Raw genomic sequence first — 72,089 nt, forward strand, 5'->3', positions numbered from 1 at the left:
TCATTTTGATTCGTTAATCTATTTAATTTAGTTGATTCGTTGAATTCGTATTCGGGATTTCGTTTCATATCTTTTTAGAATTTTCTTTGAATTTCACAATTTTTTTGATTAGAATCGATACATTTTGAATCGGCCAAATCTTAGGCTCCATTCACATCTAGGCGGACGAAATCGCGGCGTTTTGTCCCGCGAATTGCGGCGGCAAATAGCGGCGTTTTGTACCGCGATTTGCAGCGACAAAACGCTGCGATTGTCCGCCTAGATGTGCCCCTAGATGTGCCCCTCTATGGAGATGGTTCCCGAATGCCGAAAGCCGCCTGAAAAAAAGGTCCGGGACCTTTTTTCAGGCGGCAGGCGACAGGCATCCGGCGTGGAGATGTGAACCATCTCCATAGAGGTCAATGGGTTTTCATCCCTCTGGCGGCAGCGGCAACACACTACAGGCGACAAAACGCCTAGGTGTGAATGGGGGCTAAAACTTTCGTGTTTTTTTTTCAATTCGAATGTGGCAAAGTGAAAAACAAAATAAAAATCTTCATCAAATGATTACAATGACTATAAATCTTTTGACTTAACTAAAACAACATTATTTTGAAATGGTACTCTTAGGCCCTGTACACACCTTCAGTCCGTTTTCATCAGTTTGGACTGATCGTGTGTACAGGGCCTAATGACTTCCACAGTCTTTAATTTCAGAAACATGTTTGCAGTTCGAATTCAACTGGAATTTCGGATGAATTTCGTTTCGTTATTCGGAGAATTTAGTAAACTTTGTTTATACTGTAATTCAATTATTCAGAAATATCCGAATCTCCGATTAATGAAAAATTTGTCTGAATATTTATTTGGAACGAAACTAACCGCACATGTCTAGTTGGTGTTTAGGCTCCCCCGTCCTGGGGAAGTTTGGCACCACTGGCAGTGCACCTCCTGGGGGTTTGGGAGTGTGTCTCCACTGTGGGGAAGGAAAGTTCTTGGCCTTGTGTGAGAAGTAAACTGCCTTGAGAGAACATGGGTTGACTGGGTGGAGCCGGAACTTTAGAAAAGGCTATGCAGAGGCACGCCAATCTACTTTCAAGAGAAGTTGATGTCACAAGAGTTGGGCACCCACCCGCCCGTTGTGTGTTTCGTCACAGCTTTCTTGGCAGTTTTACCTTGCCAGCAATTGGTATTAATTTATGGGGGTCAGTTTAATGCCTGTCTCGCACTGATGGTGGAGACAGGCCTCTTAGACTATACAGGTTTGGTTTTAGATGCTCATGGTATAACCGTGACCAGCAGATTTATTGGTATTTTGAAGGTTGTTATACTTGATATGTTCAATAAAGCTGTGGCCTTGCCCTACTTCCAACTTAACAGTCTCTGTGTCTTTTTGGGGAGCAAGTTTTGTTGTGGTTTAAATAAGTGGGGGGGGTCTTCTTTTACAGGTATACATTAATTTAAAAACTTTAGTATGGCGCAGTGTCGCTTTAAGATGTTCGAAACATTTCCTTATCTTGTATGTCCACATGTGGTATTATCTTGCATTTTTATTATCTAGGTTGTCCAGAGTTCCACTTTAACATGTTCCTTATTCTATTACTGACTAACTGTACAACGCTCTACTGCTACCATATAATATAGGATGATGAAGTTTAATAATAAAAGTAAGGGCACTTCATGTGACAGTGCAGGTCCTTTAAAACAATGGACAATTGTACTTTAATTGTTCACATTATATGCATCTATAGGAGCAAAAGGACATCCATGCCATCTCGATAAATGTCTTTATTTTGCAGCCATGGAAACCTGGAATCTTGTCATTAATGTAACGAGATGAGTCATGCTCATGTGATGGAAGCAGATTAGATGATAGCTGAAGCTATGTTTAGGGGGTCTGGGGCCGTAAAAACACCTATGGAGATCTCTATATCAGAGGGTCTTGGATGGATTTGGTCACCTGTATGTCTCCATAGGGTTAAATGCCAGCTTTGCTGCCCACGTTCCAAGGCATTATATATCTCTTTATTTAACGCCGGCAGGTGGGTGGAAGCACATACAGAGTGCTCTCTATGTACCACTGCGATCATAATGACAGACCTGGTAAACAGAATGAGTCATACAAGTGTGTTATTGGCAGGAAATTTATTTGCAGTTCTGATTGAGGAGACTCTTCCGCAACCAAATTTTTTATTTTAGCTTAGATACGAAAATCAAATTTAGTAACGCTGGTATGCGCCAGTTAACTTGACAATAGCACCATGTCCAATTTTTCTGATTGACAGCTAGTCGGAGGACGAGGAACACACACTGTTGCACATTTACAGCTCTCTGTTACAAGGTTAAAGTGATATTACAGACCGGAAGATTTCCCCCCTTAATGACGGGGCCATTTTTTGCGATACGGCACTGCGTCGTTTTAACTGACAATTGCGCGGTCATCCGACGCATCACCCAAACAAAATTGACGTCCTTTTTTCCCCACAAATTGAACTTTCTTTTGGAGGTATTGTATCACCTCTGCGGTTTTTATTTTTTGCGCTATAAACGAAAAAATAGCGACAATTTTTAAAACAAAAACCAATATTTTTTACTTTTTGCTATAATAAATATCCCCCCAAAAAAATGTCTATCAGTTTAGGCCAATATGGATTCTTCTACATATTTCTGGTAAAAAAAAAATCGCAATAAGTGCATATTGATTGGTTTGCGCAAAAGTTATAGCGTCTACAAAATAGAGGATAAATTTATGCCATTTTTATTATTTCCTTTTTTTTTTTTACTAATAATGCCGGTGATCTGCGATTTTTAGCGGGACTGTGACATTGCGGCGGACAGATCCCACACTTTTCACACTTTTTTGGGACCACTGACATTTATACAGTGATTAGAGCTAAAAAAATAGTCACTGATAATTGTCTAAATGTCGCTGGCAGGGAAAGGGTTAACACTAGGAGGCGATCAAGGGGTTAAGTGTGTTCCCTGGGAGGTGTCTCTAACTGCATGGGGGCTGGGCTGACTGGAGGAGAAGAAAGATAACTGTTACTAATCACTAGGAACAGCAGATCTCTCTCTAACTCCCCTGTCAGAACGTTTCCGTGATAGCGGGTGGCCAGTGGACATCGTGGCCACGTGCATCGGGTCCTCCTTCATTCATCGGGCGTGCAAACGTACCTGCTACGGCTCCTTAAAGGACCGAATGTACACTTACGGCGATTTGCAGGGAAGGTGGTGACCTGCGGTGGCTGGTCAGCAAGTGAATAGAGGAGCTTTTTTTTTTTTTTAATACCAAACATGTAATACTTAACTGCTCTATGCAGCAGCCCCGATCCTATTTTTCTTGGGTTCCCTGTCAGCGCTCTTGGCCCCTCCCTCCTTCCCAGAGCCCCCAGAGCAAGCAGCTTGCAATGGGGGCACCCAGGCAGGCTCGTTCTTGAGCCCTCGCTCTGCATGTCCATTCACTCACAGAGCTGCGACTCGTTTCCGCTCCCCTTTCGCTCTTCATTGACACACTGGCTGTAATCAACAGCAGCAGGAGCCAGTGAATCCGGCTGCTGTCTCAGGATGCCAAGGGGATTTCTAAGCCCCGGACTCCTGAAGCGGAAATACCAGGGCTCAGAACGGGAGATTGCCGCGGTTTAGGTCAGCGGGACCTGGGGGGGGGAGGGGCAAAGAGGGTGTCCTGTGTACTTTCACCTTACAGATTCTTCTGTAAAGGTGAACTAAGGCTATGGTTGACAGGCAGCCCCCCAACTGCACATCTAAACAAATGCTAAGTGAATCCTCCATTCACCCTAAACAATGTGGCTGGATGAATCTTTCCTGTCAACTATTGTATTGTTGACACTGCCGCCTGTCAGAATGCCTGAAAAGGGCCTGCATCTGATCGGATACAGGGGCTATTCAACCACCAATTCTCCACCTCTTTCAATTATTAATTGTAGGCTGTCGGGTCACGTGGCATGGTGCTAACATGGCTACCAACTGATATGCCCCGTACACACGTGCAGGATTTCCGACGGGAAAAGTTTCTGTTGGAAAGCCGAGAACCTGCTTGGGCAGTCTTTCCCCCTACACACGGCCGGTTTTCCCGACAGGAAAACTGTGATGGAGCTTTGGTCGGGAATCCCGGCCGTGTGTATGCTCCATCGCAGTTTTTGGGCAGTTTTCCCGTCGGAAAAACTGCAAGGAGCATACACACGGCCGGGATTCCCGGCCAAAGGCTCTCCTCGCAGATTTCCCATCATAAAAACTGGTCGTGTGTACGAGGCTTTACAATTTTGTCTGTTAATTTAGCGTATCACCTTCCTTCTGTGCAGGAGCTTCCTGTAATAAAGACCTGTCATTGCCGCTCTCTCTCTTTGTGCAGGGTGACTGGTCTTGACTCCGCCTCCCTCCTGTTAGTTGTCTGCAGGAAGCCTGTAGTGGGTGGAGCCTGCTGGGTTTTGTTCTCTGCACAGGCCATGATCATGTCACCAATAATTTAAAAGTTTGGGTTTGCAAGAGCATTTGATGAACACAAAGTGAATTTATATTCTTGAGGCCATTGAGGAATAAACTTTTTGTGGCTGGAGTTCAGCTTTAAATGCAAATTTTCATGCTTCACTTGAGCGTACCTTTAGATTGACCTCCCTTTGTATTTAACAGTCGATGCTATTGTGCGGTCATGGGATTTTCATTCTGCTAGCAGCATACTGTATCCTTTATGTCCCTCTTAATACTTTGAGGCTCCTGGGAAATTGGTATAAAAAAATTTGCAGACTCAGCGAGGGGCGCATTCCTAGCTGTTTACATTAATGTTCTAAGTAAAAGATTATCGTTATAATTGTGGTGGAATGTGGTAGAAAAAAGGTTGATGGGAACCGGGATTAATTTCTGAATGACTTTTCTCAATGTTAAACTACTTTTATTTTTCATGTAACTTATCTGGCACTCAAATACATTTTATTTAATAGGTTTTTTGATATATTTACCAATCATCTTTTTGCTCATAGTGATTGCATGTTGTGTTGGCAAGTCTGGGTCACTTTATGCACTGTAACTATTACTTTTAAGGCCCCATTCACAATTGGCAATTTGAAATCGCAAGTGCAATTGCCGCCATTCTGCCTGCGAGTTCAAATCACGTGGCAATCGCTGGTAAACGCGTCATGTGCATAAAAGGCACCCCGAAGATGGTGTGATTTTGCTGCAATTGCGTGAAGCTTGTCACCCAAAAAGGACAAGAGCTTTTTTTTTTTGGGGGGGGGGGGGGGGGCGAAAAATGTGTACAGGGCAGCCATTGAAGTGAATGAAATCGCATGAAAATTGCCCAAATGAAATTGCAAGCGGGAACGCATGTGTGAATGGGGCCTTAACCTCTTGACCTACAGAAGATTTACCCCCTTCATGACCAGGCCTCTTTTTTTTTTATGCGGCACTGTGTTATTTTAACTGACAATTGCACAATCATCCAATATTGTACCCAAATTCAATTTATGTAATTTTTTCCCCACAAATAGAGCTTTCTTTTGGTGGCATTTGATCACCATTGAGTTTTTTTATTTTTTTGGTGCTATAAATGAAAAAGACCCACAATTTTGAAAAAAATACATAAAAAAAAAAAAATACTTTCTGCTATGAAACACATCCAATAAAAAAATTGAATCAAATTTCTTTATAAATTTAGGCCAATATGTATTCTGCTACATATTTTTGGTAAAAAAAATCCCAATAAGCATATATTGATTGATTTGTGCAAAGGTTATAGGGTCTACAAACTATAGGATATATGCTGCAACTTTTATTTATTTTTATACTAGTAATGGCAGTGATCATTGACTTATAGCGAGACTGTGATATTGCGACAGACAGTCTGACACTTTGTGGGAACCAGTGACACTAATACAGCAATCAGTGCTAAAAATATGCACTGTCACTGTACTAATGACACTGTCTGGGAAGGGGTTAAACATCTAGGGTGATCAAAGGATTAGGGTTAAAGGGTTAAATATAGGCTTACATAGGCAGAGCTCTGTTCTTTTAGCTAGATTCAGGTAGAGTTAGGTCGGCGTATCAGTAGATACGCCGACCTAACTCTGAATCTGCGCCGACCTAGGTTTTTTTTTTTTTTCACAAGAAAAACCGACCTAGGTTTAAGTGTATTCTCAAACAGAGATACACTTAAACCTATCTAAGATACGACGGCTTGCGGCGTCCTATCTTAGATTGCAATATTTTGGCTGGCCGCTAGGTGGCGCTTCCATTGCGGTCGGCGTAGAATAAGTAAATCACTAGTTACGCCTATTCACGAACGTACGCCTGGCCGACGCAGTACAGATACGCCGTTTCCGTAACGCATTATCAGGCCTAAAGTTATTCCATCAAATAGTTGGAATAGTAATGTTAAAGTATGACCGCCGTTCCCGCTTCGAAATTCGTACATTTTACGTCGTTTGCGTAAGTCGTCCGTGAATAGGGATTTACGTTGTTTACGTCCACGTCGAAATTAATAGGCCCGTGCGGCGGACTTATCCGCAATGCACACTGGGAAATGTAGGCGCCCTGCGCATGCGCAGTTTGAAAAGAACGTCAATCACGTCGGGTCAAGCCTGATTATCATAAAACACGCCCCCCTCAGCCAAATTTGAATTAGGCGCCCTTACGCCCGCCCGCTTTAGGCTACTCCGCCGTAACTTAGCAGGCAAGTACATTGTGAATCATGTACTTGCCTCGCTAACTTACGGCAGCGTAGCCTAAATGCCTTAAGCCAAGCCGCCTTAAAGTTGCGGCCATCTCTCTGAATCTAGCTAATTGTTTCTCCTAGAGATCAGCGGGTGGTGGCGGACATCCATTAGCAGGAACCCGCTGATCGGCTTGTGCACACCCCCTACCATGAAATGCACAGTCACCTCAGAATATTAAATGCAAATCATTTATGTGCATTAATACAACATTTAAAGTGCCACGTGCATTTGATAATACAATGCTATATGACTTCAATAGTCCAAAAATTAAGTAGTAAAAAATCCCTTTAAGGAAGAAGGCAGATATGACATTCCATATATATATATATATATATATATATATATATATATATATATATATATATATATATATATATATATATATATATATATATATATCACCAAGTTGTGAATATCCACCACCGAAAAGAGTAATGCACCTACCGTAATGAGTGGACACCAGCGTCACTGAGTCAAATAAGCTGGTATAGATATAAATCTTCTAGGAAATGGTCCAAAGGGTGGCTCAAAAGATCTCTAGTCTACACCTTGCGGTAGGGTCATCACTCACTTGGTTGCACCATATGATCCAAAGATCCAAAAAGACAAAAAAAAGCCTCCACATAATGTAAAACTGCAATAAGCTAATTTATATAAAAACGTACAGAACACTTACTTCAACTTGGAGGTAAAAACGCTTGTCAAAACAACCAACAAGTTTGGTAACAAGGACACGTAGCACGCAATGGCCTGGATAGAACTCGATCCGATGCGTTTCCTCTGCTCACACATCATCTGGGGTGCGATATCGTTGCACAGAGCAGTCAAGTATAATATCTTTTTTATTTGAAAAATTTTACTTTGGCATCAATTTAAAGTGTTAGTTCACCTTTTCAAAAAACAAAAATGAAAAGGTGAACTTACACCCTACATTCCTCCACCCCCAGTCTCTGCTGCACTTTCCTCCATGGGTGATCCCGTTTCACCGTCAGCGGTCCTGGGGTTTAAAAATTAGGCCCCGTATACACGCAGAATTCAGCCAGAAACTCGATCGGAGCCGTATTCTGCCGAGAAACCCGGTCGTGTGTACACTTTCGGACGAGGATCTCATCGGGCCAAATAGAGAACATGTTCTCTATTTCCTCGTTAGTCAACGGGGAAACTTGGCTCGCCGAGATCCTCGGCGGCTTCACAAGGAACTCGACGAGCAAAACGATGTGTTTTGCTCGTCGAGTTTCTCGGACGTGTGTACGGGGCCTCACACTCTTTTTCCTAGGGACGGTTCTGATTCAACAGCATGTGACGGCGCTGACCAATCAGAGCCCCTATGATCTGTGCACCCTGCACCTGTCTGTGACCCGGTAGTTGAGAAACACTGATTCAGAGGACATGATTTGACTTTTGATCTTTATTACAACAATTGTTAATTTGTGCATGCTTATGCTCAAACAAGCATGCAATTATAATGGAGGAGAACAGCCAGACACCCTCAGCACCAGTCTTATTTATCCATGAACAATAGAACTATGCTGAAAAAAAATCCCACCCAAAGGACTGCCAGTTCCCCCGGGAACGATGGGCTGGGTATGCCTTCTGCTAAATACAGACAAGACAATAGTCCCTGATGAAGAAAAAAAAAAAGAAGAAAAAAAACATGTTCCCACCCATGAAAAAATATGGAATGAGAATTGAAAGTTGTTTTTGTTACTAAAAATGTTCATGGATAAAAATGATCTAGCAGGATGGAGACTATAGCTAGATACAGAGAAAAGTTTAATGCACAACAATGCTTTTTCTTACTGTGACCAACCTGAGTGATTGTCACAGTAATCACAAGATCAGGAACCACACACACTGATTGTTGCCCATTGTTACTAAACTAGTGTAAATAGTTGGTCCTTATAAAATGCCAACAGTGGGAAGATTTAACCTGATCACACACAATTCTATTTTTATTTTCTTTCAGCCTAGAGATTCCTCCATCCACACTAGACAGTGTTGATAATTGACCCCCCTCCCCAACTAGGCTAGTCTTTTGATTGACAAAACCCTGCCAGTCCGCATACACCAGAAGATCAGGAGGGGAAGGAGGAGGGGAAAGAGCTGCATTTTTTCAGGCTGTACAAGAGAGGTGCCCAATCAGTGGCCCTGGGGCCACATGTGGCTAGCTGAGCCCTCTGATGTGGCCCTCAACCTTCTGCTCTGGGATGGCAGATTGGCAAGCCCAGATCATGGGTTGCCGACCCGCCATTCCAGAGCAGCAGTTTTGTCAATGAAGCCGCTGGTAGAGGAAGCAAGTGGCTTGCGGAGCAGAGCCACATAAGCCAATGCTTCCTGTATAGCGCCAACTCTTGTCACAGGCGGAGTGATACCAGATGCACTCTGCCTGGGACAGCAACAGCCGGCGATACCTGAATGCAAAACTGTTATTAAAAGGTAAGTTTACTACTAAATTCGTAGTATATATATTGGTATATCTGTTCTGCAGTGGTTACTGGGCTGCTTTCAAACTGATCCGCAGATGCAGTACAGCTGCAGGTTACCTGCACTGAACCAAAGACTTCTGTTATTACCTGCGGGTTTGTTGCGCTTTCAGAAAGTGCGCCACACCTGCTGGATATAATAGAAGTTTACGGCAAAGTGCAGCTAACCCGCAGAAAATCCACAGGTGCACTGCACTGTACCTGGTGGTTTGGGCAAATCACAGTGCATCAGTGTGAAAGCAGCCTTAGGCCCCTTTCACATGATTGGCCTGACTCCCCAATCAGACTCGCTATTTACCTCTATGGAGAAACAGATTTAAACAAGCTTGTGTCTGTTTACACCCGCCTACCTAAAAAAAAAAAAAGGGATCTGCCCCCTTCCGTCTGGGAAGATCAGATTGGATCAGAGGGCCCATTGAGTAGAGTGGGCTGTGTCGGTGGACATGGACCTGTCAGTCTCCCACTCTGCTCATTGTGGCCCTCGACTGGTTACCAATTTGCTTAAGTAACCCTTGATCTTCAAAAGTTTAGGCACCCCTGCTGTACAGGACACAGCTTCCCTTTACTATGAGGGAGCCTGGAGAGTGCACATTGCTGTCCAGTGTGCACTACTACTGCTGCATAATGGCGGCCTGAACAGGATCTTGAGTGCTAAGTCCAGGAGTGCCAACACCCACCTGGGTGCAGAGCAGAAAATGGACTAATCATTGTGTGTGACCAGATAGTAAACTGCAATGTCGCTGGGACTAGTGAGATACTGCTGTGGGGATATACTATCAACTGCTGGAGAGACTAAGCCCTTTAGGAACGGACCATACAGCCATCTAGTAGCCTTATTACTGTCTGCAGGCTTGACTGGGACTATTCTGATGTACACCAACAGTACAACTGAGCCCCAACACTAGTCGGTTAATGGGGACAAGGACCTCTTCCCCACAAACCTAGGCTGTGGTTGTGGGGATCTGCAGGTAGGGGGCTTATCGGAATCTAGAACCCCCTTGAACTTGTACGATACGAAAACCATGTTAAATGTAAAACGCACAAAAAAGCACATAGGTGTGAATGTAGGGTAAGTGGCTCCTCTCTAAATTGGCTCTAATGTGTATGCAAGCTAGAGCCCTTAGATTGTATGCTCCTTGAAGGCAGGGACTGATGTGAGCGTATAGTATGTAAAGCACTGTGTAAACTGACAGCTCTATATACAGTAGATACTTGAAATAACGAATATACTTCTGAACATATATATATATTTATAAATATAGTTATATTTATAATATTTATCATGTTAAAAATGCAAAAAATATCGCGTAAGGTGTGAACCACAGTGAAAGTACACAGAAGCCCTTTCTCTAGATGCTTTTTTCAGACTTATCATAAATTCTATAGAAGTAACTTTTCAAGTGTAATACAAATATACTTAATAACACTGGTGATAAGTTTAGCCATTATTGACACAAGGTAAACGGTGACTGGCTTGATTACAATTCATCCAGTGTTTCAAGCATTCCAACCAATTTCTCCTGAGTCATAGTTGGAGAGCAGTGTGCAGTTTTGAGCTGCTTGTAAATGTGATCACTAATAGGAAGGAAAGAGGAAAAAGAGATTGCGTAACCAAGTTTTGACGTACACACAATCACTCCCCATCTCTTCCTCATAGGGCCTTCTGTTTCAAAGTTCCAGAATTAGGAAATCTCTGCAAAGCTCTACAATGACCATTCAGAAATCAGATCAAAACCCGCCGTAAAAAAAATGACAGCTGAATTCTTAGATCTCATTGGCCATCAGAGATAGGTAAGCTACTGACACTGGGCCATATTCTCAGAAGAGTTACGACGGAGTATCTCAGGAAACTCCGTCGTATCTCTGTTTTTTGACCCGCATATCTATGCGAGTGATTCCTAGAATCATTTTCGCATAGATACGCTGTAGATCCGACAGGTGTAAGTCACTTACACTGTCGGATCTTAAATGTAATTCGCCGCCGGCCGTTAGGTGGCGTTTACATTCAGGTCTCATTTGTTTATGCAAATGAGCCTGATACGCCGATTCCCGAACGAAATCGCTTCGCGTAACCGTCGGTAACCTTACGCCAGTCCGACGTATGCCATGTTAAGTATGGCGTCGGGTCCGCGTCGTCTTTTCCCGTCGGGTACGTCGTTTTCGTAAGTCGTTCTTGAATACGACTTTACGTCAATGACGCACACCCTTGAGGAATACAGCACTTGCTCATGTAAGTTGGGGCGGCGTAGTGTAAATGGCTTACGCTTCGGCCGCGGGAAAACTAAGAGAATCTGGCCCACTGTGCCACGTCACATCAAATGGCTGGACTAGAGAGCACAGGGCTCAGTGTTGTGTCCATAGCAGCAACCAATCAAATTCTTACATTATTTTCCTAAAACGTATGGGCTAAAATGTAGCAAATGTATATTGCCTGGTTTCCTCATTTCAGCTGAAGGAAAAAAAGTAGCTGGCTGTCACAGCTGAGTGATGAGCGACTGTGCATGGGTTCAGTTCATAGGCTGGTAAATGCATCGTAAAATCCCCAAGTTTCCAACTTTGAGTGAATCTCGAAAATCAATTTTGACCATTTCCAAGGCTTATAGGCAAGGGATTGTCCAGCAATGGGCATGGGGAGCTGGGCAATGCTTTTGTGCAAGCATGCTTGGGAGATGTCTTTAAACTGTATGTTGAGTTACAGAATATTACAATTATCATGGACAACATCAGCAACCACAGGCTGGCAACACATAATTTTCATGTGCAATACATTTTTCTATGTTTATAATAATGCTTGGCTTTAATATAGCATCAACAGCATCTCAATATGATTCATTCTTATGTAGCGCCCTCTAGTTTGTGATCGCTAGAAGTAGGGATTTTTGACAGGGTAGGTAAATTTAGGCAGGCCTAGCTGTTGGCTAGGCCTGTTAGTTTCATTCTGGTCTGGGAGTGGCTCAGGGAAAGTTGGGGGACTGACAGGTGGCATCACCATCGCCTCCCCTTTCGTTCTAGAAGGTCCTGGAAGAGGAGGAGAGATGGAGCTGTCTGAGGGATCTGGGGAGTCTTGACCAATCCCCAACCCAAGTTGGCAGGAAGCAGGCCTCCCTAAATACCTGTGGTCAGCCCATCTGGGGAGGAGTTGCCGGGTGGAAGAGCTGGAGTAAGAGGATGTAAAGGCTGTCAGGCCAACGGGGAGCTCACCAGTCTGGGGGGAGGGGGTGTGTAACCCTGGGCTGCGGCTCGGGTACATCTGGGAGGAGTGAAGAGATCCTGGAATCAGAGGTACATAAGAGAGCAGGAGAGAGGACAGTAGAAGAGAAAACTCTAAAGCCTCGAACAGACGATCAGTCCATCCGATGAAAACGGACTGAAGGACCGTTGTCTTAGGTTAACCGATGAAGCTGACTGATGGTCCGACGTGCCTACGCACCATCAGTAAAAAAAACGATCGTGTCAGAACACGGTGACGTAAAACACAACGACGTGCTGAAAAAAACAAAGTTCAATGCATCCAAGCATGCGTAGACTTGATTCTGAGCATGCGCGGGTTTTTAACTGATGCTTTTGCATACTAACGATCGGTTTTGACCTATCGGTTAGGCGTCCATCGGTTCAATTTTAAAGCAAGTTCTCATTTTTTTGAACGAAGGTTAAATAACCTATGGGGCCTACACACGATCTGTTTGGACTGCTGAAAACGGTCCTTCAGACCGTTCTCCACTGGTGATCCTATCGTGTGTACGAGGCCTAAGAGTCTCCAGGAGGACTACAGGTTGTAGCCAGGAGGGCTGGTGAGTGAGCACAAGCAGGAGGACTGGGAAGGCATGCCTGAGAAAACCAGTAGGTAGATTCACAAAGAGTTAGGCCGGCTTATCAGTAGATAAGTCGACCTAACTCAGAATCTACGCCGACCTAAGTTTAAGCGTATGCTCAAACAGAGATACGCTTAAACATATCTAAGATAGGACGGCTTGCGCCGTCCTATCTTAGATTGCAATATTTTGGATGGCCGCTAGGTGGCGCTTCCATTGCGGTCGGCGTAGAATATGTAAATGAGGGGATACGCCGATTCACAAACGTACGCCAGGCCGACGCAGTACTTTTACGCCGTTTACGTAAGAGATAGGCCGCGTAAAGTTAGAGCTAGGCTCTAGTGGAATAGTAATGTCAAGTATGGCCGCCGTTCCCGCCGCGAAATTCGAAATGTTTACGTTGTTTGCGTATGTCGTCCGAATCGGGATTTACGTTGTTTACGTCCACGTCGAAATCAATAGGCCCGTACGGCATACTTAGCCGCAATGCACACTGGGAGATGTAGGCGCCCGGCGCATGCGCAGTAACCAAAGAACGTCAAAAACGTGACGTCAAGCCTCATTACCATTAAACACGCCCCCCTCCAACCCATTTGAATTAGGCGCCCTTACGCCCGCCACGTTTACACTACGCCGCCCTAAGTAAGGAGGTAAGTGCCTTGAGAATCATGTACTTGCCTCTCTTACTTAAGGCGGCGTAGTGTAAACACGCTAGGCTACGCCGCCGCAAATTAGCGCGCCCCTACCTAAATCTACCCATGGGAGATTGCAGTTTGAGAGATGGGTGCAGAACCCGAGGAGAGAGGACTGTGGAGAAGGGCAGTGGAAAGAGGTGCTTGCTGGCAGGCCTTTACGAGAGCTATCTGAGCATAGGACAGCTAGCACCTGAACTATTCTACAACACAGGGGCCCGGCGCTCCTGCCCGCAAAAGGCAGTTCAGTGAGACCTGGCAGAAGTAGCATCAGGCCTACCCTAGGCTAGCTGGTCCGGAGGAGTGATAGTCTGCAGCATTTAGAGATGATGGAGGTCACTGTGCTCATTGTGACCTTCAATGCTGTAGAAATTTTTCTGTAACCTTCCCCAGATCTATGCCTCGATACAATCCTGTCCCAGAGGTCTACAGACAATTCCTTGAACTTCATGGCTTGGTTTGTTCTCTCACATGAAATGTTAACTGTCTGACCTTATATAGACAGGTGTGTGCCTTTCCAAATCATGTCCAATCAACTGAATTTGCCACAGGTGGACTCCAAGTTTTAGAAACATCTCAAGGATGATCAGAGGAAACAGGATGCACCTGAGCTCAATTTTGAGTGTCACGACAAAGGCTGTGAATTCTTACGTACATGGGATTTTCTTTATTTTTAATAAATTTGCAAAGATTTCAAACAAACTTCTTTCACATTGTCATTATGGTGTATTGTTTGTAGAATTTTGAGGAAAATAAGTAATTTAAAGCGGTGGTTCACCCTAATTGTCAAGTTTTTCTTGTTAAAACCAGCAGCCATTGTACTGTATTTATCCGTTTTTTTTATTTTTTTAATAGGCCTCCTTACCTTGGAATGAGGGCCTTTTGTGAGCTGTCACTCACATTTCCCCGCGGGAGTGGGCGTGGTTTCGAAAAATCCCCGATCAGCGCTATGTCTCCTGGGAGCGAGTCCTGAGAATCCCAGGAGACGCGCTGTGTTTGAAATCCCGCGGGTCACGTGACTAGTCTGGCTAGTCACAGCGGGGAGTGTCCTTTTCAGGACGCTGCCGGCCGTTGTCCTAGCAACTATGCAGTGTTGACGGCGCGGCTCGCCGTCACACTGCATAGTTACTAGGACAACAGCCGGCAGCGTCCTGAAAAGGACACTCCCCGCTGTGACTAGTCACGTGACCCGCGAGATATCGCGAGATTTCAAACACGGCGCGTCTCCTGGTATTCTCAGGAGACACCGCATCCCGGAAAATAATACAGGAGGGATTCACGGTGCCAGCAGTTAAGATGGCAATGTCCATCATCATATTTTATAAAATCTTCTTTTGGGGGAAATCGTCCTGGTGGTGGCTGCGACTAGGAGACTGGTGAGTACAATTTTCGTTGTACCATCAGCTTTACAAAAACGTCTTTAAAAAAAAACGTTTTCCCGCGGAACTACCGCTTTAATCTATTTTGTAATAAGGCTGTAATATAACAACATGTGGAAAAAGTGAAGTGCTGTGATACTTTCGGATGCACTGTATTTGCAGTCAAGTCCCAAGTTAAATAGGACCCCCATGAGCCATTTGTAGAGTATAGTATACTTTATTTAACCACTTCAATACAGGGCACCCCCCCCCCCCCTTCCTGCCCAGGCCAATTTTCAGATTGCGGTTGAGGCTGGGTTCACACCTAATACCAATGCGGCTCCCAGCAGAGGTCCGGTGCGTTCCCGTTCCGATTTCAGCCCGAATGTTTGGCTGAATTCGGACCTGAAACAGACCAAAAGACGTGCATGGCTCCTGTGCAAATTCGCACAAAATCTCCTGCTATTGTGAATTGGATGTGCAAATCCGTATCCAATTCGCAATGGTGTGAACCCAGCCTTAAAGTCAGATTGAGTGTTCAGAATGAAAATTAACTGTCTTCTTCAATGCCTGTTTTTTGATCCCGAGGGGGAGTTTACGTTGAAATCGGACCTGAAACAGACCAAAAGACGCGCATGGCTTCTGTGCAAATTCGCATAAAATCTCCTGCTATTGCGAATTGGATGTGGAAAGCAACGTGCATGCTCGGAGACAATTTGACGCATGCTCGGAAGCATTGAACTTCATTTTGTTGGCTCGTCGTAGTCTTTTACGTCACCGCGTTCTTGGCAGTCAAAAGTTCACAGGACTTTTGTGTGACCGTGTGTATGCAAGGCAGGCTTGAGAGGAATCCAATATCTATCCAATGGGAAAACCGGTCGTGTGTATGAAGCATAAGTGTGTGGGGTGCTATTCAGAATGAAATGACACAATGCACTATCGCATGCGTAGCGCCTGTGTACTTTCGTACAGGTGCTATGCTTAAATTTAGTGGGAGAATGAGAGAGTTATGTTACTCTCATTCTTTGATTTGACAAATTTGGCTGTCGCCAATTCTGGATTTGTCCTGTGGGTCAGTCTGTGCCCCAGAGATGCAGTCTCATCTCTGGGCGGCAGGTGGCGCCAGAGGGGTCCAGGCGGAGCCGCTTTTTCCAAGCAGACAATTGGTGGAGTTTTCCCTCGCGGGGCATACTGGGGAGGAGTTTTTCTGTGGCGGAGGCCATTGTTCGGGGTTCTTCGCAGGTTCCTGGTTCCAGGTGCGGCACCCACCTTTAGGGTGTGCGCACACCACTATGGCCCACCAGGCCGGGGTCGTGTGCTACGCGGAGTTCCTGACTCTGGGCTCCCATAGCCTGGAGCAACCGATGCTGCAAAGGGGCCCCAGTGACTTACTGGGTCCCCACTTCTATTGAGAAGATCCCAAGCTGGGTGCTGTTCGGTGGGGGATCGGTCTGAGGAGAACCCGGAGGCAGGTGATCCAACAGGGCTTGAACGAACCACCGGGGATCTGGGCACCGGACACTGACAGGTCACATTCAAGCTGTCAGTCGGTGACCCCAAAGACATACTGGGAGGATTTGCTCTACCGTCCTAACTTCCAAGCACTAGGCCTGTGGCAGAGGTCTCATCTGGACATTCAAATCTAATTTAGAGCCAAGTCTGTGGCAGAGACTTGTTTTCCTTTCCCAGAAGCTTTAAGTGGCGCTCTGGCTGCCAGGCCTGTGAGAGAGGTCTGTCCAGGGGCACTTCACCCACTCCATCTGGAGTGGCGACGCATACAAATACCATTGCTAAAGGGCAGGACTGCCTTTATTATCCATAGCCTGATACTGTGAAGTTGCTCTACCTTCACCAGCCTATCCTGTCTACCTCAAGTTCACATGTTGGTCGTGTTTGACCAGGAAAATACAGCATTTAAAAAAACGTCAACTCTCAGAACTACCATCACCCCTAGACACAGTGAAGAGGTAACTTAAACACGCCGATCCCAAATCTAATCAGCGGCTTCTCCGGGGGTAGCGCTACACATGTGACGTGCATTGTAGTAAATAATGCTTTTACAGGTAAGGACATGTTCACAAAGGCAGAAAAAATGCTGCATTTAAATGACCACAGCGTATAGTTTTGTGTGCATCTAAACTCACCGCTATAGTAATCAATGAGCCCATACACACATGCAAAAATGTGCAATGCATTTAGCCATGCAAAAAAAAGGACGCAGCTGGATCCAGGGCTGCACAGATCTGCAGATTTTATGTGCATATACATGTATGTGTGCACAAGTGTACTCATTCACTGGAATGAAAGAACAATTACGTCTAAACGCTTTACACATCTAATCATGGGTACTTTCGGGCAGGCATTTTGTGCAATATCTTCTGCTAGCTCTGCTGACAAGAACCTATGTTCTGTGTAGGAAAAAAAAACCCACATGTGCCTGTGAATGAGCCCCCACACTACAGTATGTTTTACCACATGTCCTTTATAGCTACCTTAAATGGGCCTTAAATTTTGCCCATCCCTACTCACACACAAGGTTGGTCAGAGTGTCCTTGCCATAGGAATAGGACATAGAGACAGAAGGCTCTGGTGCCATTGCCATAGCCATTGTGGTCTCTGCCAATGGCATTGCAGGCAGAGTCAGTCAGGCTCCAACAGTAACAGAGCACTTTCCTTAGGTAATGGCGACCATTGCCAGGCCTACAAGCTGTGTGTGCATTCGGGATAGCAAACCCCCACACTATGTAGTGTTTTAACGTGTCAATGCAACACCTAGTGTGAATAAGCTCTCAGTTTAAATAGTCGCACAGGTCTGGTCAGGGTGCCTTTTTCATAGAAATGAATGGCTCCACCACAGAGACAAAATTCTCTGTAATGGCACCATTGTCATAGCCAGTGGCGTCACAGAGTTAGGCAAAACGGCAACAGAGTGCTTTTCTCAGGTAATGGCGCCCATTGTTGTGGCTACAAGCTGTGTGCCCACTTCGGTAAGTGAGCTCCCCCACACTGTGGTGTGTTTTAATGTATTTACATCTAGTATGAATGGACCCTCAGTTTTGCCTATCACTAGTCAAATAGGTCTGGTCAGTGTGCCCTTGACATTGCAATGAATGGCTCCACCAGAGTGCTGTTGCCATAGAGACAAAAGACGCTGTTGTGGTACCTTTGCCATGTCCACTGTGGGCTCAGTCAATGTGGTCATGTTTAGAGCCAGTCAGGCTCAGTGGCAACAGAGAGCTTTCCTCAGGTAATGGTGGCAATTGCTGTGCACACATTCAGGTAAGTGAGCCCCAACTTTATTATGTGTTTAAATGTATTTATAGCCAGTGTGAATAAGTCCCCAGTTTCACCAATCCCTAGTCACACAGGTCTGGTCTCGGTGCCCTTGTCACTGCAATAAACGGCTCCACTACAGCACTGTTGCCACGGTGCCATTGCCATAACCAATGCAGGATTGGCCAATGGTGTTTTGGCTAAAGTCAGGCTCAGCGGCAACATATCGCTTATCTCAGGTAATGGTGCCCATTGCTGTGGCTACAAGCTGTGTGCGCATTCGGGTAAGTGAGCCCCAACACTATGATGTGTTTTAATGTATTTAAAGCTAGTGTTAGTGGTCCCTCAGTTTCACCCAATCCTAGTCACACAGGTCTGCTCAAGGTTACCTTGCAATGAACGGATTCACTACAGAGCTGTTGCCATTGAGACAAAAGGCTCGGTCATGCTGTCATATTGCTACTGCTCTAGCCACTGTGGGCTTGACCAATGGTGTTGCGGCTACAGTAAGGCTGTGTTAACAGACCACTTTCCTCAGATAATGGTGCCTATTGCTGTGGCTACTGTGGTGTGAGCCCCCACACTATACTGTATTTACAGCTAGTGTGAATGGACCCTCAGTTTCGACCATCCCTAGTCATACAGGTCTGGTCATGGTGCACATAGCAATGAATGGCTCTACCACAGCGCCATAGAGAAAGAAGGCTCCAGTCACTGTGCTGTTGCCATAGCCACTGCAGGCTTTGCCATTTGGTTGAGGCTAGTGTCAGTCAGGCTCAGCTGTAAAAGAGTGCTCTCCTCAGGAACAGCGGCCATTGCTGTGGCTGTAAACTGTGTGCGCATTAATTTAGGTTACCCCCTATAATATGTGTTTTAATGTATATATGGCTAGTGTGAATGAGCCCTCTAGCCACACAAGTCTGGTCAGGGTACCCTTGCCATAGCAATGAACGGCTCCACCAGTGTACTGCTGCCAAAGAGATAAAAGTTTTCGTCATGATTCCAATGGTCATTGTCACTGTGGGCTTGCCTTTAGGTAATGGCAGCCTTTACTCTGGCTACAAGCTGTGCACACATTCGGGTAAGTGAGCCCCAGTGTGAATGAGCCCTCAGTTTTGCCCATCTTTAGTCACACAGGTCTGGTCAGGGTGCCCTTGTTATAGCAATGAATGGCTCCACCAGAATGCTGTTGTCATAGAAGCCAAATGCTCTGTCATGGTGCCATTGCCACAGCTACTACGAGCTTGGCCAATGGCGTCATGGGTAGAGCCAGTCAGGCTCAGTGGCAAGAGCGCTTTCATCTTGTAAATGAGCCCCCACACTATGATGTGCTTATAGTTAGTGAGAATGGGCCCTCAGTTTCATCCATCCCTAGTCACACAGGTCTGGTCAGTGTGCCCTTGTCATAGCAATGAACGGCTCCACCACAGCGCTATTGCCACAGAGACAGAAAGCTCTGGTCACACGGCTGTTGCTATAGCCACCGCAGGCTCAGCCTAGGGCTTGTGACTAGAATCAGTCAGGCTCCAATGCCAAAAGAGCGCTTTCCTCAGGTAATGGCAACCATTGCTCTGGCTACAAGCTGTGTGTGCATTCTTGTAAGTGAACTCCCATAATATGATGTGTTTAAATGTATACAGTATATGACTAGTGTGAATGGGTCCTTAGGTTTGCCCATCTTTAGTCACACAGTTCTGGTCAGGGTGCCCGTGACATAGCACCGAATGGCTCCACCAGCATGCTGTTTCCATAAAGACAAAAGTCTCCGTCATGGTGCCATTGCCACAGCGACTGTGGGCTTGGCCAATGGCGTCATGAGTAGAGCCAGTCAGGTTTAATGGCAGCCATTGCTGTGGCTGTGCTATAAACTGTGCTTGCATTCACTATGATGGGTTTTAAAGTATCCACGGCTAGTGTGAATGACGCCTCTAGTCACATAGGTCTGGTCAGGATGCCCTTGCCAAAGCAATAAACGGCTTCACCAGCATACTATTGCCAAAGAGATAAAAGGTTTTGGCATGATGCCATAGCCACTGTGGGCTCGGACAATGGCGTCAAGTGTAGAGCCAGTCAGGCTCAGTGGCCACAGAGCGTTTTCCTCAGGCATAAACGTTTATCAGGTATTAATGGTAATTTTTGTGGCTATAAATTGTGTGCATATTCAAGTAAGTGAGCCCCTACACTATGATACATTTTAATGTATTTATGGCTACTGTGAATGGGTCCTCAGTTTCGCCCATTTCTTTTTACATAGGTCTGGTCAGGGTGCCCTTGCCATAGCAATATTTGGTCCACCGGCACCAGAGCAATTATGCCATTGAGATAAAAGGCTTTGTCCTGGTGCCATTGCAGGCTCGGACAATTGCCATAGCAATGAACGGCTTCATCACAGCGCTGTTGCTACAAAGACAGAAGTCTCTGGTCACGGCTCCGTTGCCATACCCACCACAGGCTCGGCCAATGGCATCTTGGGTAGAGCCAGTCACGCTCAGTGGCAACACAGTGCATTCCTCAAGTAATGGCGGCCATTACTATGCGCACATTCAGGCTATGAGGTGTTTTAATGTATTTACAGCTAGTGTGAATGGGCCCTCAGTTTCACCCATTACTAGCCACACAGTTCTGATCACGGGGCCATTGCCATAGCCTCCGCGGGCTTGGCCAATGGCGTTATGGGTAGGACCAATCAGGCTCAGTGCTTTTCTCAGGTAATGGCGGTTATTGTTGTGCGCACATTCAGGTAAGTGAGTCCTACACTATGAGGTATTTTAATGTATGTACATGTAGTGTGAATGGGCCCTTAGTTTCACAGATTCCTAGTCACACAGGTCTGGTCAGGGTGCCCTTGCCATAGCAAAGAACGGCTTCACCAGAGTGCTGTTGCCACAGAGACAGAAGGCTCTGGTCACGGCGCCGTTGCCATAGCCACCGCGGGCTCGGCCAATGGCGTCGCGCCTAGAGTCAGTCAGGATCCTACGGCAACAGAGCGCTTTCCTCAGGTAATGGCGGCCGTTGCCATGGCTACAGGCTGTGCGCGCACTCCATCACGTCCCCTCACCGGCTCGGCCAATGGCAGGCAGGCGCTAGCGGTTGGGCGGGGCTCCTCAGCTCGCTCCGTGTGGAAAAGACGGTTTCGGGTGCAAAAGTTTGTATTATTTTCCTCCTCCGGACGTCAGAGATGCCCAGTGAGCGAGAAGCCGCTGCCGCCGCCGGTCTCCGGCCTGTGATCGTCTCCGCAGCCTGCGCCGGGCCGCCACTCCTCTTTCTCCAGCGACCTTTGTCCCCGACATTCCGCCAAGATGTGGAGCTCCAACCGAGTGCGGCTGCTATGTATGCTCAGCCTGACCTTCGTGTTTTTCGTGGTGGAGGTGGTGGTCAGCCGGTTGACCGGCTCCCTGGCCATGCTCTCCGACTCCTTCCACATGCTGTCCGATGTCATCGCCCTGGTGGTCGGCCTGATCGCCGTGCGCTTCGCCCAGAAGACCCGCTCCACCGACAAGAACACCTTCGGCTGGATCCGGGCCGGGGTGATGGGCGCCCTGGTCAACGCCATCTTCCTCACCGCCCTCTGCTTCACCATCGTGCTGGAGGCCATCGAGCGCTTCACCGAGCCACAGGCCATCGAGCAGCCGCTGGTGGTGATCGGGGTCGGGGCCGGCGGGCTACTCATTAACCTCATCGGCCTGTGCATGTTCCGGGACAGCGCCGGACACGGACACTCGCACGGAGGAGGAGGCGGCGGACACGGGCACGCGCACGGGGGGAAGAAGACCCGGGGCCGGGGGGAGAGATCGGCCGAAGAGGGGGCCGCCCTGGACCGGGAGGAGACCAACAACCTGGTGGAGAACTGTGCCAACGGGCCAACCGTGGAGGTGGTGCCGGGGAAGCACGGTGAGCATCACCCCCCCCCCCCCCAAATGTCACTGAATGTGCCTGTGTGAGAAGCCTCAGCTGGAAGCTGCGCCAGATCTATGCTACTTCTGGAGCAACGAACTGACCTGTGTTCAGCTTCACTCATCCATAGTGCTAGGAGAATGACAGCTGTCATCTGATGCTTCTCACCTGGGCACCAGGCTGGGACAAGTTCTCTTTTGATCTCCTGTATGTAATGAAAACCCCGGGAGGGGGTCTCCAGAAATAGATCCCTAAAGAGGGCAGAGAAATCACTGCCCGTTTCCATGGCATAACCCTGGAAATGCTGTGTGGTCAGGCCATTATTGACCTCCCTAGAGGTCCCGTCACCGGTAAGTTGTCACCAGCAATAGAGGCCATAAAATGTCACCTATTTCCATGGAGTCACCCTGAAAATGCCCTCACCAAGGCTGGTGTTACCCTCTATAGCCGTCCCACCACTGGTAAGTTGTCCCGAGCAATAGATCGCTAAAGAGGACCTAAAAACCACCACCTGATTCCATGGCATCACAATGGAAACGCCTGATCAATATTCCAATCACACACGTTTCTGGTAAAATGGCTCATAAAAAAAAAACAATGGAAACGCCGTCGTCGGTATTTCCCTCAATACTGGTTCTGTTGCTGGTGAGTTGTCCCCAGCGGTGTGACTCGGGCCTCACATTTCCCTCTATGATGTCCTTTGCTGGAAAAGGATCTCTAGATACAGTACCACCGCTGGGGGCAACAGGACCGCTATAGCGGGAAATGCTGGCAACAGTGCTTCCAGGGTGATGCCTTGGATTCAGGTGGTGGTTTTTATGTCCTCCTTTAGCGCTCTATTGCTGGTGACAACTTACCAGTGACGGGAGGTCAACACTGGACTGACCAGACAGCATTTCCTGGGTGATGCCAAGCAAACAGGCATCAATTTCTCTGCCCTCTTTTGCGATCTATTGTGATCAGTGCTTCTGGTCCTTGGTGTGTCAATGGTAATAGAGGTTTATAGGGCCATCATTGTGGTCACTTAATTCCACTGAGATATTAGAAGGCGGTAGGACTGAGCCAATGGGCGTGCGGTAGAGGTGGTGCTAGGAAAGCGAAGTGAGGTGTGTGTGTGTGTTCAGCCTCACTTACCTATACTGCTAGGAGAATGACCGCTGTCATCTGAAGCTTCTCACATGGGCACTTGGCTGGGACAGGGTGTTTTTTTTTATTTATTTTTTTAATTTTTTTATTTTTTTTTATTTTTTTTTACGTCATGAAAAGCACAGCAGGCCAGTAGGGGGTCCCCAGCAACAGATTGCTAAAGAGGGCAGAGAAATCGCTGCCCGTTTCCATGGCATCACCCTGGAAACGTTGTTGCCAGCCAAGGCTGGTGTTGCCCTCTATAGTTGTCCCAAGCAAATCACTGCCCGTTTTTCATGGTGTCGCCCTGGAAATGCCATTGCCAGTGTTTCCCTCCATAGTGGCCCTGTTGCTGGTGAGTTGCCCCCCAGCGGTGGTATTTTGAAGTGTGACTCAAGCTTCACTTTTCCCCTCTGTGCTGTCCTTTCCTGGAAAAAGATCTTCCGATATGTATTATGTGATCAGTGCTTCTGGTCCTTGGTGTTTCAATGAAAATAGAGGTTTATGGGGGACATCATTGTGGTCATTTAAAGGGGTTGTAAAGGGTGTTTTTTTTTTTTTTTTTTTTTTTTAGTTTCTAAATAGGTTCCTTTTAAGCTAGTTGGTTCACTTATCTTTTCCTTCGATTTCCCTTCTAAATATTTTTTATTTTATTTTTTTTAAATCTGAATTTCTCACTCCCTGTTTGTCCTCAGTAAGCTGTTCTGGCTGACTAACCACCACTCGGATGATGGTGGCAAGTTTACTAAGTAGAAACGGTGAGAAATTCAGACAAAGAATTTAAAAAATATATATTTAGAAGGGAAATCGAAGGAAAAGCTTAGTGAACCAACAATGCACTAGCTTAAAGAAACCTATTTGGAAAATAAAAAACAAACCTTTTACAGCCCCTTTAATTCCATTGAGCTATTAGAAGGCGGTAGGCCTGAGCCGATGGGCGTGCGGTAGAGGTGGTGCTGGGAAAGCGCATTGAAGTGTGTTCAGCCTCACTTACCTATACATCTAGGAGAATGACAGCTGTCATCTGATGCTTCTCTCCTGGGCACCTGGCGGTGACAGGTTCTCTTTTTGATCTCCTGTAATGTCATGAAAAGCACAGCAGGAGGGAGGTGTCACCTGTCGCACTGCCCCCAGTAGAGAGGAGGGATCTGATGGAGAAAACTAATGCAGGTGTGCCACATCCCAATGGATATAGAAAAAAGAAATGGGTGAACCCCCTGGGGGCGAGACTTTAAAGGCACTACCAACAGAATGGAGAGGATGTATGAAAGTATAACAAAGTTAGTTTTATTAACAAGTAATAAATAGAACACGTATAAAATAGAATACAATAAAAAAGGTAATTGAAAAATATATTAATGTTCTGAACTGACGAGTTTCAAAAAACTTTTTCCTTCATCTGGGTTTTATCTGAACAATTAATCTAGAGGGTTACAAAAATACACGAAAGTTAACAATTCATATAAATATAACCATTTCCAAACCAAACTGGCCAAAAATGATGTTCACTTACATAGTGTTCTTTGAATATGACACATGTCAGTATCCATATATTTTTAAATTGAGAGCTGAGCACCTATACGCCCCGGCCCACATGTGCATCAAAATGTCCAAGGACTACTGATGTAGAGATGGTTGACGGGACATGCTGACGGGGGGATAATATCCCCAGTGGTGCACAGATTATTGTGTCCTGGAATTGGACACGGCACGTATGTATGTGCTGGGGTCCAAGGAAAAGAAAACCTAGAGAGAAGAGGCACACAATAAACGGACTGAAAGTGAGAGGTAATATTGGGCCACATATTAGTAATACCTACCTAGCATGGGAACACAGCTTCCATACCGGCGGGTAGGTAGGAGGTGGGTGGTCTGAATGTTACAAAAAGCGTCTCAATTGGAGATGACTTTAGTGTGGTAGGTGGAAAGGTCCCCAGCAATAGACTGCTAAGAGGTCAGAGAAATCGCCGCCTGATTCCATGGCATCACTCTGGAAACTCAGTTGACATAATTTCCCTCTAAAGTGGTCATGACGCTGGTGGGTTGTCGCCTGTGGTGTGACTGGCCTTATATTTCCCTCTGTGCTGTCCTTTCCTGGTAAAGAATATCCAGATACAGTACCACTGCTGGGGACAACTCGCCAGCAACAGGACTGCTATAGAGGGAAACGCTGGCAACAGAGTTTCCAGGGTGACGCCATGGAAACAGGTGGGGGTTTTTCTGTCCTCTTTGGTGATCTGTTGCTGGGGACAACTTACCAGTGACGGGACCTCTAGTGGGCAACCATTTCAGGCCTCATTTCCAGGGTGACACCATGAAAACGGGCAGTGATTTCTCTGCCCTTTTTAGCGATCTATTGCTGTGATCAGTGCTTCTGGTCCTTGGTGTTTTAATGGAAATTGTCCTCGAAATGGAGGTTTATAGGGCCATCATTGTGGGCACTTATTTCCATTGAGCTATTGGGAAGCAGGAGGACTGAGCTAATGGGCTCATGGTAGAAGTTGTGCTGGGCAACCACCATGAGGATAGGTGAGAACACAGCACTGTGCCTGTGTGAAATGCCGTTGTCGGAAGCTGTTCCTGATCCCTGCTACTTCTCGAGCAGGGGTCTCCAAACTTTCTAAACAAAGGGCCAGTTAATTGTCCTTCAGTCTTAAAGGGGGCTGGACTGTGGCCAATGGGAGTAGAACATTTCTCTAGCATCAGTGGGAATAAACAGTGCCTCATCTTTGGTATTAGGGGGAGGAATGGAACCATTGTTGGTGGCAGGACTTTTGTCCCATATTTGATGCCAGTGGTCAGAATAGTGTCTCGTATCAGTGGGATGAATGGTGCCTCAAGGGCCAGATAAAGTCAAGCAAAGGGCAGCATCTGGCCCCAGGACTGCAGTTTGGAGACCCCTGTTCAGAGCAATGACATCTTCCAGGTTCTTTTGCCCATACTATGATGACAGCTGTCATCTGAAGCTTCTCACATGGGCACCTTGCTGTGATCTTTTAATGGAATGATCATTGAGAAGCACAGTAGGAGATAAGTGTGAGGTGTCGCACTGGGGGGGATTGATCAGCTTCCAGATGTTATTTACAAAGCTTGATTGAACAAGCTGCACTGAAGTTGGAAACTGGCTACCATGCAAGGCTGCAGCAGAATCTGCGGTGCTCCAGTTAGTAGATTTCACCCGCTGTTGCTGGTAAGTTGTTTACAGCAATAGATCGATATGGAGGGCAGAAAAACTACCGCCTGTTTTCATGGCATCACTCTGGAAATGTTGCCAGCCAGGAAAAGCCGCTGTTGCCCTCTATAGCGATCCCACTGCTGGTAAGTTGTGGCAGCATTTGCAAGTGTCATTGATGCTGGATAAGGTTCTTCTGATACTCGGCACAGTCCTACCTGTGATCAGTGCTTTGGGTCAGTGGAAATAGTCCTCGAAATAGAGGTCTCTGGGGGCCACCATTGTAGTGACTTCCATTGAGATCATAGGGAAGGGGAGGACCGAGCTGAGGTACCATTAGAGATTTCAGACTGATGTCCCGGGAAATTATTATTATACAGGATTAATATACAGTAAAACCTTGGTTTAAGAGTGTTTTGCAAGACCAGCAAAATGTTTTAATACATTTTGCCTTGATATACAAGCGATGTCTTGATATAAGAGTAGTGTCATGTCACAACAGAGTATAAAAAAAAAAAAGAGGAGCCTCTAAGTGTAGCAATATGGTTACATTAAGACCCTTTTCACACTGAAGTGTTTTTACATTGTTTTAGCGTTAAATATCGCTCATAAAACGCTCTTCATGCATCTCAATGGACCCTTTCACACTGAGTCCTGCAAGCAGCATCTTTGGAGCAGCTTTTGGGCGCTGAAAAAAAACTCCCCCCTCCATTGAAATGAATTGAAAGCGCTGTAAAAAACGCCTTACCCTTTCACACTGAGGCACTGCAAAAACGCCCTAAAACATTAGGGTCTTAGCGGTGCTTTACCAGCACATTGGGATTGCAGATGAGGCTTCGCTCGAACAATGCCCCAGTGTGAGAGGGGCCTAAGTGTAGCAATAAGTTGCTAAATGTTGTACCTTCATTAAAGGCCCCTTTCACACTGGGGCGTTTTTAGAGTGAGCGAAGCCTCATCTGCAATCCCAATGTGCTGGTAAAGCACCGCTAAGACCCTAACGTTTTAGGGAGTTTTTGCAGTGCCTCAGTGTGAAAGGGTAAGGCGTTTTTACAGCGCTTTCAATTAATTTCAATGGAGAGGGGTGTTTTTGGAGCGTTTTTTTTATTTTTTTATTTTATTTATTTTTTTTGGCACCCAAAAGCTTCTCCAAAGATGCTGCTTGCAGGACTTTTCTCAACTCCCCGCCAGTGCGACGCCTCAGTGTGAAAGGGTAAGGCGGTTTTACAGCGCTTTCAATTCATTTCAATGGAGAGGGGCGTTTTTGGAGCATTTTGCGCCCAAAAGCAGCTCCAAAGATGTTGCTTGCAGGACTCGGTGTGAAAGGGTCCATTGAGATGCATGGAGAGTGTTTTATGAGCATTTTTAATAACGCTGTTTTTAAGGCTAAAACACTGTAAAATACGCTTCAGTGTGAAAGGGTTCTCCCTCTCCCCCCTCCCTGTAAAAAAAAAGTGCTTTGGATTACAAGCATGTTTCTAGAACGGATTATGCTCGCAAACCAAGGTTTTACTCTATACGTATAGACTGGGATGTAGAAGAAATTCATAGATTTCTCCACCCATGCTAAACATCGTGGATGGAGGAATGCAACGCTGTCGGCTATTGTATTCTGGCAGCCAGCTGTTCAAACCTCTGAATAGTGGCTGCAACCGATTGGTCACAGTCATTGTTTGGCTGACTTTGCTTAAGAAATAAATAAAAAAAAATATATATTTATTTATTTTATTTGTCAGAAGGGCCTCATGAATTCAGATCACAGGGATTGGTTGACACTTGAGCCATGCTTGGCCAGCTTACCTCCTTCAGTCTATTGCAAAAGAATTCATGGAGCTCTCCTTTAACTTGGCCTTGGTTATCTCTGGAATCGCAACTTCCGGGTGACTTTGCTGTGGTGGAATCAGCTGGAAGTGCTCTTGGCTCCTCCCCTGCCGAGTGCTCCCAAAAGCAAGCCTTTTGTTATAGGGCACTAACAGGCTCACTCCCGAGCTGTGCTTCTGTGAATGGACGTTGTTCATTCGCACACAAAGCATGGCTCAGGCCCGCCCCCCTGCTCTTTCCTCATGTGCTTACTGGCTACGATTAGCAGGAGCCAATGACTCCCATGAGGAGAGGGAGATCCGGGGGATCTTCTGTTTTCTGAGAGCTTCTCTCCTGCACATCACTAAATTGAGATGGGGCTCAGGTAGATGTGGGGGGGGGGGGGGGGGCTGGCGGAAAGCTGCACTCTGACTCTGTGCGATTTCAGTGCAGGTTTCCACATGACATGTCACTCGCAGGCAGTTCACTGCCCTCTGGGGATCTCTCTGGGTATCAATAGAAAGTTAATAAAACCCCCAGAACGATTTGCAGATTGCAGTGTGAAATGGTACAGGATTTGGATCACATGGGTGTGAACACCCATGTGGTCCGACTCCAATGTGCTCCCAAAAAAGGGTCCTGCACCATTTTGACGTGAATGTGATTTCAGTCATACAGTTTGTATGGCTGCATTGACATTGCATGCGATTCGCACTGCAGATCGCATGCAATGTCTGTGTTTGCACTGGTGTGAACCCAGCCTGAAGGTTTATTTATATATATATATATATATATATATATATATATATATATATATATATATATATATATATATATATATATATATATATATATACTAGGGTTGTCCAGATACTGATACCAGTATCGGTATCGGGACCGATACCGAGTATTTGCGGGAGTACTCGTACTCGCGCAAATACCCCCGATACCTAAATAGAATACTTTCCCCCCCCCCCCCGCCGCATCGAGGGACATGGCTAGAGGGACATTGCTGCATATGCGAGGGACATGGCTAGAGGGACATTTCTGCATATGTGAGGGACATGGCTGCATATGTGAGGGACATGGCTAGAGGGACATGGCTGCATATGTGAGGGACATGGCTAGAGGGACATTGCTGCATATGTGAGGGACATGGCTACAGGGACATTGCTGCATATGTGAGGGACATGGCTAGAGGGACATGGCTGCATATGTGAGGGACATGGCTGCATATGGGGGGGACATGACTGCATATGGGGGGGACACATTTAAAAAAAGTATCGGTATTCGGTATCGGCGACTACTTGAAAAAAAGTATCGGTACTTGTACTCGGTCCTAAAAAAGTGGTATCGGGACAACTATATATATATATATATATATATATATATATATATATATATATATATATATATATATATATATATATATATATATATATATATATATATATATATATATATATATATATATATATATATATATATATATATATATATATATATATATATATATATATATATATATATATATATATATATATATATATATTTATTTATTTATTTATTTATTTATTTATTTATTATTTTTTTTTTTTTTTATGCATTAATAAAACCTATTTAAAGAATGCAGAAAAACTAATAGTTCTTTATCATAGCTGACTGGATGGAATACACTGTAAAATGGGATTTAGAAATGGCTGCTTTTCCAGTGACTTCAGCTTCCTGATGGGAAAATGTTTTTTTTTCTTTGGCAGCGTATCACTGAGTGCCCATAGGACGTGTGTTATTTGCAGGGGCCGCAGAGTGACTGCTCCTTTTAGTGTGCTGATGTCGGCATGTTCTTACTATCACTACATGTTCCTCCAGATAAGCAACTAAAAATTTGACAAATCGGCTACTAGCACTTTTAAAACCCAGTGACCTTTTTTGTGATTACTAAAAACCTATTTGTGACTCCGCCCTTCCTAATGGTAAATAAATTATTTTGGGATCAATAACAGATGGCTTAAAGTGGTTGTAAACCTCAGATGTGAACAAGGCATATCCTTCTATAGTGTGTACTTGTCTCAATTAAATGCACTAAGGCCCCTTTCACATTGAGGAGTTTTTCAGGCGGTACATCGCTAAAAATAGCGCTGCTATCCCGCCTGAAAAACTCCTTCACTTCAGACTCAATGTGAAAGCCCGAGGGCTTTCACACTGAGGCGATGCGCTGGTGGGAGAAAAAAAAATCTCCTGTCAGCAGCATCTTTGGAGCGGTGAGAGGAGCGGCATGTATACCGCTCCTTCCCATTGAAAACCATGGGAAACCGCGGCAATACCGCCCGCAATGCGCCTCTATAGAGGCACATTGCGGGCGGTATTTACCCTTTATCGGCCGCTAGCGTGGGTTAATACTGCACCGCTAGCGGCTGATTCCCGCGGCAATCTCGGCGGTATAGCGCCGCTATTTTTAGCGGTGTTATACTGCCACTGTGGCTCCCGCCCCAGTCTGAAAGGGGCCTAAGTGTCATTTCTGCAAGTGTCTGCTGCTTTGTTCCTCTGCTATCAGCATTTCATTTCTGATCCGCCCGTGTGAAAGGGCCCTAACTTTAGCTCCACTCCCTCCTCTAACGGCCCCCCCTTTTTTTTTGTCCCCCTTTCACACGAGGCGTTTTTCAGGCAGTTTAGTGCTAAAAATAGCACCTAAATACCGCCTGAAAAAAAAAAAACTCCTGCCCTACAGTCTACACTGAAGTGGTGCGCTAGCAGAACTGCTCCAAAAGACCTGCTAGCCGCCTCTTTTGGAGCGGTGTGTTTACCTCTCCTTCCCATTGAAAACAATGGGACACCGGTAATACGCCTCTGCAGAGGTGCATTGCTGGCCGTATTGACCCTTTTCCGGCCACTAACGAGGGTTAAAACCGCACCGCTAGCGGCCGAATACCACCGCTATACCATCAGCGCACCTCCAGTGTGAAAGGGGCCTTACTCGCAAGCAAGTTTAGTTGGCTGTAGAGAAGACTTGTAACTACAGGTTGCAGGAAATAAATTCACACAATTCCCACATCAACAAAGTGCTGACAGGGGAATCTTTCCTGCAAAGCCGTTTGTCTGCTTTGAGGTCGGGGAAAGCTGTCCCTGCTGGGAGAAGACTGTGATTATTGCTAGCGGCTATAGCAGGCAGGCTAGTTGTACCCAAGTAGATTGATCAGGCTCCCCAAGTCTAAGACTGGTCCCTGCAGCCTCCTCTTTCCTAGTCTTTGACAGTCACAGGTCCTCTGATATCACAAAGTCCAAAGCTGCAGAGTACATTGATATAGATATGTTGTAGAAAGTAGCCGATTAGTTGTGAGTCTGTCATGAAACCTGCATAGCAATGCGCTTCTAGCATGGTCTTTTCTGCTGTTCTCTAGGGTATTTAGTTTGTTACTAAGTATGCGTGTGATCTCTGTCTTTGGTTGCACAACGTTTGTTCAAGCATTAGTCATTTTGCAGGTATTCTTCTTTAGGAGCCGTGTGCAGAATGGAGTAGTGTGCAGAAAGCAAGGAGTGTGCAAAAAACAAGGAGAAGCCTATTGGACTTTTACTTGTCATCTTTAGGATGATGAGTTCTTTCCTTGACTGAATATGCAAGGACTACTTCAGCCCCAGAAGGTTTTTCCCCCTTTCTGACCAGAGCACTTTTTAGAACTTGGCACCGCGTCGCTTTAACTGGTTATTGCGTGAACATGCAATGCTGTACCCAAACCAAATTTGCGTCTTTTTTTTTTTTTTTCTTTTTTTTTTTTTCTTTTGGTGCTATTTGATCATCTCTGTGCGTGTGTTTTTTTATTTTTTATTTTTTTTGCGCTATAAAAAAAAAGTGTGTGTATATGTGTATATGTGTGTATGTATGTATATGTATGTGTGTATGTATATATATATATATATATATATATATATATATATATATATATATATTTATTTATGTGTGTGTATATTGATTGGTTTGCGCAAAAGTTATAGCATCTACAAACTATGGGAAAGATTCGTGGCATTTTTATTAATGTATATTATACTTTTTTTATTTTTTGGCTGAAAGATTGGACACTTTTGCCACATTTTTGGGATCGTTGACATTTTATACAGTCATCAGTGTTATAAAAATGCAATGACCACTAGGGAAAACTTCCCTACGTACGTTGTTTCTTCGTCTGGGGCGCGGACGCTGTTGGCGGCCTGCTCCCACTGTAATTGGACACAGCAGGTTGATGGCCGCCGGAACCCGCCGATTGTTTGCTGGAGAGCCATAATAAGTCTGCCTATGTAAAAAAAGGCAGACCATCATTCTGTCCAGATTAAGAGCGAGATCTTGTGTTGCTGCTAATTGGCAACACGAATGTCTCTCTTCCTCCAGTTAATAAACCCCCCCCCCTACACTAGGGTTGCATCAATGCCGATACTAGTATCGATGCTGAGCATATGCACGAGTACTTGTGCAAATTCTCCAATGCCTAATCCGATACCTGGGCAGTCGGGTGATCTGTGCGGTGGTAGGGGGAGTTACAAGCACTGATGTCCCTGTATAGATTTCAATAGAGCAGCTGACCGGTGCTTCTCCACTCTCTTCCATGGCTTTTATCTGCTTTATTTAATCTATACAGGGAGATCGGTGCTTGTAACTCCCTCACATCGTTCATCCCTGGGTGTCCCCTGTGTCCTTCTATGCTCCTAAGGTCCTCCTCTAGTCCCTCTGTCCCCCTCCCCTCCGTGTCCTCCTGTGCTCCTCCTCCACTTCCCCTCCCCGTCCCAGATCTGTCAGGATGGAGAGCAGAGGGAGGAGCTGTCATTTACCGTCTCCTTTCTTTTCTGAATGCCCAGTCGGTGATCACTGACTTTGTCCATTCATAACTGAGCATTATAAACTGAGTTTACAATGCTTTAGTTTATGAATGGAGGGGAGTCTCTGTCTCCTGTCCATTCATCTGCCCCCACCCCCAAAAGGGTTATTTAAAAAAACTAAAAAAAAATTACAACAGCTGACATTGTCCACGCCTCATCAGTGTTGCATATTGGTGTTACTGTCACATGACATCAAAAGTATCGGTACTTGTACTCTGTCTTAAAGTGGTATTGGTGCAATTCTACCCCACAGTCACCCTTGGTGTTAACCAATTCCCTGACAGTGTCATTTATACAGCAACAGTCCTTCTCGTATTTCTTTTTTAAAACACTGATCACTGTATTGGTGTTACTGGTCCCCAAAAAGTGTCACTTGGCATCCAATTTGTCTGCCGCAGTACCACTAAAAATCGCTGATTGCCACCATTACTAGTAAAAAAAAATAACATAAATCTATTCCGTAGTTTGTAGATGTGATAATTTTTGCGCAAACCAATCGATATTGCCTTATTGTAGTGTGTGTGTGTGTGTGTGTGTGTGTATAATTTTTTTTACCAAAAATATGTAGACTACATGTTGGCCTAAATTGATGAAGAAAATATATTTTTTTTGGCGCAAATGCCACCATAATAAAGCAGGAGGACATTTTATTTGGGTACAGCAGCACATGACCACAATTGCCAGTTAAAGCGACGCGGTGCCGTAACCATAACATTTGCTAAAACATGTTTGCACACTGCGCTGCCATTGATTCTTGCTGGTACCCCAATGCAAAAAAATAAATAAAAAAAACTCCTGAATGAATGAGCTTCCTTAAAGCTATACATATTAATGGTGCTCATTAACACGCTACAGAAGTGTGGAACTAAACCTAACTGTTACATTCCTGGGATTGCTGTCGCACTGGGTGTCAAACCATCAGATGGCTGGTGTCATAACTGATCACATGTGAAGCACCATGGCAGATCAAACCCAGACCAAGAGGGCAGCTTTCTTGGCTGAAAAGGAGAGGAGGGTTTAGTTTCACTTAATTTCTTCTATTGTTGCTCAAGGTCCCTACTTAAAGCGGATGTTCCATTACAAAAAAAAATAAAAAATTAAGTCAGCAGCTACTAAGGGCACTTGCCTGTCCTAGCCGCCAGCGATGTCTGCCCCTGCCGAGGCCGATCCTCCATCCTGGCAGCTCCAGGCGCCGCCATCCACCGTAAGGGAAACAGGCAGTGAAGCGGTACGGCTTCACTGCCCGTTTCCTACTGCGCATGCGCGAGCAGCGAGGCGCTTTGTGAATGGGCCGGCTGCTTTCTGGGACACACACACAGTTCCCAGAATGCAGCGCACCACATTCACAAGAAGACACCCAGTGTAGGAGGAGGAGGAGGAAGAGAATCCACCGCAGAGGATGAAGAGGCAGATTCGGCACTTCCGCATAGCAACAGCTATTTAGGGTGAGTAAATTTTTAATTTTTTTGATTTTTGGTGGAATATTTTTTTTTTTTCAGGTGGAACCTCCACTTTAAAGCGGGAGTTCACCCAATTAGTTTTTTTTTTTTTCTCTTTTCCCCTTAGATGGATGCTCGTTTTGTCTAGGGGAATCGGCTAGTTGTTTTAAAATATGATCCGTACTTACCCGTTTTCGAGATGCATCTTCTCCGTCGCTTCCGGGTATGGGTCTTCGGGAGCGGGCGTTCCTTCTTGATTGACAGTCTTCCGACGGTCGCATCCATCGCGTCACTCGTAGCCGAAAGAAGCCGAACGTCAGTGCGGCTCTATACTGCGCACCGACGTTTCGGCTTCTTTCGGAAAATCGTGACGCGATGGATGCGACCGTCGGAAGCCTCTCGGAAGACTGTCAATCAAGAAGGAACGCCCATTCCCGCAGCCCATACCCGGAAGCGACGGAGAGGATGCATCTCGTAAACGGTAAGTACGGATCATATTTTAAAACATCTAGCCGATTCCCCTAGACAAAACGAACATTAATCTAAGGGGAAAAAAGTAATATATACGGGTGAACCTCCGCTTTAAGAACTGGATGATGATGCTCTGTCTCCCACTTGTGCTCCTGTGTTGTCTTTTGAGGACTTTAAGTGGCCATTTGGACTCTCATTACATAGGCATCATCCACTGTTGTCACCTTGAGAAATCCTGCTCTGGGCAATGTCAGGTGTTCCTGCAATGTACATGTAGTTCAGCTTAAGTTGTCTGTCCATCTCTTTAAAAAATAAAAAAAAATCCTTGTCCCATTTTGACAGTATTTATAAATGAGCACATCTGTGTAATTAGTGAGGCTGTGTTTGCGGTAGCAGCTGTGTCCTGGGTTTGTACATTGATTTTTCAGTATGCTCCTGGGGCTCCTACGTTACGGCAGAGCTCGAAGGATTGCCAAGGAACACACAGTCTAGTCTTAACTGCCAAGAATGTTCCAGTCAATTCTTTGGTTACGCTTCGTCTTGTATAACCATTTCCTAGTTGGGGTTTCCCTTCTTGACACCTTGTGGTTAACCATAGTTATAAATAAAAATAAATGTGACCCCACAGTAGAAGTGATTGTGTTGGGGAATTGGTCGTTCTACTGGAAAAAGGCCCAATATATAAAACTCAAAAGAAATGGGTTTGACCCAGCCCCCAACCCAAAGAAAGGGGCTCCCTTTGTCTTGGATGCATGGAGGAAAAAAACAATTTGGTGACCGTATTTCGATATTTATTGACTTGTATAAAGTACATTGGGGGGGGGGGGGGGGTGTTACATGCCTCTCCTCAGAACTGTCAATTGTCAGTGTGGGCATACACAATTTGGGTTCCTGGTGATCTTAGGCTTTTTACACATGAGCCTGATTTTTTTTGTATTGAGGATGTATACCAACTAGGGCTGCAACTAACGATTATTTTCATATATTAGTTGGCCGTTTGTTTCGATTAATCGGATAATAGCCTTAAGTTTTTTTAATGTTGTTTTTTTTTTGGGACAATTTCTTGTTGGGCAGGTTACAAAACACAAATTGCCACAAACAAATTAATTATTTTTTTTTTCCTGCAGCTTATATTGAACCAAAAAAAACTAAATGGCACCGTTTTGCATTAAAAAGTCCTTGCCCTTTCCAAATACGCAGCAGCTGAAAAATAAATCATGGATGTGAACGTGTCCCATAGGAAAACATGTAAATGAACTGTAGTGTGTTTCTGCAAAAAGCACCAAAAAACACAGAGGTGTGACCCCGGCCTGAGATGTTTAGTAACATATTGGGGTTAAAAAAACAAAAATAAGTACAAAAAGAGCAAATAATCGCTACTGCAAGGGGTTCATTTTTTTTTTTTTTTTTTTTACTGTGGGACAGTGGAAGTAATATTTACAGTAGCGATTTGCTTTTTTTGTACTATAAAGGGCTAATTGTTGTTTTAACCCCATTATGTTACTGCCCGATTAATCGATTATGAAATTAATCGATTACCATTTTCATAATCGATTAGTTGTTTCGGCATTAATAACAACCAAATTTGATGTGCTTCTTCTAAAGGCTCAATATTTTTTACTGTCAAGCAGTCTATGCATGAAGGTAAAAAAAAACTTTTCTGTGCAGTTGCGTGTGACTGGACATGCAGAGTAACTGCTTGCTCTGTGGGCACTTGGCAGGTGAGAGGGGCCAGGAGTGCCAGCGGTGACCCAAGAAGAGGAAGATTGGGGCTGCTCTGTGCCAACCACTACACAGAGCAGGCAAGTAGAACATCTTCTTAAAAAAAAAAAAAATGTAATGTCACTTTTAGCATCTTAAAAAGTAATATTTAAGGCATGTGTTTGTGGGTGCGTTTTTTTTTTTTTTTTACCTGCTCTGTGCGAGAATATTGCACAGAGCAGCCCCTTAACTCCTTTTTTTTTTATTTTTTTTTTTGGAGTCCCCTGCTGGCGTTTTTTGTTTCTTAACCGATTGAGGACCGCCACATGCAGATATACGTCTGCAGAATGGCACGGCTGGGCACAAGGGTGTACATGTACTCAGTCATGTGCCGCGCTCGCAACCCGGTCCTCAGCTTCGTGACCGTCCCCGCCGGATAGGCAGACCCGATCGCCGCTGGTGTCCCGCGATCGGGTTACAGGGCAGAGGTAAGTGTAAACAAACCTCTCCCCGTGCTTCCTAGTGAGACTGACTGACGCTGATCGTCTGTTTCCTGTCCTAGGGAACGACAATCGGTGACGTTGCACGCCCAGCCACGCACCCCCACAGTAAAAACACTCCCTTAGGGCACACTTAACCCCTACAGCGCCCCCTCCTGGTTAACCCCTTCACTGCCAGTGTCATTTTTTACATTACTATTTTGTAGACGCTATAAATTTGGCGCAAACCAATCAAACGCTTATTGCGATATTTTTGGTAAAAAAAAAAATGTAAACCGAGGGGAATTTTTTTTTTGGGGGGGGGGGGGGGGATATTTATCGTAGCAAAAAGTGGAAAAAAAAATTTTCCTCAAAATTGTCGCTTTATTTTTGTTTAGAGCGCAAAAAAAAAAAAAGATGATGCAGTGCCGAATGGCAAAAAGGAGCCTGGTCCTTTAGTTGCATAATGGTCCAGGGCTTAAGTGGTTAATACTACTTTGAGGATGGTATTCAGACACCGCTATAGGCACATACAGGCTGGCTGATTCGCTGCGACAAGTTTGACAGTTCCCATCCAGTGGCAGCGGTTATTGTACAGGTTGTTCCTGCTTCTGGTAAGAATCGCTGACTTTTGCAGAAGGCTTCTCTATATTGTCTGTCTGCCTAAATGAGCCCTAAAGCAACTTTTCGCTCCCGTCTGGTATAGCAGGAACAGCCATCATTCCTAATGTTGGAGATGATGAATGCTTTTAAAGTGATATTAGTGTTTTTTTTTTTTTCTGCTCTGTGCAGTGGTTTTGCACTGCCCACATCCTCCCTCCTCTTCTGCTATTTCAGCCAATGAGGAGGGGAATCCAGGGAGCCAAGACACTTCTGCAACATCGCTGGAACCTCAGGTAAGTATAAGGGTGGCTGGCTGCTGCACACAATCTTTTTATCTTAATGCATAGAATGCCATAAAAAAGCCTTTTGCCTTTAGAACCACTTTAATGTTTCACCAAAGCTTGGTAAACTGTGTGTACAATTTTGGACGGACTCTGGCCAGAAGTTTTTAGTTCTAAAATGTAAAACAAGTTTAGTTTCCTGCTTTAGGAAATCTGCTAATTTCTCATGTCCGCTGTCCGCACAGTATTGGAAAAGACCAAAGTGTTAAGTCCTACCTTCTTTTGAACCTATAGACAAATCTAGTTAGGGGTTGTAATCTCTGGGGGGGAAGCCCTGTAAGACAAAGGCATAATGAGCTAGTATGCATCGCATACTAGCTCATTATGAAATTCTTGCCTTAGAACAAAGCTGTTGCAGCAAAGCCTGCATAGTGCTGAGACGGCTGACATTTCCCCCAGTTTTTTCCAGGTTTGGGCGCTGTTCACGGCATCGGGCTCCGAAGGAACGGTGGCCCTTCTTCAGAGCACACATGCCAGTGATGTCACTGAATGCATGTAATGTAGATATCTCCTAAATACAGGTTTAGGAGATTATTAATAATAAAAATAAAAAAATTCACTACCTATAGGTAAATGTCAGCATAAAGGGGCTACTTTGTGCATTGCATGAAGGTCAGTATGACATCTTATATATATTGTGACAGGAAGTTGGGTAAATCTGTGGGTGTTGTCACAGACGGGACATACGTTTCTGCCTTGTTTAGACAATACACCAATCGTTATTAGGCCTCGGCTGCAAAAATAGCCAGACAAGGTCTAAGGGCGTTGAAAGACTCCAGCTATTCAGGATGAGGCAATTAAGGCCTCTATAAGTAGTCCAAAGGATTACCACTGAATTGCATCATTCCTAAGGCTTTGTGAGTAGGAGAGCAGCACTGAAAGTCTTCTGAGGAGAGGAGTGATTTTTCTGTGTGATAAAAATCAAGACTATTGTTTTGTGCTGTACGACCAGCACTGTCTGCCCAGCGCTAGGCTGAGTCAGACTCCATAGATAGGTTCCTGTGTGGAAGGTAGACGCCCAGAGTGGCCAGGGTTTATTTTATGTTTGATTTTGTTTATGCTGTTTGGATGCTTGCAATTGTTTTTTGCTTGTACTTTGGCAGGTAGGAATAGAAGTGTAACTTTGGTATTGTATTTAAAGTTTATCTTTTGTAGGGCAATTACTTCTGATAAGCCGGTGTCAAGCTGTCATATCAAAGAACCATTTCTTTGAAATATCTGAGGTTCTTGCTGACAAGTGTAAAGCTGTGTGTGTGTGTGTGTGTGTGTGTGTGTGTGTGTGTGTGTGTGTGTGTTGTTTGTTATTATATAAAGTTTACAAATCATATTTGTCTGTGAAAGCCAGAGCTTGTGCCTTTTGCAGGCAGTGATAACGGAGTGTACATGGCTGATTACCCCACATCGGGGGCCGTCTGTCATGGGGAGATTTGTGGACGTTGTCAGTTTTATTAGAACTTCCGCAGAAACTTTTTTTATCATTTTAAATCCTTGGAGTTTGGAAGTTTTAGAGGATACTGTAAGAGGTTAAATGCCAGCTCAACTCTGACTAGACTTTAATTATTTTTTTGTTTTGTTGGCAAATCAAATCACAAACTGCCTTTCTAGTGGCTCTAGTCCAATTTTTAGTGCAGGACAAATGCCAGTCAACCAAAGCCCTCCCCTGGCTGGCTGGATGATGTAGCGAATGCTGGCTGGTAGTTGGCTAGGACCTCATTCTCTCTGTGCTAGGATCGCAGTGCTTTTTCCATTTGCAGCACCTGCTAGTCTACCTGCCTGGCTTGCCTAACTGCAGCTCATGCACCTTCCACTGCCCCATTCTGCTGTCCACAAGGTCAGGTTTTATAGGACCAGGAACTTTGAGGTGTGGAAGGGCATGGATCCGGTTACATCAGAGCTCTCCTTTCTAAAGCCTCGTACACACGATCGGATTTTCCGACAGGAATTGTGTGATGGCAGGCTGTTGGCGGAAAATCCGACCGTTTTTGTATGCTCCATCGGACAATTGTCGGATTTTACGCAAATGTTGGATGGCAGGCTTTAAACATTTCTGCAAACATTTGTCTTGACGTATTTTCCGAGTGTGTGTGTGTGTGTGTGTGTGTGTGTGTGTAAAAGTACAAACAAGCATGCTTGGATGTAATGCTCACCAAACACAGTAGCAGATGGTGCCCAAAGGGTGGTGCTAAAGAGCGGAAAAACCATGTAGTTTTCGTGTTTGTTGGCCGGCAAGTGTGTGCCATTTGTATGCAAGGCAAGTTCATGGTCAACGCCCTTTGGATAAAAGTCCTACGCTTTGTCCGCAGAAAATCTGATCGTGTGGGGGAGATATTGAGGGTGGGAGGGCGGGGTTATGATCACCACTATGACCAACCAATGCTATAGTGTTGTACCACCAGTAATACCTATTTAGAGATGGGGGGGGGGGGGGTAGAACAGTGTGTGTGTGTGTGTGTGTTGTGTAGGGGAGGACTGTACATATGTATGCTGTGGGTGGATAAGACTTGTGTACATCTAATACCTTGCGCACACAATCGGAATTTTCGATGGAAAAAGTCAGACTATTTCCGACGGAGTTAGAAAGAGAACATGTTCTCTCTTTTTCCGACGTTCGTCTGTATGGAATTCCAACAAAACATGCAAGCATGGAAACAATTTGACGCATGCTCGGAAGCATTGAACTTCATTTTTCTAGGCTTGTCGTAGTGTTGTACGTCACTGCGTTTTTGACGGTCAGAATTTGGTGTGACAGTGTGTATGCAAGACTGCTTGAATGGAATTCCGTTGTAAAAACCCGTCGAGTTTATTCAGACAGAAAATCTGATCGTGTGTACAGGGCATTAGTTGAGCTGTATTCCTAGATATTGGGAATACTTGTACTGTCCCCATTTCATCCAACTTAATGCATCATAAAGCCAAACGACAGAACAAGAACTTGTCGGTTAACCATTTTTTGATTGGCTTTTGTCTTCATTTCTAACGAATGAACCACAATGGCTGACTCATATCAAGCATGTGCAGATTTTTGCTTCAGCTTTTTTTCACCATGACTATGCACGTCTGGAGTCGTTTTCACCTGCTGAATACTTGTTTCAGATCAGAGACCGTAATGGTGATTTATTATTATTATTATTATTTTTCTTTTCTTAGTACAGGATGGAGATGTATACATATACTTTTTTTTTTTTTTTTGGGGGGGGGGTGGCGTTATGGGTAAAGCAACAGTAGAGCTGCAAAATTAATCGTTCGAGAACCAAGATTGCAATTCAATAGCCCCCCCCCCATGATCTTAATACAGCATTTCTTTGATTCAGTGCAGAGCTGTTCTTTGATCACTGCTGACAGCTGTAAAAAAAAAAACGGGCAGCCTGCCAAGTTTATCACTACATTGCTTAGCCTAGGTTCACACTGACTGCGGGTTGGAAACCGTGCAAATTCAGCTGAACTTGCGTGATTTCAAATTGGCAATGCAGTATTACTTCGGAGGTGATTTGACAGACATCTGTATGGTTTCCTGCACAGGTGACTATTCAAAAATATTAAAATCACTCCATTACCAAATCCTTAATCTTTTGAAGCTAGTAGAGAAATTAAAAACTTTGAAGGTTCGGACTTTAAAGGCAGTTTAGACCACATGAAATCTATAAACTTTATTTGTACAATACAGTAAAAAGGGTTTGCAAAAACATAGAGCTTAAAAACATGTATTTGCATATTGAATAATAGGAAACCTAAACAAAACACAGTAAAAGTGAATTGTTACACCATATCAGATAAGTCCCTGTGTGTCAATGCGTTTCGCTCGTTCACTTCATCAGGACACACGTAGGGGTAGTTTGGAAAAACGGGTCTCGCTTGTCTGAGCCAAAATGCACACGCATAAAAAAAGTCTCCCTGGGCGGCAGAGGTAAAAGCCAAATGCTCTATTTCTGCGTATATTAATGTGAGCAAAGGGTTAGCATCTAAATCTTTTATATAGATCCTACATGGACTATATGAGCCATATAGCGATTAAAGCTGCAGTTGAACAAATATTCTTTTAAACGGGCCATATAGGGCAACGTCAATCAAAGGGGCAGCCTGGCATCTAGTAAGAAGTTGGAAAACGGAGGATTACATTGCCAAAAGGGGAGTAGGTCTAAAGCCGCGTACACGCGACCATTTTTAATGTCCTAGAATGGCTGATGGCGCCACCCGTTGGGCTGCTTTTTCTGATTTCGTGTTAGTAAAAGTTTGAAAGACGATTCACACTTTTCAGTCTTCGCTCTTTTCAGTCTGTTACAGCGTGACAAATGTGCCATCTCCATTACGAACGCTAGTTTTACCAGAACGAGTGCTCCCGTCTCATAACTTGCTTCTGAGCATGCACATTTTTTTTCCCCATCGTTGAAGCCTACACACGACCGTTTTTCACGACGTGAAAAATTAGAGCATGTTCTAAATTTTTAATGGCCGTTTTTCACGTCGCAAAAAATGCTCTGGAGCCCACACACGACCGTTTTTAATGACCAATTAAAAAAAACTGAATTTTTCTCGCCATGAAATACGGTCATGTGTACGTGGCATCAGAGTATGGCCATCCAGGGATATATTCTGTGTGAATGAATTTTTGTTCAAGTGCAGCTTTAATCGCTATATTGCTTGTACAGTCTATGTAGGAGATATATGAAGAGATTTGGATGCTAACCCTTTGCTCACAATAATATACGCAGAAACCGTTTGGCCTGTCCCTCTGCCCCAGTGCCTGTCCAATGAGATCTTTTCCCCAAGTCCTCTTCCATAATGCCTTGAGAGAGTGGCTCATAGTACATAAAACGCAAATCCACATCGGTATAAAATGAAATGCACGGTCCCTCAGTTATTGTGTTTTTCCAGCCAGACAGGATCACCAATGTTTTTCTTATTTTTCTGCCAGGCCCGCCGTGCTAGATGGCAGGGGACCTCCCTGGCTGTAAGTGTTTCCCTGGGGCAGTGTTCCTGGGTAGATGAATGGATTCGCCTCGGCTCCCCAGGGGAGGCTGGGGGGGGGACTTTCTCCCATTTTATTGTTTTCCAGCGGGCAGCCATAAACCCTTTCCCTGTGGATGTAGTGCACTCACCTTTTGCTTTCCCCCACGTATACAGAGCAGTTGGCCATGGCTTCTTTGCAGGTCAGTACAGTCTGAGGAAGCCAAGGGTGGGGTGCTGGGCAGGGAAGCTACTGTATGCCCCCCCATTCAGACTCATTCCAAAAGTCTTACAGAATCTTCAAACTACAGAAGCAAAGGTCATAGTGATGGCCTGTTCTGACTGAAGAGCATGGTTTCCTGCTCTCCAACCTCTCGATTGCAGACCCCTGAAAACTTCCAGTAAGAGGGAGATTTACTAGTACAAGGGGAATTGCTTGACCTGTTACCAAGCTGACTTTCTCTGACCGCCTCGCTACTGAGGAAGAATTGCTAAAGAACAAAGATCTGCCAGGAAAAGTGATCTGTACTATATTGGATAGTAGGAAAAAAAAGTCCACCAATCAAATTTGTGCCGAAATTTGGAAGAAGTTTTGCACCTGGTGTAAGGGATAAGGGCAGGATCGTTTGGTTCTGTAATCCCATCCGTACTTTTTATTCTTTTCTGGATGGTACAGATTTCTTCTTTCTGTTATTGGCAGACAACACTTTGATAAAAAGGTTAATCAAGGCAGTCTCTAGGAATAGACCTCCTCGACAAAGGAGATTTCCCCTTTGGGATCTATCGGCTGCACTGCAGAGTTTTGCAAAAGAACCATTTGAGCCTCTGGAAGAAAGCTCTTTAACCTCCCTGACGGTTTTCCTGACTGTGGCTTGGGGTTAAATTTCATTGCCGTTAGCGGTAACCCCGTGCCACACTTGGGATTGCATTGCAGGATTCTGGTGCAGGCTGCTTGCGATGTCCCCCCTCCCCCGCTGTGTCCTCGGGTTGTGTCTCTGCTTGATGCCTCTGTGCCAAGCTCTGTTCCCTGCAAGCATTGCAACGGGGGCGGAGCCTGGGGGCAAATTCAAAAAGTACTAAATTCGTATTGCATACTGTACACTATAATTTTACAGATTGCTTTACTGTGAAATAATTTCACCTCCTTTTTGTTCCTAGTGTTTTGTCTAGTGACCTGCATGCATATATAATGTACATACACTGTTCTTTCTTCCTGGAAACTTGAGATTGCCCATGGCAACCAAAAAGTGTCCCTTCAGGTCTAAAGTGGTTTTAGAACGGCTAGAAAATGGCAATAGTGAATTGGAACACTTGCAGAATTGAGCGATTAGTGAATCATGTGTGTTTATATTTAATTTATATATATATATATATATATATATATATATATATATATATATATATATATATATATATATATATATATATATATATATATATATTTTAGGGCAGTGGTTCTCAACCTGGGGTCGGGACCCCCACGGGGGTCAAATGACGATTTGTCAGGGGTCACCAAATCCTGGGCTGTTCCTGAAGCCCGTACCACTCTCCCAGCCTTTTTGCGTCTGCCCACCTGGGCTGTCCCTGGAAGCCCACCTGGGCTGTCCCTGGAAGCCTGTGGAAGCCCACCTGGGCTGTCCCTGGAAGGCCCACTCGGTCTCTTCACAGCCACCCATTCAGATCACGACATTGCTGGTGGGGCAGAGACTAGAGGTCAGCTGACTGTTGAGGAATGTGAAGTGGGAGGGGCTGGAGGAGACTCCATCTCCTGAGAGAGCTAGAAAGAGTGGTACATCCTAAAATGTACCATAAGGGATTTTAATACTGTACGAGTGAAAAGGACTCGGGGAGCGCTAAATGTTCGTGGGTTAGGGGTGCAAATTACTTGTCTAGCCTTGGATGCTGACAACCCACCCTACAAAAATAATTTTACTGTTAGTGGGTCCCCACAACTTGGGAAATTTTCAGAAGGCTAGGTTCACACTGCTGCGAATTCAAAATTGCGTTAAAAATCGCGATTTCGCGGCTGCGATTTTGCCGCCATTTCGGCAGCAATTTTAAGAGACATCTGTGCAGGGTTCAATGTAAATCGCGGCCCCGAAATCGCAAAAAGTAGTACAGGAACTACTTTTTGAAATCGGTGCAGCGCCGCACCGATTAGGACAGTGCCATTGCCGCCGATTTGAGATGCGATTTGACATGTGAAATCGCATCTCAAATCGTACCCAGTGTGAACCTGGGCTAAGGGGTCACGGCATTAATAAGGTTGAGAACCACTGATTTAGGGTTTCAAACTTTATCATGCCTGGGATATTTACTAGACTTTTTTTGGACAGATTTAAGTGCGTTATGAATAAGAATTACAGGCCTACAATTTTTAAAATTCCAAATTTCTTTGCAAAACAATTGTACCGATTTGAGTCGTAAAATCTGACCTAATCTTACCGCCAGAGTGGTTACAACTCCTAACCTACAAAACGGTACTCCTGGTGTCGGCCAGGAGAGTAAGTAAATTACAGCTATTATCAATTGCTGAACCTTACTGCTTCATTTTTCCTGACCGTCATTTTGTCCATGGTGAAACTTTGTGAGCTGCTATAATAAGCTATTGGAGCTGCCAGCCCTAGATACTTTTCCTAAATATTTAAAAAATGTTTAGTTTTGTCATTTCACATAAGTGCAGCACTAAATATACAGATGGGGATATATAGTGAGAACAGTAAACGATCTATAAATACATAAAGCGTAATATGCAAATTTCACAATGTGTTCTCATAAATAAAATAATTTGAGCATTAAAGTGCAATTATTGTCCATAGGTGTTCTTGTATGAATCAAACAATGGTGAAAAATCTTGTGCCAGTCTCATATGCATAATAAATCGCTCTCGCCACAATTATTCTCCAGTATGTGTGTGTCTCCTAATTGATCCCTACACCGTTTGTGCCCCCCCTTTTTTTTTTATTTAAAAAAAAAGCTTAACAACTGTGCCTTCAGCTTAATCTTGATCTGAGCCAATAGAAATCGCTAGGGGTAGGAGATCAGTTTAAAAAAAAAAAAATGAAACGCTCAATTTTTTCGAGCCATTTCCATTGAAGTATGTGTGGCCCATAACGCTTGATCTTGCCTGAAATACAGATCGTGTACTTTTTGGAGCCACAGGCGTTCAGCTACAAGTGACAGGACGCTCAGATATAAAGGCTTTTGAATACAATGGTTTGTTTTTGAGCGTTTTCACTGCAAAACACTGAGGTGTGACCGGGGCCCAAAGAAGGGAAGATGAAGAGGTGTTCTGTAGTCCTGTCCTAGGGTAACAGCACTGCTCCATAAATATGGTGCAGTGAGTGCTGCCCTAGGACAAGAGGTCTGTTACCGACAGGATCACCAAGTGACAAAAGAGGGTAGAAAAGCCAAAATAAAAGGAGAAATGTCTAAGGACTTGTGAGATGTTTATTACATTATTCTTTTATTTTTTTGATGCGGTTGAAATTTATTTTTATTTTTTTTTCCTCTGTGCCATATCAAAGTAAACATTAATGTAATTGATTTCAAGTTGAGATGTTTGCCAAAGCAGACAATTGATATGTTCTGTTTTTTTTTTTTTTTTGTTCTCCATAGATTCTTTGGCAGAAAAAGTGGAGCACAGATCGAATGGAAACCTGCAGACTAACATGGGAGAAATTAATGAAGATGGATCTGAACTCAACATGCGGGGGGTGTTCTTACATGTTCTTGGAGATGCGTTGGGTTCTGTCATTGTGGTGGTCAATGCTGTAATATTTTATTTGGTTTTTAACCCCTGTCCACCCAATGGACCGTGCTACAATCCTTGTGTGCATGACCACTGCACCGACCATCCGCATCTGAATCACACCCCGGCAGCACTCAACGATAGTGCAGAACACCCGCAGGTTACCATCGCTGGACCTTGTTGGGTCCTTTACCTTGATCCTTCTTTGTGTGTCATCATGGTGTGTATATTGTTGTATACAACCTATCCACTACTCAAAGAGTCTGCTCTTATCCTTCTACAAACAGTCCCTAAACAAATTGACATCTCCTCTCTGAAACAAAAGCTCAAAAGCCTGGAGGGTGTGGAAGCCGTCCATGAGCTGCATGTCTGGCAGTTGGCTGAAAGCCGCATCATTGCCACAGCCCATATAAAATGCCAGGATCCCACCGCTTACATGGATGTGGCCAAGCGGATTAAAGACTTCTTCCACAATGAAGGAATCCATGCCACGACAATCCAGCCTGAGTTTTCCAGCGTTGAGTCTGGCTCTAGAATATCCCTTTGTGAACTCTCTTGCAGAACTCAATGCGCTCCCAAGCAGTGCTGCGGCAGCTCGGAAAAAAACATGGCGGTGCGGAAATCCAGCAGTGGAGCAGCCATCTTGGGAATGATCAGCGAATCTCCTGAGCACAATACAAAGAGGACTTCGGCTTCTGAGAAGCCTGTTGACGAACTTAAAATAGATGTAGACACTGCGATCTGAACAGCTCTTGCCAATTTAAAAGCAATGGCTACAGCCAGGGGAAGACACAAAGGGAAGTATGGCGACTCGCTTCCCAAAACTGCAGTTTGGCAATATTGGTTTATTCGCACGACCGTACACATAGACTAGTTTTACATCTGCTTTCTGTTCAAAAGATGTGTTGTCATAATGAAAACGATGCAGTGTTTTTTTGATTATAGAAATATTATAAGAATATTACGGTATGTCAATGTTACAATGTGTTTTTTTTTTTTTTTTTTTTATCCGGGACATTTGCCTTTGCTAGGAGGATTACTTTTAGCACTGCAATGTCATTTATGTATTATTTCTTGGGATTTCCACCTTCAGATGACTTGAGCTTACTGGATTTTAGGTGACTTTTATTTTTGCCTAATTTTATGTTTTGGGGAGGGGGGCGACATGGCTAAAAAATAAAAAATGCATCTCAGTGCATGACCACACAATGCATGCACATTCCTCTATGCTACTATTAAAGAAACTCCGGTGGACTCCTTTCTGCTTGTGTTAGTAGACAATTCTGCCTCTTCTACACTGAAATTCAATGCAGTGTTAACCCTGCCTGAGCTCTTCCCTGCTGGACTACGGATCACCTTCCCCTCTACTCTCCTTAAGCTGGGAGGAGTTATTTAGTCTTCAGTGCAACAGAGGTAGCCTTATCAGCCAACGACAGGAGGTTAGGTACACACTGAGTTCATGGAAGATCAACAGATATATTTTTCTTTACTTTTAGCATTTTGTAAAGAATAACAAATGTGTATTTATTTTTAGTTTTATTATAATAAAAAAATTAAAATAAAAAAAATGTAAGCTTAATTTAACAAGCTGAGCTTAGAAGCTGATTGGCTATCATGCACAGCTGCAGCGGGTTTTGCACACTCAATTTTTTTAGTACATCAACCCCACAGTTGCAATATGTTGGCTATCCTTAGCTGATTATCTCCTTTGCCATGGCATGCCACAGCTTTGCTTATAGTATTCTGTATTGGGTTCCAATCACATTTTTCCAAATTTGTGAGATTTCCATTGTGACTTTGATGCAACTATGGATGGGTGCAACTTGGATCCGACTTTGGCTTTTGACTGTTGTAAAACTATCACATTGACCTTAAAGGATAAGTTCATGTTTTAGAAGAAAAAAAAATTAAAAAATAAGCCTTGCACCAGCAATCGGCAGCTCACTGGGGCCATGCAGGTCTTCTGCAGATCGGTCGGTGCATGGGTCTGCCTGTACAATAAACAGACACAATCCAGGAAGAATCCATGAACTACCATGGTGCTTTACAGCGCTGTGGTAGCTCATTGAGAACTAAAGGCTGGTAGCTGCAAAGGATGTTGGGGCTTGTAGTTCATTCACACTCATGCGCGCACACACAGCTCTGTGAATAATGCGGCCATGTTGGCATAGCCCCGCACGGCCGTGCCGATTTCAAAAAGTGGCAGCTAGTCTGAGGAACTTCTCCCTGTACCGCTGTCGGGGGCTCATCTTTTACAAACGCGTCCCTAAAGGTGGACTTATCCCTTAAGATGTAACTTTCATGTGACTTTTGATTACATTGCAGTCTGACACAGAAGTTGCCTCAAAGTAGTGCAGGAACCTTTTTAAATCGCATAGCTATTGTATGGCTTCCATTGAAATACATGTGCAACGTGTCGCATGACAAGTCGCAGCCCAAGCATGAATGAAGCCTTATCCAGGGAGCAGATTTGGGTTATTCCAGGCAGCAAACTTTTTGCCCGATTTGGGATGCAATGACCCAAAAGCACAGGTCAAATCTAGAAAGATGGCAATGGGGCTGATCTGAAAGGTGTGTCAAAGAACTTTTTTTTTTTTTTTTTTATATCAAAAAGCCTAATTTTGTCTAGGACTTATGAACTGACACCCGGAAAATGATTGGCTGCAGTGTTGCATTATAGTCTTAGACTTCTGACATATGTGGCAATAAATGCCATCTGAAGGTGGAACCCCTGTAATAGTTGGCTACTTTATATTTAGGACCCCCTTTTACACTGGGGCGCTTTTCAGGCATTTTTGGCGCTAAAAATAGCCACCCCAATGTGAAAGCCTGGGCGGTGCGCTTGCAGGATGAGGGGGAAAAGTCCTGCAAGCCGCTTCTTTGGGGCGGTGTGGGAGCTATGTATGCACCGCTCCCAAACGTGTTGCTTGCACAGTTGTGTGTGTATCAAAAAAATGACTGAGCAGAATCTTTCTGCTATCAGAAAAGGTCCCATAATAAAAGTAATATTTAACTGTATGTTTAGCTGTTTGCAGTTCAGTTGAGTGACCCTCTTGTCAGACACTGACAGCCGTTATCTGGAGACTGAGAAGCTTTGTTTTAAAATCCCAGATATTTCCATTTGTCTTGGATGAGGGATGCCTGTTGCATTGGCTCTACTAATACTTTAGCAATGTCCACAAGCTGTGGGAAAACGGCACTTCTTCTCTCCTGCAAAGAAATACATCAAATTTAATTACAACAAAAAAGTGTCTCTAAATGGAAAATCCTGTCCATCTAATTTATGCAATAACCATTCATATTTATAGCACTTTTAATGAACTGCAAGTTGTAATATTTTTTTTTTTTTTTATATATATATTGCACATTGGTGTACTGGGTTGATTTATTTTCCACAGTACAATCTAGTTGTAAATGTCCTGGCTTAGGCTGGTCAGTACTAAGCACTCGCCTGCAACTGCAAGTATGTTGAAATGATCAAACTGTAAGCACACGGAAGTAAGAATTAAAGGGGAACTCTGCCAACAAGTGATTAGTTGAATGTCGCGTGTGTAGGGTTCCCATGACCCAAGTGTGCTTGGAAGTCTTCTTCCAAGCGTATTTTAAAAGTCATTGCCTTGTTCCTCTTTCATCATGGGTGTTGGATATCTCTGATGCACCATTACCAGTATGGCCCCTTACACACTGGGGCAGCGTCAGGGGTAAAGAGTCGCTATTTTTACCGGTGTTTTACCGTTATTCTTGCAGCGCTATTCAGCCACTAGCGGGACCTTTTACCCCCACACTAGAGGCTGAGAAAGGGCTAAAACCACCGCAAAGCGCCTCTTCAGAGGCGCTTTGACGCAGAGCACATTGATTTCAATGGGCCGGAGCGGTATACACACCGCTCCTTCACTACTCCAAAGATGCTGCTAGCAGGACTTCCTTTTTTTTTTTTACCGTCCTGCTAGCGCACCGCTTCAGTGTGAAAGCCCTCGGGGCTTTCACACTGGAGAGATAGCAGCGGCTGTTTCAGGTCGCTTTGCAGGCGCTATTTATAGGGTTCTAGCGCTTGCAAAACGACCCAGTGTGAAAGGGGTCTAGAAGCAGTTTCAAGCTCTGTGTGTGTGATGTCAAATTGGCGACATTTGTCGGCAATGGCACTGTCCTAATCTGTGCGACGCTGCACCGATTTCAAAAAGAAGTTCCTGTACAACTTTTTGCAATTTCGAGCTGCGATTTACATTGACATCTGCATAGATGTCTCTGAAATCGCGGCCGAAATGGGGACTGGCGAGCGGAAGTGAAATCGTGCGAGTTCAGCTTCATTCCCGCAGCCCAGTGTGCCCCTGGCCTAAATGCTTGTCAGTGCTTTGATATTAATGCATGCCATTAGTAGACATTTTAAAGCATGGCTAGTGTAAATGGTGCCCTCTGGGTCTGACATCTAGTGGAGACAGAGGGGAATGCAATGTGATTTTGGTAGTTCGCAGGAAATATGGGGGGAAGATTGGAAAAGCCTAGCCAAAGGGGTGTGTGTGGGTTTTTATTTATTTTGGGGGTGGGGGCATTAATGCTGCTGTCAAATGGTTTTTATGCTCAACATCTTATTTGTTTTCTAATATACTCACCCCAGTGTACTTGTCTTTTTATAGGGTTGATTTTGTGCATCACCAAAGCAGGTTTAAATACCAACTTCGACTTTTCAAGAAAAGAGGCCCCAAAAGAGAGTGGGGGTGGGAATAATTATAAAAAAAAAAGATCGAAATTTCAGCTACACATACTTTTTTTTTTTTACTTGCTGGGACTCCCTGACTGTATCGGCCATTTACTTGAAAATGTGAACTTGGACTTTAAATTGGACCAGTCACATGGTACATTTTTTTTTTTACTTTGAATGTAAACCATCTTGATAACATGGTTCAGGCATGTAATACTGTATATGTACTGGTGCAAAGCGATCCGTGTTTGGTAAGCTTTTGAGGATGTAAGAATCGCAGCTCTCCGCATGCACTTTTATGGTATTTTTTTTAATACATGTGGCCACTCAAAGCACTGCTTTTTTTTTTTTTTTTTTTTCTGATGGTGACACTTGCAGTAGCCGCCAATTATTTTTTTTCCCCCCCCCCTTCTCTTTCTCCCCCCCTTATCCTGAGCTAGGAAAGGGAGAGCCCAAATTAGTTGCTAGACTCAACAGCTCCAGTGTTTAGCAATGGGCACCACTGACTTTCTCCTCTGCTGTGTTCATGTGTCTTATTCTGCTTTACGTCTAAAGTTCATGAATGTAAGAGACTACTGTCACGTCATCCGCACACATTGTGTATTGTATGCACATCTTTTCAGAAGAATTTACATTTGTAATAGTCTTTTTGCAGCCCTTTTGGATATACCATTTTATAAACTACTTGAATGCAATCTTCCTTGAGTAGTTGCTGCATAAATAAATCGACAGAACGAGTAGCCTAGTTTTTAAGAATATCTCTTGCAGACTTGTGTGAGCTATTTGGGGAATGTTGTCTTGCCTGTTTTTTGAAGTTGGCTGTACTTTATATAGCTTATGTATGTAATATTTTACAAAATGACAGTCCCTTTTTACACCCCTCACATGTTCCTATTTGCCCAACAAACATATTGTTCATGTGTGACATGATCAAAGTTCTGTGTGTTGCCATTTTGGCCTGTAACACTTGTAATTGCAGACATTTTCAGGACCAATTAAACATGGGAAGAGCCTACAGAGTTGTGTTTTTATTTTTTTTGTTAACTTGGTGTAATTAAGAGGGAAAATGTGCCTGTATGTAGTGGGTTCAAGGAAAGCAAGTCTGGATAAATCTTGCCTGGAACTAGGCACTCACTTTAACCACTTGCCTACAAGGCACTTTCGCCCCCTTCATGCCCAGGCCAGCTTTTAGCGCTGTCGCACTTTGAATGATAATTGCGTGGTCATGCTACGTGTATCAGTTTCGTCATACAAAAGGAGATTTCTTTTGGTGGTATTTAATAATTGCTGGGTGTTTTTATTTAAAAAAAAAAAAAAAGTTTGAAAATTTTGAATGGGGTGTTTTTTTTTTTTTTTCTTTCCCCTCTATTTACAAAATTCACAGACAAACCAAGTTAATTTTTATTTTATTTTTCTCCTTCACCGATGTGCGCTGATGGCATCACTAATGGCCACTGATTACATGTCTGGATCTCCCATGCGAGGAGATGCCAGTAAGCGGCCCTTGGTGTGAGGCGAGGAGAGCCGCTTACTGGTATCTCCGTGTTTACAGAACGTGAGCCACACTGCCCCTCTGTCATTTGATGCTGGGCGGGAAACTGTTAAAAACCCCTAGGAGCTAGCACCACACAGCCTGTGTATGACTTTAGAGGTATTTGGTGCACACTGAAAAGGCAATTTTGCACAGTGCATTTAGCTGAATGTCAAGTTGAATAAAGTAAACAAAAAACGCTGCAATGTGTTTAACTTGTCACACACACACACGTAGGTATGCTATATATGTGCCTTGAGGCTCCTTTCACTAAAGGGTCCAGTAAAGTCTTGCCTTTCCATTTTTCAGGTGGACCTGACCTTCCCTTCTCCTCCTTTTATGGGCAGTGCCATGTAAACAGTTTGTTTACACCTACTCCGATCTGGCGAAACCACTGAGGGGGATCCATTCTTGTTTGGCTGAATTGGATCATAGGGCAGTTGGGTGTAAATAGCTAGCTGGTCTGTTTACATCCGACTGACCATAGAGCAGAGCATGCTTTGCCTGCTCTCCATAAGCGGGGAAGACTTGGATCGGTCATCAGTGGACAGATCCCCTGCTCTTGCAAATCTGCAATTTTTATCTGTGAGAAGTCTGTGCTAAATCTGAAAAAAAAGGGGGGGGGGGGACACAAACTAAGCAAATAAAATACAGAAACAACATCCCAGCAGTTTGCAAAGAGACTGATAGAAGTCCATTATCTTTATGTTTTTAGTATGGCAGCACCCCAGATGATTAGAGTGCAATACAAGCTTGCATCTAATAAATTTAGTCTTGGGTTATCCAAAAAGTATGATGTGTGAATCAGTAGTTGTCATTCATTGAACTTCTCACTTAAATCAAATGGTGGGGTGCTGAACTTCCAAGTTTCTAGGGTTACAACTCGTCTGAACACAAGTAAAGTGATGTCAGTGTGCAGAAGCTCCACCTTTAAATGTTTTTGTATAAACCAAAGCACTCAGAAGCTATTGGTGCTGATGTACAAGGAAATCTTTTTAACCATACGAAAGGAATATATCCCTCCCCCTCGGGGAGTGATTACACTAAATTACTCGCCATGTATGGAGTGGTATTGCATTAATCAGCCAATAAGTCCATGTTAAAAAAAAAAAAAAAAAAGTCAGTCACTGGTTCTATGCTTTGCTCCTCACTCACTCACTGGAGCGCTGGGCTGAGGAGGGGACGGGACCTGCTGGCTCAGGCTCTCGGCAGTGCACTGAGAGGCTGAGCCCACTGCCGGTCAGGGATCCGGGTGGCCTGACTTTTTAAAAGCTTCATTGCAATGTACATAAATCTTAGTTCCCCGATGGGAATTTTGTATCTGAAAAAACTGTTTACAACAGTTTAAAATTTGTAAAGGTTCTAAAGAAAGTTTCCCATTTCCCCCCTCCCCCTATCGTAATAATAAGGCCCCTTTCACACATGCGGACCGTATGTCCGCTTTTTCATCCATCAGTTTACGGATGAAAAAGGGACATACTTTGATCCCTATGAGATAGCGGGTGTCAGTGGATGAACATCCGCTGACACCCAATCTCATCTGTGTCTGCAATCCTCCGATTCTGCAGATGGAGGAAAACCCTATTTTTCCATCTGTCTGCAGAGCGGATCGGGTGAACACGGACAGACGGTCCATGTTCATCCGATTCCCCCATAGAGGAGAGTGGTGATCTGACAGGACGGTCTCTGCACAGTGTGCGGGGACCACCCTCTCATCCGCCGGCTCAGCGGACCGATCCCCGCGTAGCAAGCGGAGGTTCGCGGGGCGGATCATCACAGATCCGTCCCGTGTGAAAGGGCCCTAAATGCTTATTTAATATTAGCAAGGAAAGGCGATACCTGGGCGTGGGTATAACGCTGCACACCCCCAATGGTTGTACAAGAAGGAAAATTACCCCGGGGGGCTTTGTGTTGCAGCAAAAAATAATGATAATAGATGTTGTAGAAATATTACAAAGGTTTTATTAGTGTTTTATGCGTCTCATAAAGAACATGTATATTATACTAAAACACAAAAGGTAAATGAATGGTCACAATAAAAACATGTATATATGAATTAGCAGTATATAAGTTAGGCCGCAAGGGCAAACCAGCAAGAGCATGCTTATTTAACCTCTTCCCCACCGCGCCATAGCGAAAATACTGCTACAGCGCGGTGGAGTTATTCCGGGACGACGTCCCTGGGACGTCCTCCCAGAATCCTTCACTCGCGCGCCCCCTGGGGCGCGCTCGCGAAATCATCTGTGAGCGCCGGGTCTAGAAGACCCGGCGCATCACAGATCGCGGTAAATCGCCGCTGATAGTGGCGGTTTACCACGTGATCGCTCTGTCAAATGACGGAGCGATCACTTGTAAACAAACCGGCGTCATGTCATGACGCCGGTTCCTCCCTCTCCTCTCTGTACCGATCGGTACAGTGTGAGAGGAGAGGGGGGAGAGCGGCAGCAGCAGCAGCTGCTGTGGGATGGATCTGTGACACATGCAGTCACAGATCCATCCCTCCCTCCCTGTGCAATACTCTGCAATTAACCCCTCATACTCTGCAATACCCCCTATACTCTGCAATTAACCCCCCATACTCTGCAATTAACCCCCATACTCTGCATTTAACCCCCCATACTCTGCAATAACCCCCCCCCCCATACTCTGCAATAACCCCCCCCCATACTCTGCAATAACCCCCCCCCAATACTCCGCAATACCACCCAATACTCCGCAATACCACCCAATACTCCGCAATACCTGCTAATATGACAGAAACAATTTTTTTTTTTACAGAATTTTCAGTGTTTTTTCTTTTATAGCGCAAAAAATAAAAATCGCAGAGGTGATCAAATACCACCAAAAGAAAGCTCTATTTGTGGGGAAAAAAGGACAAAAATTTCAGATGGGCACAATGTTGTATGACTGAGTAATTGTCATTCAAATTGTGAGAGCACCGAAAGCTGAAAATTGGTCTGGTGAGGAAGGGGGTTTAAGTGCCCAGTGGTCAAGAGGTTAATAAACTCCCTCTCCTCCTATGCTCGAGCAAAGCGCAGTGACGTACAACGGCACTATAAAGGGGAAGTTCCATACGATTGGCGACACCCTTTGGGCTGATTATTCAAATTTCCCTTCTCATAACCTGCTTCTGAGCATGCACGTTTTTTTCCCCGTCGTTAAAGCCTACACACGTCCGTTTCTCACGACGTGAAAAATGACGAGAAAACATAGAGCTTGTTCTAAATTTTTAATGCCCATTTTTCACGTCGAGAAAAATGCTCTGGAGCCTACACACGGCTATTTTTAATGACCAATTAAAAAAATGGCATTTTTCTCGTCATGAAAAACAGTCGTGTATGCGGCATTATTGTTGAATTATGAACACTCATCTTACCTGAGGCAAGTGAGGCCTGCAGTTCTTTAGATGTTGTTCTGGGTTCTTTTATGACCTGGATGAGTCGTCGTCATACACCTGGAGTCATTTTTGTTGGCCGGCCACTCCTGGGAAGGTTCACCACTGTTCCAAGTTCTCTCCATTTTGTGGATAATGGCTCTCCCGTGGTTCACTGGCTTTCCCAAGCCTTATGCCACGTACACACAATCCGAATATTGTACGAAAAATGTCGTCCGAGGAAGAATCGTCCGATAATCGGATCGTTAGTACAGGGCTTCCGTGAGCCGATCATGACAGTTCATCCGATATTATTTTATCGGACACGCACGAAAATTTTCCTCATACGATACCAGATCGTACGATTTTTGTTTGGTCAGTACAGTTGTCATCCATAAATACAACAAAAATACATTACAACACATGACATCACTTCCGATTTTTTTTTCTGTCGTACGAGAATTTTCGTGACTTTAGCAACCTATTCAATTTCTACTTGCGACTAGTAAACGGAAAAAGTTGGACGATCTGTCGTCCGATTTTCGGATCGTGTGTAAGTGGCATTAGAAATTGCTTTGTAACCCTTCTTAGACCGATACATGTACATTACTTTGTTTCTAATCTGTTCTTGATTTTTTTTTTTTTTTTAGATTGTGGCTTTTTGTGATCTGTTAGCGTGCTTCACTTTGTCAGACAGCTTCTATTTATGTGATTTCTTGATTCAACAGGTCTGGCAGTAATCAGGCCAGGGTGTGGCAAGTGAAATTTAAAGCGGAGTTCCAACCACAATTAGCATTTTTTAAATGTATGTCCTTTAATCCTGCGTTTTTATAATATAAATCTGGTCACTTACTATTTTACAATCTCTCGCCGATCCGCATAGATATTCAAAAAAGATAGTTTATAAAACTATATCTACACCGTTGTCATTTTGCTTGTGGGCAATGTGAAGCCTACAAGCACTTACTTCCTGGAAGTCTTGGATGGGGAGTGATAATTGGACAGCGCACTGCATCCTGGGAAATGATGACACACATTTCCCAGGAGCATTAGAGGGAGATGATGTCAGAATCCTAGGTGGATTCAAAGGCAGATTTCGTGGGACCGCATAGCAACCGGCATTTCCAGATGAGTAAAAAAAAAAATTTCTTTTTTTTTTTTCTTTTTTAGTCGTAAGCTACAGTTTAGAGCAAAATAGTTTTTTTGATGGAACCTCCACTTTAACTCAGCTTTCCAAAAAAATGTTGGTTAGTTTGTTCATGATTCAGCATGCGAGAGGGCATCTACTGTTTCCACATAGGGCCAGGCAGCTTTTTTCTCTTAATAAATTAAATAATAATTTAAAAACTGCATCTTGGATTTACTCCGGTTATCTATTTGTAATTACAATTTGTTTGATCTGAATCATTTAAGTGTGATAAATGTGCAAAAAAATCAGAAAGGGGGCAATTTTCTTTTTCACAGCACTATATATAAAAGTTCTTGAGCATAATTTTATGTCCCTTTTTAAAGCTGCGGCCTTTGTGGACATTACAAGGTTTTCTAACATTGATTGCCCTGCCAAGCTGACTCTGAGTACAACGTCCACAGTTCAGAGCTCAGTGGAAAATGCTAAGATTGTCTCCTATCAGGAATTTAACATGTTCAACATTTATGAGAACGTATTAAATCTAAAAGCATGCATGATATTTCTAAGAAGGCAACATGACCTATTTCTTGGAAGCTCCTCCATATAAATTAGGGTGACAAGGTACAGTCCTAAAGTTGTCTTGTGAAAGGAAATATGGAGAAAAGTGCAAATCCCATCTGTGGTACTTATTCAGACAAGTGTATTAAAGGGAAAAAAAAATTGTTTTGGTTTGGAGTGGCAAGGGGTTACAACCTCTGTCATATTTTATTCTAGGTATAAAGGTAAAAAAATAATTTGTTCTCTGCATTAAGGTAAAAAAAAACTTTTGTTAGTACCTCCACAACAGCTTACCCTAAATACTTAAAGCGGGGATTCACCCTAAAATACAACTTTCTACCATGCCATTCAGCATACTAGCGTGAGCTACAGTATGCCTTTATTTATTTTTTTTTGCACCGTACTCACAGTTTAATCGATTAGTTTCGTTTCAGACTCCCCGCGGGGAGTAGGCGTTCCTATGAAGAGGGGAACATGATTGACGGCCGGCTATGGCGCGTCACGCCTTCCGAAAATAGCCGGGGTAGGACTCGGCTGTTTACGGCGCTATACGGCGCCTGTGCACAGACTAGGAGCTGACTGCGCAGGCGCTGTGAAGAGCCAAGTCCTATTTCGGCTATTTTCGGGAAGCGTGACGCTCCATAGCCTGCCGTCAATCATGTTCCCCTCTTCATAGGAACGCCTACTCCCCGCGGGGAGTCTGAAACTTAACTAACGGATTAAACTGTGAGTACAGCTAAAAAATAAAGGCATACTGTAGCTCACGCTAGTATGCTGGATGGCATGGGAGACAAAAAAAAAAAAAATTTTTAGGGTGAACCCCCGCTTTAAAGGGGTTGTAAAGGAATTTACCTGCAGACATTCCTCTTTTCACTTCCTCATTGTTCGTTTTTGCTCAGAAGTTGCTCTATTTCTTCTCTGTTCTGTTCACTTCCTGCTTGTCTGATTTTACTCACCACCGTGATGGGAGGGTTTACTGCGGTGGTCAGTAACGTGCTCACCCCCTCCTGGGACCTACATCTGTGCGGCAGGACGCTCTACGTGTTAGAGACTTCAAGGAGGTGTGAATTACTGGGCGTGCCGCAATTCATACTGGGAAATGTAGTTCTTACATGAACGAGCGATGCAAACCAGGAAGTGAATGAGAGAACAGAAACTAGAATGCCGGAGGTGATATAGATGAAGGAATTTAATAGGTATTTTCTGTTTTTTTAACAGAATCATTACACTATTCTGTCTGTCTACCTTGCAGACATTAATTTTAGGCAAAAAATGTTTTTCCTTTAGTAACCCTTTAAGACCCGTACACACTATTAGAAAAATCGTACACAAAATACCGCTTTCGAAGCGAATGTACAATAATCTGATCGTTAGTACAGAGCTTTCATCTGAAATTTTCCGAAAAGGACAAACTCAAAATTGTTCTCGTACAATACCAGATCGTACAATTTTCGTTTGAGAATACTATACATTACATCACTTCTGAATTTTTATTCTGTTGTACGAGAATTTTCGTACTTGTGACCCCTTAAAGGGGTTGTAAAGGTTTTTTTAAATAACAAACATGTCATACTTACCTCCACTGAACAGTTCGTTTTGCACAGAGTGGCCCAGATACTGCTGTTCTGGGGTCCCACGGCGGCTCTCTCGGCTCCTCCCCGCAATAGCTAACCCCCTCTGGGAAGCTCTCTCCTGAGGGGCTTGCCTTGCGGGTGCGCTCCCGTATCATACACTTGGCATCCATAGACGCTGAGTGTATGACTCGGTCCTGCCCCCCCGGTGGCCACATCATTGGATTTGATTGACAGCAGCGGGAGCCAATGACTGCGCTGCTATCAATCTACCCAATCAACGCAGAGACTCCGTGGAGAAGAGGATGCCGGGGGACGCACACAGCAGGTGAACGGGCTCAGATAAGTAAAACGGTGGGGGGGGGGGCATGACAGCGAGGTGTTTTTTCACCATTAATGCATAGTATACATTAAGGTGAAAAAACACAAACCTTTACAACCCCTTTAATTTGGGATCTGGAGACTAGCATGCAAAAATAAAAATGGACGATCCTAAATCCAATAATCTCAACATGTGTACTAGGCTTTACTTGAGCCCAATCTCAGCTCAGCGCTGTGCATGTCTGCAGCAACCCTTTTCCCTCTCCCCTGTTTCAGCTTAGAGCAGCAGGAGCCATTGGCTGGGAGCAAAGGGCGGGGGAGTGACTGAGCAGGGCTTTGTGTCTTGGGATCGAACACGCACAAGTGCCCCCATAGGAAGCAGCTTCCTATAGTGGGCACGTAGCGGAAGGAGCAAGGTGAGGAACCCAAGAAGAGGAGGATCAGGGTTGCTTTGTGCAAAACCATTACACAGAGCAGGTAAGTATAACATGTTTATTATTTTAATAAAAACAAATTAAAGCTTTCCAATCAATAATTGCTCTAGTTTTTTTCCCTCTATGCAGTCCCTAAATATTATTATTATACAGGAAGTATATAGCTCCAACAGTTTGCGCAGCAATTTACAACATGAGGGCAGACAGTACAATACAATTTAATACAGTACTATTACACAACCCTAAACGAATCAGCTTTAAAAAATATTAAATACAAAAACTGCTTACTATGATCTTTCCAATACCCTGCTTATCAGAACTGCAGCTGACACGGTGTGTGTTCCCATATATATCAATACCTGTTATAATAAGTAAACAGTGTCGTGCAGTACCACACTTTAGTAAATACATTGTGCAATCTTTCAACTCAATGACTTGTTTATAACCTTTAATTTGTGGCTGCTAGAATAAACAATATAAAACATTAAAACTTAGATGAATATCAGTCCACCACATGTTTGTATCAGTGTTCTTATCTCACTATATCCACAGTCCTCAATTTCCGTGAATCATACATCCAACTTATGATCGTCTATTCCTACAACCGTGCATCAATATCTCTACAGTACAGTATATGACCTAAGTATCTAATCCACAGTACTTGCCGCTGGGCTCCCGCTGTGTATATTCTCACAGCGTGAGCGGTTCGCCGGGGGAGCACGCACCCCAAACCCGGAAGTGTCAGATCACGTAAAAGGTACGTGATCTGGCACAGAGCTGCTGCCCTGCTGCAGTAAATGTACAGGGGGAAGTTCACAAGTGGTTAAGCTAAACTTTTGTTTTGCCCTATAAGGGCACTTGAACTTCAGTTTTACCTTCAGTCTTGCACAGTTGTACAGGCTCCTCTACAGTGCAGAAAATGCTTAGGCACGGCAAACTCACAGTGTGCATTAGAAGCCACAATGAGTCTGATGAAACCCACCTCATTTCCTGTCTGGAGGACATCTGGGATCAACTTCCTCTTTTCTCCACTGCTGGGCTGTTTCAAGCCTACCTACCACTTTAAGTCATTGGATTTCAACTCTTTCAAACATGTTGGCTCAGCATAACACATGGATGTTACCTATGGCCATCTTCAGGCAAAGGCATTCTGCCTAGAAATGTTTGATATTTGCAGAACTCCCAAGACCCACACAACTACTTGCATCAGAGCTGAGAACTCTTAAAGGGGAACTAAACAGTGACGGGGCAGGCTCCTTTTTTCAGAAGAGACAGTCTCTTCTGCAATAAAATACACCTACCTGCCTATTCGCAGTCTTCACCGGCATGTAAACTGAGCCACGCATGTGCAGCTCAGCTTACATCTCCAGCATGGTCCCCATGTGCCAGGATGACTGACTCCTGTTATGCACAGGAGTGACATAATCTGGTGCCGACCACTGAAGACAGCCAAAGATTGATATAAAATTACACAAATGATCGTGATCAAAAGTCTACATCTCCTGGTGATTTTGGCCTGATAACATGCACACACGTTGACACAAAGGGGTTTGAATGGCTATTAAAGGTAACCATCCTCACCTGTGATCTGTTTGCTTGTGATTAGTATGTGTGTATAAAAGGTCAATGAGTTTCTGCACTCCTGACAGACCCTTGCATCTTTCATCCAGTGCTGCACTGACGTTTCTAGATTCTGAGTTATGGGGAAAGCAAAAGAATTGTCAAAGGATATGTGGGAAAAAGTAGTTGAACTGTATAACACAGGAAAGGGATATCAAAAGATATTCAAGGAATTGAGAATGCCAATCATCAGTGTTCAAACTCTAATCAAGAAGTGGAAAATGAGGGGTTCTGTTGGAACCAAACCACGGTCAGGTAGACCAACTAAAATTTCAGCCACAACTGCCAGGAAACTTGTTTCGGGATGCAAAGAATAACTCACGAATAACTTTAGGTGAAATAAAGGACTCTCTGAAAACATGTAGTGTGGCTGTTTCAAGATGCACAATAAGGAGGCACTTGAAGAAACATGGGCTGCATGGTCGAGTCTCCAGAAGAAAGCCATTACTACACAAATTCCACAAAGTATCCCGCTTACAATACACCAAACAGCACGAGCCTCAAACCTTCTGGCACAATGTAATTTGGAGTGATAGGACCAGGAGGAATTTAGCTTTTTGGTCACAACCATAAACGCTACCTTTGGAGAGGAGTCAACAAGGCCTATGATGAAAGGTACACCATTCCTACTGTGAAACACGGAGGTGAATCGCTGATGTTTTGGGGATGTGTGAGCTACAAAAGCACAGGAAATTTGGTCAAAATTGATAGCACGATGAATGCAGTATGTTATCAAAAAATACTGGAGGAACATTTGCATTCATCAGCCAGGAAGCTGTGCATGGGAGGTACTTGGACAAAAGTCGACCTGTCATTGGCTACAGCAGAATAAAGTGAAGGTTCTGGAGTGGCCATCTCAGTCTCCTGACCTCCATATCATTGAGCCACTCTGGGAAGATCTCAAACGTGCAGTTCATGGAAGACAGCCCAAGAATTTACAGGAACTGGAGGCTTTTTGCCAAGAGGAATGGTAAAGAACGTACCATTAATGGGAATGGTACCATCTGAGAAGATAAAGAGCCTCATCCACAAATACCACAAAAGACTTCACGCTGTCATTGATGTTAAAGGGGGCGATACATGGTATTATGAACTGGGGAATGTAAACTTTCGATCATTGTCATTTGGGTAGTTTCTGCTGTCATTATGATTTAAAAAGAGAAAACACAGTTGATTGATAATAAATGGCTTTAGCCAAACACCAACCATGAGTGAATGAAATGTTTTTGTGTTATCATTCATATTCTCTAAAAAATAGCCAAGAAATCATAAATTCTGCCAGGGTATGTAAATTCATGAGTACAACTGTATGAATGTGAGTTAGGGACTTTAGATTGTAAGCTCCTTGAGGGCAGGGACCGATATGAATGTATATTGAATGATAATGAATAGAATTATAATGAATATTTCGTGTTGCCGGCTATAGTCAACGGCACTAATAATTTGGGAAAAACAGACTGGCTGGTTGTACACATCAATAGATCAACTTGTATACAACTAGGGTGCCCATACGTAGATTACATTTGTCTGGTCCCTGCTGAACTGGCAGAATTTGCAGTCCATCTATGGCCAGCTTAAGTTCGTTATACCTCCTTTAAGGGTTTGCTCTTGATGTGCAGATTTTTATCTGTCTGATTCTGTTTCTATCACAATGAAAAATCCTTTGAGCATAAGTTCCCTTAACACTAATTCTATGTGAGTGCATTTACCAGCCTATAGGCCTCCATAACGCTTATTTGCCACTTTCCCAGGGCAGAGGTCACCAAGTTTCATTAGGCAAGCATTACTGCTGTATGCAGCATTCAGAACTAAGTGCTTTGTGCAAGCCAGCCATCCTTTCAGAGAATATTCAACAATGTCTCATTATAATCTGCATCCCATCAGAGGTAAGTCATGGGAGAGTCACGAGCAGGCTGACATAGCTGCTATCCATCAGATGAACTAAATATACTCTAAGGTCTGACCTAACCTAGTATATAGGAATCTGTACAGGAAAAGCTCACTTGAAGAAATATGTTGAAGAAAAGTTAAGCCCCGTACACACGATCGGACCTTTGTCTGACCAAAATCACATCGGAATTCCGACGGAGTAACAGAGAACATGTTCTCTATCTAAACTCTGATGTGTATGGGGCATAACTGTAAAAAAAAAATTGTCTATGTACTTTTCAAAGACAATGTCAAACGTTTTTAAATTAAAGGAGTTGTAAAGGAAAAAAAAAATTCTGCTGAAATGACTGTTTACAGGGTATAGAGACATAATAGTTAACTGATTCCTTTTAACCACTTCATCACTGGGCACTTAAACCCCCTTCGTGCCCAGACCAATTTTCAGCTTTCAGCGCTGACGCATTTTGAATGACAATTGCGCGGTCATACAACAGGGTACCCAAATTATATTTTTATCATTTTTTTTCCCCACAAATAGAGCTTTCTTTTGGTGGTATTTGATCATCTCTGCGATTTTTATATTTTGCGCTATAAACATAAAAAGACAGAAAATTTAGAAAAAAAAACACAATATTTTTTACTTTTTGTTATAATAATATCCCAATTTTTTTTTAAAAAAAATAAAATTTCCCTCAGTTTAGGCCGATACGTATTCTTCTACATTTTTTTGTAAAAAAAAAATCGGAATAAGCGTATATTGATTGGTTTGCGCAAAAGTTATAGCGCCTACAAAATAGGGGATAGATTTATGATTTTTTTTTTTTTTTTACTAGTAATGGCGGCGATCTGCGTTTTTTTTTGTCAGACCTGCGATATTGCGGAGGACGTATCGGACACTTTTGACACAATTTTGGGACCATTCACATTTATACAGCGATCAGTGCTATAAAAATGCACTAATTACTGTATAAATGTGACTGGCAGTGAAGGGGTTAACGCTAGGGGGTGAGGACGGGGTTAAATGTGTATCCTGGGTGTGTTCTAACTGTGTGGGGGGAGGGGACTGACTGGGGGAGGTGACCGATGCTGTGTCCCTATGTACAACGGACACAGATCGGTCTCCTCTCTCCCTGACAGCACGTGGAGCTCTGTGTTTACACACAGAGCTCCACGTCCCTGCTGTCACCGACGATCGCAGGTACCGCGGTTCCGAGCGATGCGCCGGGCACGTTGTTTCCCCACTGCGCGCGCACGGGGAATGACAACAACAGGACGTCCAAAGACGTCCACTCGCCACTTGAGAGCCACGCTGTGGACGTCTTTCGTCCATAGCGTGGATCCCAAGTGGTTAAAAATGATTACAAATAGATAAAAATCAATTATACAATGTACCTGTAGTTTCAGTTTAGTTTATGCATCTAGTTTCATGCTTCTGTGAAGTACAGAGACACAGAGCCAATAGAGGGCAGTGATGGTTTGTAAAATGAAAGTGATTGGTTCTGAGGGGTTTAAGACACACAGTAATCACACCTCCTTGATTAGTGACCACAGAGAGAAAGCTCCCATGACTTTTTTCATCAGGAAACAGACTGTTCAGAACAGAGAAGGATTACAGCAACATCAGAGCAAAAACGAACAATGAGGACATGAAAACAGGACTGCAGTAAGGTAAAGGAAGCTATTTAGCTAAAAAAAATGTTCCTTTAGTGACCCTTTAAGTAATTTAAATATGTAACCTCTCTCTATAGTAAATTTACACAATCCCTTGGCACCGCATAGCCCCCATAAATAACAGAATATTAAGAAACCTTATAGAAAATAACGTGACATTGTAGCATATGATGAGGTTGCTTTTACTGCAGACAAATAGTTTACTTTGCAATGGAATTTTCCTCAGAGCTTAGTGAATGAGGAGAAACTCTGCTGACTTCCATCATCTAGTCATGTGCAAGCACAAATGTTTTTTTTTTTTTCTTGGGTGTGATTGGGTATTTTTTGCCAAGTAATATTTTATCACATTCACTGATCCCTAGGGAAAATTTCTAGGGTTTCGCCGATACCGGTATCGATGCCAATGTTAAGCATTCGCACAAGTATCGGTACTCGTGCAAATGCTCCGATACCTGAAAGCAATACTTCCAGGCTTGGTTCTTTCAGCTGTCAGTGGGATTCCCCTTTTGACAGCTGAAATGTAAAAAAAAGCCAGCAATTATTGGTTGATAAGGAGCAGGGGCGTGACGTCTTTAATAAAAAATAATTCATTCAGCTGTGGGGTTCCTCTGTTGACAGCTGAAGTGTTAACGAAGTCCCAGCAAAAAAAAAAAAGGTAATGTATATCAACAGCAATGCTCAGCCGCTGAAACAAAAATAAACAAATAATAATAAGACCCCCTTCCACACTGAGCCGCCTATAGCGTCGGTGGTAAAACGCCGCTATTTTTACCGCCGACGCATTTTTACCGCGGCACATTTCAGCCACTAGCGGGGCGCTTTTAACCCCCCGCTAGCGGCCGAGAAAGTGTTCAAAGCTGAAGCAGCACATTGGGGGCGGTATAGCGACGCTGTCCCATTTCTTTCAATGGGCAGGAGCGGTGGAGGAGCGGTGGAGGAGCGGTAAACGCACCGCTCCTTCACCGCTCCAAAGATGTGGCTAGCAGGACTTTTTTTTACCGTCCTGCTAGCGCAATGCTCCATTGTGAAAGCCTGAGGGCTTTCACACTGGAGTAAATGTAGCAGCTGTTTGAGGGCGGTTTGGAGGCGCTATTTTTAATGCTATAGCGCCTGCAAAACGCTCCAGTGTGAAAGGGGTCTAATAATTTGTTTGCTTGCTCTTCTTCTCCATGTGTTAGCTTTGTTCGTTAATATTCTTACAACTTATTTAACATATATTTAACCACTTCAATTTCCTGGGCACTTCCCCCCTTCCTGCCCAGGACAATTTTCAGCTTTTAGCACTGTCACACTTTGAATGACAATTGCGTGGTCTTGCAACACTGTACCCAAGCTAAATTTTTTATCATTTTCTTCCCACAAATAGAGCTTTCTTTTGGTGGTATTTGATCACCTCAGGTTTATTTTTTGCTAAACAAACGAAAAAAGACCCAAATTTTTAGTTTCTGTCATAAAATTTTGTTTTCCCCTTCCCTGATGGGCACTGATGAGGCAGCACTGATAAAGTGGCACTGATGAGGAGGCACTGATGTAGAATTGATGGGCACTGATATGCAGCACTGATGGGCACCAATAGGCTGCCCTGATAGGCGGCTGTGTTGGGCACTGACAGGCGGCTGTGATGGGCACTGACAGGCAGCACTGATAGGCGGTACTGATTGGCACTGACAGGTGGCACTGATGGGCAGCACTGATGATGAGGTACTGATAAGTACTGACAGGTGTTACTGCTGGAAAGTGATTGGCACTGTGGTGGGCAGTGATTGGCACTGTGGTGGGCACTGGCAGATTTTAATCTTGGGACACTGCTGGGCACTGGTTGGCAGGTGATTGGCACATCTGAGGGGGCTGTGCTGATAATCACAGCCCAGACCCCCCCCCTCCCCCGACAGGGAGACCCGCCGATCGGCTCTCCCTGTCAGTGTGAACCGAGGAATGACGTTTACAGGTACTTCCTGGTTCATTCGATGATCAGCTGTGATTGGTCACAGCTGATCACGTGGTAAGGTTCCTTATGACGATCGGCGATAGAGGGTGTCCGACTGACACGCCGCACTCGGGATCGCCGCGCTGCGTGCCCCTGTGGGCGCAAGCCGGCATGTTATCCTGCTGGACGTCATATGACACCCAGTCAGGATAACAGAACCACTTCTCGGCCATCAATATGCTATAGGCCGGGCGGGAAGTGGTTGAACGTTTCACATTGAAAAAAAGCACAAAATTAAAAAATAAAAATTATTTTTGTAAATAATTTTTCAATGCTTTGTACCATTGTTGACAGCTGAAGTGTGAATAAAACAGTTGCGGTAGGTATCGGTAATTGACATTAGCGAGTACTAAAAAAAAAAGTATCAGTACTCGCACTTGTTGTAAAAAAATGGTATCGGTGCATCCCTAAAAATTTCCACGCAAAGTGTAACTTCCCCTGCAAGGTGAACAGCCTAATTGCCTATTATTCAATACAAATACCCATGAAATTTTAGAATATGGACTAAATACCATAGCTTGGGGTTATTAAAGTTTCTAATCCCAATTTTGTTTCTGCAGGAAAAGAAGTGAATTAAAATCTCCTCAATTAGACACAAATGACAACCCTCCTTTCCTCCAAAACATGACATGGGTTTAAAGCGGGAGTTCACCCATTAATCTATTTTTTTAAACAATCCCCTTAGCTTCCTGCTCGTTTTGTCTAGGGGAATCGGCTAGTTGTTTTAAAATATGAGCAGTACTTACCGTTTACGAGATGCATCTTCTCCGTCGGCTTCCGGGTATGGGTCTTCGGGAGCGGGCGTTCCTTCTTGATTGACAGTCTTCCGAGAGGCTTCCGACGGTCGCATCCATCGCGTCACGAGTAGCCGAAAGAAGCCGAACGTCGGTGCGGCTCTATACTGCGCCTGCGCACCGACGTTCGGCTTCTTTCGGAAAATCGTGATGCGATGGATGCGACCGTTGGAAGCCTCTCGGAAGACTGTCAATCAAGAAGGAACGTCCAGTCCCGCAGCCCATACCCGGAAGCGGCGGAGAAGATGCATCTCGTAAACGGTAAGTACGGATCATATTTTAAAACAACTAGCCGATTCCCCTAGACAAAACGAGCAGGAATCTAAGGGGAAATGTATATTGTACGGGTGAACCTCCGCTTTAAGAATTCTATATGCTATATAAAATGAAAAAGAATAGTTTGGGCTTTTTGGCTTTTCACATACAAAGAAGAGGATGTTTTCTAGACAATTTTATTTCAGTCTTCATTTTTATGATTTTGTAACAGATTTTTTTTTTTTACTATTTATAGAAAATCTTTATTTCGTAATTTAACATTAAAGCGGAAGTAAACCCATCTGTTAACCAGTTTCATTTCTGGCACGTGCCGGAAATGTTACATAGTTACATATTCCAGTCCAACCTCTGTGTGTGATTATATGTCAGTATTTCATTTCATCCCTGTATGTTGTGGTTGTTCAGGTGCTTATCTAATAGTTTCTTGAAACTATCGATGCCCCCTGCTGAGACCACCGCCGCTCTTAGGGCCCTTTCACACTGGTGCGTTTTTGCCGCGTTTTTAATTCATTTCAATGGAGAGGGGCATGGGGAGCGTTTTAATAGCGCTATTTTTCCCGCGAAAACGCGGCAAAAACGCGGCAAAAATGCACCAGTGTGAAAGGGCCCTAACAGTAAAGAACCCTCTACATAGTTTAAGGTTAAACCTCTTTTTTTCTCATTTTAATGAGTGGCCATGTGTCTTGTTAAACTCCCTTCCGCGAAAAAGTTTTATCCCTATTGTGGGGTCACCAGTACGTATTTGTAAATTGAAATCATATCTCCTCTCAAGTGTCTCTTCTCCAGAGAGAATAAGTTCAGTGTTCGCAACCTTTCCTCAAAACTAATATCCTCCAGACCCTTTATTAGCTTTGTTGCCCTTCTTTGTACTCTCTCCATTTCCAGTACATCCTTCCTGAGGACTGGTGCCCAGAACTGGACAGCATACTCCAGGTGCGGCCAGACTAGAGTCTTGTAGAGCGGAAGAATTGTTTTATGTGTGCAAACCTGGTAACCATCTTCAAGAAACGTCTTACCTCTGTGCTTGCCAACAAGGGTTTATCCACCAAGTACTAGGTCAAGTTTATAACATTTGTATTATGTGTCATGGGTTGTGAATGTTTATTGGACCCTAGCCAACCCTTGGGAGGCTGACCCAAAAGTTGGGGAGAAAATAAATAAATGAGAGGAGCTGGTCAGGGGCTCTCTCTCTTCCCTGGTGCTTCCCCCTGGGAAGAGGCATGTATGTTCCATAGAAGCTTCTACTAGGCCTCAGTAGGCGTCATGTGCTGGGGGATTGAGAGAAATTTCCTGTAGAAGCTGGGCTGGAGAGGAAACCACCACTGAAAAGTGCTGCAGGGGAGCTGGGCAAAAACTGCCCCTGGACATTGTGAGAAGGACCTTTTGCCTATAGCTCACAATATTTAAGTACTCATTAAGGATCAGATGCCATGCCGTGCTGTTGAAGATCTGTGGCTGCTCTCATAGAGTGATGAATTTACTTGACTGTCCCCTCTTCATCAGTATATTTTTTTGTTCAACTATAGTGAGTGGAGTGGTTGATGGTTGTTTGGTCTGATCAGGGTTCAGCTGAGAGTTTGATTGCTTCCTCCTGCCTCTGAAAGAAGCTTCCAGAATGTAGGGGGGAGATTTAAATGATCAGCTTGCAGGTGGGATGCAGCAATTGTGTGGCGGCAATAATTCACACAGTTGGGTGCAAGGTAAAACTTGTATTGAAGTAATTCAGCTACAGTTACAATAAACCCAGTAGGCGGGCTTCCCAGCCGAGTGCACTCATGAATTCCAGTAACATGGATGGAGCAGTTTCCAGCCGGACTGACAGCATCTGTTTGGCCTATCCCCGACTATGTCATTTACGACGAAACGTGCGTAGGAACGGCCTGATTTTGCGTGGAACGTCATCACGCTCACGAGGAGATACACACACACACGGAGACCAGCTGACAGGACTGGATCGGATCAAAATGCCACTTTCTGTCTATCCCATGCTGTTTTAATTCATCTTAACTGTAAGTGCAACCCAACCTTTATTAAACCCGCGATCTTTGCAGTACCTCACTATGGAGTGTTTTTGTTCATTTTTCCAACATATATGAGCCATATTATTCCATGTGTTGGGGACTGTTGCTGAGGATCTGCCCTTTCCATTCACCTGCCGGAGAAAGTCTGATTGGGAAGACTATAATCATCCCTGTGCCTTACTGACCGCTGATATAGCGGTCAGTGGATTCGGTAAGGAGACTACATCTCACTACCTGGGTGTCCCTTTTTGGTGGAAGAAGATTTTTTCAGTGCACCTCCCTTCTTTTTTCAAATTATTAACCACTTCACTACTTGGGACTTTTACATTGATATTATATTGGTTTCAAACGTTTATTTTATATCATCTTATTCACATTTTTTTTTATTTTTTTTTTAATTTGTCACCATTTTTCACTTATTTGGTTATTATCACTCAATATTTCTAGCACTGTACCTTTTTTGTATTTTATGTCTTTTTTACTTTGGGTATCTTGAGTAATAGGTACTGGCGGCTTCTTTAATTAGGTTAATATATATTTATTCACGTGTTAGCGCAGTGTTTTTTTCCCTAGGGAAAGAATCTTTTTTATATCTGTTGAGAGGGGCAGAATGTGGCCTTCCCATCTAGTTGGGAAGGTGCCCAAAAGAGTTGTGACACTGCGCTTTCTCTCCTCGTTGAGGTACCTTTCCCTACACTGCATAAAGTGTGCCAAAACCTGAGAGCCAGGGTTCTTAAATAGTCTCTGCCTGACCCAGGATGGCCGCCAGAGTTACATGGGGTGGCAGCATCCAATAAGCCAGCCTCCCTGGGGACTCAGGAAACCACAGAGGAACCCTATTACTCCCAACCTACTTTCCAGCAACACTAGAAAACTGGAAAGAGTGCCACTTGCAGTGGGGCAAGTAGACTGCACCCGCAAGCTGTATATTTAGCATATGCTGGCCAGTCCATTGAGGGGGTCTGTTGCAATAAATCCGAAAAAGACATCATCTAGACCAGTGATGGCGAACCTTGGCACCCCAGATGTTTTGGAACTACATTTCACACGATGCTCAACTACACTGCAGAGTGCATGAGCATCATGGGAAATGTAGTTCCCAAACATCTGGGGTGCCAAAGTTCGCCAACACTGATCTAGACTGAGATTTGATTGTTTGTGTGCTGTTGTGACTGGTTACCTCTGTAATACTTAGGCAGAACCTGTCTGTTTCCAGCAGCCCCTCCAAGGGAGAAACTAGCAATTGTAGCAGTAAGATAGTAACAGTAATGTGAAATTAGGAAGCAGTTAAACTAACTCAGCATTCCTG

At 44.1% G+C, this 72,089-nt stretch overlaps 1 protein-coding gene across 1 annotated transcript; it reads left to right on the top strand.

The window, feature by feature from the left end:
* Positions 1 to 21,439: 21,439 nt before the first annotated feature.
* On the top strand, positions 21,440 to 49,923 carry SLC30A1 (solute carrier family 30 member 1). The gene is made up of 2 exons (XM_040351485.1): positions 21,440 to 22,213; positions 46,773 to 49,923. The coding sequence occupies exons 1-2, from the start codon at positions 21,622 to 21,624 to the stop codon at positions 47,648 to 47,650; spliced, it is 1,470 nt and encodes a 489-aa protein (XP_040207419.1). The 5' UTR covers positions 21,440 to 21,621; the 3' UTR covers positions 47,651 to 49,923.
* Positions 49,924 to 72,089: the final 22,166 nt, after the last annotated feature.

The sequence above is a fragment of the Rana temporaria genome, chromosome 4, assembly GCF_905171775.1.
Source record: "Rana temporaria chromosome 4, aRanTem1.1, whole genome shotgun sequence".
NCBI lineage: Eukaryota > Metazoa > Chordata > Amphibia > Anura > Ranidae > Rana > Rana temporaria.

Bases quoted from the DNA above. Each gene is read 5' to 3' on its own strand.
- SLC30A1 (XM_040351485.1), top strand. From the start codon at position 21,622: ATGTGGAGCTCCAACCGAGTGCGGCTGCTATGTATGCTCAGCCTGACC. The intron at 22,214-46,772 runs GTGAGCATCACC...TGTTCTCCATAG, and splicing joins GGTGGTGCCGGGGAAGCACG to ATTCTTTGGCAGAAAAAGTG.